The following is a 72,089-nucleotide window of genomic DNA, read 5'->3' as shown; positions in this document are numbered from 1 at the left end:
AAAAGGATATACCGATAGAGTTCACAAATTTTCCTCACACTGTTTCATCGGCCAGAGTTAACCTGATTAGTATGAACAAAGGTCAAGTGAATTAGAGGCATAATTCCAACAAATATTAATTGTCCCTTTTCCCTTGTTTATAACTAATTAAATTATAAGTTTTAGTGAAAGTAATTGAGTAAAAAGTCAATTCAATTAATACTAATTATTTTGCATGTTCAATTTTAAACAATATGTTTTTGTAAGTGAAGTCAATTGCTATGATAATATTTACTACATCAAACTTCAAAATAGGATAACCTAACATTATTTCATTATTCTCATTTAGTATTAAATCTAGACACTTATAATTTTGTAATATAATATTGGATGTGTTAAAATAATGGATTGATATCTTCTCTTCTTTTTTTTAAATTTGTATTTGAAAAATCTAATTTATCATTAAACTATGTTAAATTAGGTATTTCAAGATAGATATGCAATGGATCTATTTCATATATTTATTGATAAATTTATTTAAATTTTAATTCATAATTAAGATAAAAGTTGTTTTCAATGAATTTAATTGAACGTTTAGTGTTTCATGTTATGAATAAATTAAAACACCATTAGCTTTCTTTGAAATAAAATTAGATTGAAAACTCCAAATTTTAAATTTTATTTGGAACCAATAGAAAATCTTAATAACAAATAAAAACTATATCTATTTCCTTTCTAAAAGACTAAAACAGATTTTTATTTTATTTCCTAAGATATTACAAAGAAAACAAAAAAACTTCATATTTTTTTGAAATAAAACTAAATAAATTTTATAAATAAAACTTCCTTAATCATTTGGAAGAAAATCCACTTATCTTGTAATGCTCTCCTTTGACTTTTCCTCTTGCTCCCTTCCAAAAATCTCATCTTTTCTTCAATTCTCAAGTAAAATTTCCTGCAAAACTCTAGAAAGATAAAGAGAAACTGCAAAAACAACATTTAAAAAAATAAAAATACCATGAATAGATATATTCTTGTCATAGAATTAATTTGTAACTCCCATGTCATAGCATTTGCTAAATTAAAATTCATTCCTTCCCAAAATAAATAAATAAATTTGTCATAGTGCTAATAGTAAATTTCCTCTCTTCTACTAAGTCATGTGTCTTGGCCTTCCCTTTTCTCCCACACCATGTGCTTAAAAAAAAAATTCATTAAATTAAATATAAATAAGTATTTATCTATTGTTTAAACTTTAAAATTAATTACTTGCATCTCTTTATTATTATATATATGGTTTCTTAGTAAAAAATATTTTATATATATGTCTATTATTATATTTAACCAGGTTTATTATTTAATTTAATGTATTTATTAATTTTGAGTTTGTTTGATTTATTGGTTAATTTTTAATTTATTATAAATAAATAATCGATCAATTTTAACCTTGCCCAAAATTAATCAAATAATTTTTTCGAATATTCTATCTAATAGGGATATGACAATCGTGAACCTGTTCATGGCACTGAAAAGTGTTATTCTTTGAGAAGTAAGATTCAAGACTTGATTGATAACAATACCATATTTGTGGCTGGTATGAATGATAAAGGAAACAAATCAATAGCTCTTCCTAATCAAAACCTTCAAATTTTCATTGATCCTTTTCCTTCCCATTCCACTAATGTGTTTGAGACCGATCATCTCGCCTTCTCTCCCAATGATGTTGGCCTTGAGTCTAATAATGTGGTGAACCTTATAGATCAAAAAGAACCTCCTAAGGACTTGTGTATTACATTTGATCCTAGTGATACTATTGAAGCACTTGATGGCCCATTATATATGATTATGAAAATCAAAGGTATACCTTCTCAAGGAGTACTTATTGATCCAACTTGCATAATTAATGTGATAACTAAAGAATTTCTTTATACTTTTCAATTGCATCAAGTGATATATGATGATACTGATGTGGTAGTTAAAGTTTTTGATGACTTCTCTTATCCTTCTATTGGTTCTATCACACTTCCTATTGATGTTAGCACTAAATGCTTAGATGTTAAATTTGCTATCATTCTTACATCCGATCAATTTCATGTGAAGTTGGGACATCCTTGGCTCTCTTCCATGAAAGCAATTGCTTCTACTGTTCATAAGTGTTTGAAATTTCCTCATAATGATGAAATCATAATTGTTAATCATAGCATATATCAACCTACGGTGAGGCATGGAGATGTTTGTCTTGATTATTTTTAGTCAAGACAATTCCAACCTCTTCAACCTAGAAGTGATGCTCTCTTTAAATCATATCAAAAATGGAAAAATGAGATGATTTTGTCATTGCATAAACCTATAAATCCATCACTTATTCTTCCTCTTGATGATCATATACCTCTCCTTGAGGACAAGATTATTCTTCCTCCTAAGGAAAGAAATAGTCTTCTTCCCAAAGAGGAATCTATTCCTTCTCCTATGGATGAGTCCACTCTTCCTCCCAAGGATAGAAACCCTCCTCCTCCCAAGTGTCAAGCTGTTCCTCCTAAGGGTAGAACTATTCCTCCTCCTCACGATGGACCCAGTCTCCTTCCTACACATCTGATTCCTCCTTTATATGGTGCAGTCCCACCTCCTACATCTTACAAAGGGAAGCGAATGACCTCTCCTATTGTTCAACCTAAAAGACCTCCTATGCATCCTTCCTTAAAAGAAAAAAACAAGACTATACCTGATGAACCTAAACCTTCATAACCTTCAACTAAAACCAAACGAAATTGTTGTGCGAGAGAACGCCGATGGAGATGCCATGCTAGAGCTCGTGAACTTGCTTCCCAAACCATTTCTTCTCCCAAGACACCAATTATTGACATAATTCCATTTTCTGCTAATGAGGATGCTCGATCTAATTCTCCAAGATGCAAAATGCTTAAGACAAATGATGGTTCAAGCTCTATTCCTATTAGAGCTCCTATTTTTTGTTAATCTTGATGAAGAAATATGTGAGAATGTTGTTAATGATGAAAATGTTGATCCTAATATTTCTGATGATGAATATGAATACGTTGATGTTGACAATGATTTATCTAAATAATTTTCAAAAGAATTAATCCTAGCTCCTAGTAACAGACAAAGTGACTCATCATTAAAGCATGGTCCTTGTTTGGAACTTGCGATAGCTCTAGCTAATATGCTCGATGTTGCTCCTCTTGCGTATTGTTCACCTTCTCGAAATAAGGATGAGCAAGATCAGGGTCAGATGACATGCTTGATTAGCTTGATTAGAAAATAGATTCTCTCTCTCTCTCTCTCTCTCTCTCCTCTCTTGCTTGTTTGTGACCTTCTTGTTGGACATTGCTGCTGCTAATAGGATATGTTGTTGTCATTGATGTCAACATATTCCTGTGATTTATTGCAACCACCATTTCAGATTGGTTTATTGGGATCATAGTTCAGTATATGGAGTAATCCTAGTGTCATTATATCTTTCTATATTGGTTTCAGTAATCCAGAAGCTTAATTTATCATATCATATGATCCGGTTTGCAGTTTGGTTTTTTTGATTTGTGCTTTGCAGAGTTTGATATTTCCTCCAGTATATTCCGATGTGATAAGATCTTGGGCTAAGATTTTTGGGAGATTGTTTGGGATGTTCTTATGTATCTTAATTTTAGATGATTTGTGATTTGGTGCTGCACAAGTTATCTTTCCTCATGATAGTTGTTGTTGTTTGAGTGTTCTTGAGGTTCAGATGTTGATCGATGAAGATTTGATAAGTGGTGTTGGTGTAGCTGTTATTGACGATTCTAACATGCTTGTTGGCATTTCCTAATTATTTCCTATTTGTTTTGATGATCCACATTAATTGTTGTGTGAATTTTTGGTGATTCTCACGATTTGGTGATGTTCTTCGTGTTATGCGGTATTCTTGGTGGTGTAGCATGTTGCAGTTGATCTTAGCATGATTTTCGGTGGTGATGCGTGTTTCAAGATTTGGTTTAGGTCTATGTTATGTCATGTATATCATTTTATTGGTCCATTGGTTGATCTTTGTATCATGTAATGAAAATTTGTAATTAGGTGTTGAGGGTTTAGCCGACCTTGTAGTCAATGTTGATGAATTGTATAAATAGGTGATAAAGTCATGTAATTTGTGTGAAGGTGGTGTGTTTGCATTATCATAGAATGGTGTATGTGCGAACAAAGGAATTCATCCTTCGGTAGTGTGATTGAGCAGAGTTTTGGAGGGTTGCAGAGCAGCCATATGTGCTAAATAAGAACTGTCATCTGGAAATAGCAGATGCTATTATTCTAGTTCATTCCTCCTAGATTATAGTTTGAATCTTGTTGTAAGTCAGTGAGACTTCCATGAGGGTTGTAGCCTTCCAGGTTATTATATTTTTAGCAGTGAGCTTGAATGCAGGTGCATTCCCCATTGTAATATTTACACATCCTACTGCAGAGTATCATCTTATTGTGGGTATATTCCCACTGTGGTTTTTCCCTTAATCGGGTTTTCCATGTCAAAATCTTGGTGTTGTTTGTTGTGCTATCAATTTTCTTATCTTTATTGTTGTTGCATTCAATCAAATTTGTGATTGTAGTTAAGTTTGTTAATCCGGTGGAAACTGATTCACCCCCCGCTCTCAGTTTTCCTTCATTGTTGTTGCCAACAATTGGTATCAGAGCTAGATCCTTTGGAAGAAGCTTAACTGCTTGAAGAGATCCGGGATGGAAATTGGAGGTGTTATCTTTAAGAAGGAGAGTCTGAGATTTGATGGAAGTAACTATTCTATATGGAAGAACCGGATGGAGGTGCCCTTGAGATGTCTTCGAGAGGATTACTAATAATGCCTATTCTGTGTTATTTGTGAGGAACCAGTTATTACTGAGAGAGGGGATGAATCAGTAATAATAGTAAACTTTAAAAAATTAACAACCACCAAAAACTTCTTTCAAAACAACTCATAAATAGTACCAATAATAACATAAATCATACTGTTGATCAGATTTATCAAACTGATCTTCTAAGTGTTCATCAACATGCATGCAATAGAAAAATATCAACTAAACACATAAGAAATCAATCAACACATGAACACCAGGATGTTCACATGGAAACCCAAATGGGAAAAACCATGGTGGGAATTGGTACCCACAATATTTTTGCACTCTTTCGGAATGCGCCCTGTTAGGAGCCTAGCACGGTTAGGAGCTTACAAATATGCCCAGTTAGGAGAAAACCTTGTTGGGAGTCCCCCAATTAAGGGATTTACCTCAGCCCCGTTAGGAGATTTACTTTGTTAGGAGTAACCTTGTGAAAGGATTTAGAACCCAAGATAATGAGTCACCCGATGAAGGGATTTATACATTCAAGCCTGTCAAGACCTACCCGGTTAAGGGATTTTGAGTATGTTACAATTGTTAGGGAACAACGGATGTATGATCTAAAAATAACACTCTCTACTTGCTTGTACAGATCCTTTTCTATTCCAATCTGCTTCTCTCTTGGAAACACACACTGGTTCGGCCACACACTCTTCTTTTGATCATCGACACAGTAAATCATCACAGACTTACCCTAAATAGACTTTACTACTTAGTCGGTTACAAAACCCTAAGATTTACATCATAGATCATCACAGATCTTTACAAATATTTACAGATCATCATATGGATCATTACAACAAGTTACAAATCAATTACATCCGTTGAATGATCACCACACATAGATCTGATACACTTTCAAACCCTTAGCTCATTCTACTAAGCACTTCTCTCATTCCCAAGAAATTCGCTCTTTGATCGCACCAAAACAACATCTTATCACTTCATGTGGATTCGACCACATCATCACCATCTTACAAACATAATGTAATACACCATCAAACTCAAAATCATTACCGATTATAAGATTTGAATATCGGTTCTTAAACCCTACTAAAACCCTACAAAAAATACATCAGTCAATCACAAACATGACTTTTGATAGCCAAAACATGATGCGGTTTTGGTCATAACCTCATTACAATGTTACAAACACATATTCCAAACCGCAAAACCAAATTTCTCATCAATCTCAAGATCCAATTACTTAAGCATAACATAGTTTCACATTTATTGGTTAAAGTCCTATTTGCCAGTTAACTATCAAATCCAATCCATAGCTTTCTGGTCAATCATAGATGACTTAGATAACATGATAAAATAATGTAAACATATGTAACCATTGTTGCCATCAATGACAACAAAAACTGATCATCAAGTCATCAAACAACATCTCAACTATATCATCACCAACAATCCTTATACTAGTTGACCAATATCATCAATAGTTATGCCAATATGCCAACAATCTCCCCCTTTGGCATTGATGGCAATACTGAAAAACCTCATCATGCTAAATTGAATTGATATGTTCTGTACTTGCTCTTCTCCTTTGTATTTCTTCTGCCAGTTATCTAGTTCTTCTCTCGCTTTGACAACAATTCCAAAGGTTCAAATACTTATGTTGTCTTCATCTCTGCTGCTGCCATCTTTGTTTATCTCATCATAGTTTCTCCCCTTGAGGAGTAGCCCACTTCACATCAATCCAAAACTGAAAGATATTCAATTAATTCATTGGATTGATGCATCACCAGCATCTTAGTTGATCTTGTGCAGGGGTACAACCCCTAATCTACCTCTGAGATACTCAAAGGTTATCTTAGGCAAAGGTTTAGTGAATATATCTTCTAACTACTCTTTGCTAGACACATACTCCATTTTTACTTTCTTCTCCCGTACTCTTTCCCTTAGAAATTGATACTTCAACTCAATGTGCTTTGTTCTTGCATGTAACACATGATTTTTTGAAATATTAATAGCACTAGTGTTATCACAATGAATAGTCACCGGTTTAGACGTGTCTTCCTTAAAACATTCCAAAATATGTCTCATCCATATAGCCTGAGTACAATTCATTGATGCTGCCACATATACTGCTTTAGCTATAGATTGTGAAATACAAGATTGTTTCTTGCTTATCTAGGACACCAATTTTTCTCTTAAAAAGAAAGCTCCACCGGTTGTGCTTTTCTGGTCATCAACATTTCCAGCCCAATCTGCATTTTTGAAAATTTTTAAAGAAAAATTATCATTGTAAGGATACCACAAACCATAATCAACTGTTCCTTTCAAATACCCGAATATCCTTTTTACCGCTACCATGTGTGTCTCCTTATGATCTTTCTGAAATATTGCAACCAATCCAACAACATGTGCAATGTCCGGTCTACTATGAACAACATAATGCAACTTTCCAATCATAGACCTATATTCTTTCTCATCCACAGATGGTGAATCATCTTGTTTTGACAATTTACAACCTATCACCATTAGAGTACCAACTAGTTTACAATCTTCCATGACAAAAGTTTGCAAGACTTCTTTTACATACTTAGTCTGATAGATAAATATTCCATTCTCCAGTTGTTGAATCTATAAACTAATAAAGAATTTTATCTTACCGATAAGAGATATCTCAAATGCTTTATTCATTTCATCTACAAAAGACATACACATGTCATCATTTCCACCAAATATTATAGCATCAATAAAAACTTCATCAAGTAACATTTTGTCTCCATCAGTCTTCAAATATATGTTACTGTCTTCACTGATTCTCCAGAATCCTATCTTGATCAAATGTGCATGCAATCTTTAAAACCATGCTCTAGGAGATTGCTTCAATCCATATAGTGCCTTGTGTAGTTTGCAAACCATATTTTCATCTTCACTCAATGCAAAACCATCCGGTTGTTCTATATATACTTCTTCTTCCAAGATACCATTCAGAAAAGTTGATTTAACGTCCATCTGATATACCTTAAATCCTTTAAAAGCAGCAAAGGCAAGCAACATTCTAACACCTCCAAGTCTTGCCACTAGCACAAAGGTTTCACCATAGTCTTCACCTTCTTCTTGTGCATACCCTTTGCAAACCAACCTTGCCTTGTTTATAACAACTTCACCATCCTCATTAAGTTTGTTTATGAATACCCATTTTGTCCCAATAACATTTTTTTCTTCCTGTCTAGGAAGAAGAGACCATGTATTGTTCTTCTCAATTTGGTCAAGTTCTTCATTCATCACATTCAACCAGTCTTCATCTTTCAAAGCTTCTCTAATAGTCTTCGGCTCAATAGTTGAAATCAAACAGGAATTCTCTCTGATTTTTCTTCTTGTTTACCCACTAGCATTCTTGTCACCTATAATATGGTCTTCTGAATGATTTAGCCTTCCATATTTTGGGTTACCATTTCCGGTGCAATGCTTTCAACTTCACGTTCATCATCTTCTTCATCGCTTACCGATTGAGCTCCTATTTCTGCATTGTTATGCTCATCTTCCTTATGCACTTCTGGTTCAATATACATAAGTTTTTGTTTATTGTCAGCAAGCTCAGATCTGCTGGACTCATTAGGTTTGTCAGAAAATTCATCAATTTTAACATTCACACTCAACAATTTTGTTTGTCATTTTATTATAACATTTGAATGCTTTACTCTTGGTAGAATATCCAAGAAATATCTCTTCATCACTCTTCACATCAAATTTTGCAGTAAAATCATCTCTCTTAATAAAACATCTACTACCATAAACTTTAAAGTAGTTGACATTAGGAGTCTTACCATGCCAAAGTTCATAAGGTGTTTTATCATTACCTTTCTTTAGAAGAACCCAGTTCAAAGTATAAACAACAGTGCTAACTGCTTCTCTCCAAAATACTTTTGGAACATCTCCTTATATCAACATTGTTCTAGCAGCTTCCACAATTGTTATGTTTCTCCTCTCTGCAATGCCATTATGCTGTGGAGTCCTAGGTGCTCACATCTGTTTCTTTATTCCATGTTCTTCACAATACCTAGTAAACTCATAAGAAGTAAATTCTCCACCTTGATCAGATCTTAAGCACTTCAGATTCTTGCTGGTTTCCTTTTCAACTAGGGCTTTAAAGATCTTGAATTTGCTGAATGCCTCTGATTTCTCCTTCAAGAAAGTTACCCACATCATCCTTGAAAAATCATAAGTGAAAATCATAAAATATTAATCACCATAAAACCTTCTAGTCCTCATAGGACCACATAGATCAGTATGCACTAAATCAAGAATATGCTCCGAAGAAAAATATTTACTCTTGAAAGATGTCGAAGTCATCTTACCCATCTGACAATATTTGCATAACACATTATCCAGTTTAACAAGTTGGGACATACCTCTCACCATACTTGATTTGCTGACCTTTATCAAATTATCAAAGTTGACATGACAAAACCTTTTGTACCATAACCAACTATCTTCAATTTTAGCCACCAAACAACTATGTTTTAAACCTTCAACCAAATAAATATCATCTACATTACTCTTACCATTCAGTGAAATAGATCCTTTATCTTTTACCATGCAGGGTGAGTTATTACCAAATCTTACCACACCGCCATCAAACTCTTCAAAGGATATGAATTTGTTCTTATCACCGATCATGTGATGTGAACAAACACTGTCTATTATCCACTCATCACTAGAGTCAAAATGAGATACCAAGGCTTTTTCATCAGTCAGATCTTCCTTCACAAGAACAAAGACAATCTCCTCATTGTCATTATCTTCAAATTCCTTATCTGTCACTCCTTCATCAACTACAACATAGCATTGTTTCTTCCATTTTCCTTTATATTTCCAAAACTTCTCCTTACTATCACTTTTAGGGCAATTTGCAACAATATGTCCAATATTATTGCAAGAGAAACACTTAAGAGGTAGTTTACCTTTATATTTACAAGTGCCTCTTGGAAGTCTCTTAGCCAAAAGAGTTTCAAACTCCTTCAGATGATCTTCATCATCATTATCTCCTCTGCTACCACCATGACTAGATCTGCAGTCATAACCGTGACATACATATTTCCCTTTTCTCACAGGTGTACCGATTACAAATGCTTTAAAAGCTGATTCAGATGCCTTAGAAATACTGTTATCAAAACTATTTAATTCAAATGTAGCCAGTTTACCAATAAAAGAATCAATAGTGACTTTATCACTACTTACTGACCTTAACTCTTGAATAGTAGAAACTCTTATAGCACAGGCAGGTAAAAGAGTTCTTAACATCTTACTTACAATAGTGTCATCTTCAATCTTTTCTTCGACACTTTTAATACCACTGACAACCTCTTTGATCCTTTGACTATACTGAGCTATATTTTCACCTTCTACCATTCTCATCATCAAATTTACCTCTAAGACTCTCTTCCTTAGCTTTTTGAACATGTTTGTCACCACCATAGATTAGTTCTAATTTCTCCAAAACTTCAAATGCAGTGTCTAATCCATGTACATCAATGTATTCAGTATCAGACAATGTACGTACAATAGCTTCAATGCTTGATTGTTTTCCTACTCCTCCTTAAGCTGATATGGAGTTAGAGGACTGGTAGTGTTGGCATTTTGATGATGTTTTGATTTCCATTGATGGACACACACTTTCTTGATGTATGAGTTATGCTCAACCAGTAATTGTTCCAAATGGTATTGTGTATTATTGAATGTATAGTCTTTAGACTATCAGTATTTTGCAGAAGATGGTTTACTGGTCATAGATTGACTGAAGATCCCAAGCAGTATGAAGACCCCAAGCGGTTTGAGGATCTCAAGCGGTACAAAGGACCCAAGCGGTAGTTAACTTTTGATCAGAACACTACGATTTTCCAGTCTTCATTTTTTTACAACCGGTAATCGGTATATTGTATTAACCGGTATATATCTATGATGAGTTACCAATCGGTATCACTATAATGTGTGATGAGTTATCATCCACCGACACTTTGGCAGTGTGTTTGTGTTGTGTTACCAAATGTGTCTAGATGCACTGTACCTAGGAACTTGTAGTCTAATTCTATTGGACCGACATGAAATCATATTCTTTTAAAAGGACATCATGTCTAGGGTTTGCATGTATGAGACAAAGTGTGAGACATAGAATAGAAAATGCTATGTGCGATCATTGAAGAGAAGATTAGGTCTGTGTGAAGAGATAGAGTGTGGAGATATTGAAGACTGAAGTAATGCTGAAATGCATTAACAATGATCTATCAAGGATCTAATTAAGCATACTGTGCTATTATCTAGATTATTCACTTGTTGATTACTAATATCTTTGACAAGTCTAAAACCCTTAACTGGGTAGGCCCAACAAAGCCTTTGTAAATCCTCTAACAAGGTGGTTCACAACTGTGGATCTAAAATCTTTTAACAAGGTAGTCTTTAACAGGACTTATCTCCTAATAGAGATCTATATTCCTAACATGATCTATTTTGGTGAAGAACATTGTATGACCTTAACCGGTCTGACCTTAACCGGTCTGGTTTCTATTATGTAGATAGTTACTTGTGAGTTTCTTCTCACCATGTTTTTTTCCATTTGGGTTTCCACGTCAAATATCTTGTGTTATGGTGATTGTGCTTTTGCGGGTGAATGCTTTGTTTTCTATTTGGTTTGCATTTATCTTAACCGGTTTATTAGTTAATCTGTTGCACCGGTTATCTGCTAAACTGTTTAAAAGATTGATTACAATATTTTTTGGTATACTAATTCATCCCCCCTCTTAGTATTCATCAGGTAGGGGGTACATATTTAGTAGTAACATGTTGCCAAAATTGAGAACCCATACCTGTGATATAAATCTTAATTCTATCTTTCCATATTGTGTAGTTGTCCTTAGTAAACTTCAGACCCTCCTTCTTCATCATTTTCCTCCAGATCTTTTCCTCAGGCGGTTAAGCTTCTGCACACAAAGGACCAATGCTTTGATACCAATTGTTATTTGTGAGGAACTGGTTATTACTGAGAGGGGGAGTGAATCAGTAATAAAAGTAAACTTTAAAACTTTAACAACCACCAAAAACTTCTTTCAACTCAACTCATAAACAGTACCGGTAATAACATAAATCATACTGCTGATCAAATTTATCAAACTATTCTTCTAAGTGTTCATCAACATGCATGCAATAGAAAAATATCAACTAAACACATAAGAAATCAATCAACACATGAACACTAGGATTTTCACATGGAAACCCAAATGGTAAAAATCATGGTGAGAATTGGTACCCACAACATTTTTGCACTCTTTCAGAATGCGCCTTGTTAGGAGCTTACAAATATGCTCAGTTAGGAGCAGACCTTGTTAGGAGTCCCCCGGTTAAGGGATTTACTTTAGCCCCATTAGGACCTTTACTCTGTCAGGAGTAACCTTGTGAAAGGATTTAGAACCCAAGCTAATGATTCACCCGATGAAGGGACTTACACAATCAGTCCTGTCAGGACCTACCTGGTTAAGGGATTTTGAGTCTGCTACAACTGTTAGGGAACAACAGATGTATGATATGAAAATATATCTCTCTTCTTTCTTGTACAAATTATTTTATATTCCAATATTCTTCTCTCTTGAAGACACACACACACACACACACACACTGATTCGACCACACACTCTTCTTTTGATCACCGACACAGTAAATCATCACAGACTTACCCTAAATAGACTTTACTACTTAGTCGGTTACAAAACCCTAAGATTTAGATCATAGATCATCACAGATCTTTAAAAATCATTACAAATCATCATATGGATCATTACAACAAATTACAAATCAATTACAACCGCTGAATGATCACTACACATCGATTTGATACACTTTCAAACCCTTAGCTCATTCTACTAAGCACTTCGCTCATTCCCAAGAAATTCTCTTTGATCGTGCCAAAACAACATCTTATCACTTCACGTGGATTTAGCAATGTCATCACCATCTTACAAACATAATGTAATACACCACCGAACTCAAAATCATTACCGGTTATAAGATTTGAATACCGGTTCTTAAACCCTACTAAAACCCTACAAAAAATACATCAGTTGATCACAAACATGACTTCCGGTAGCCAAAACATGATGTGGTTCCAGTCATAACCTCATTACAGTGTTACAAATAAATATTCCAAACCGCAACACCAAATTCCTCATCAATCTGAAGATCGAATTACTTAAGCATAACATAGTTTCACATTTACCGGTTAAAGTCCTATTTGCTAGTTAACAGTCAAATCCATTCCATAGCTTTCCGGTCAATCATAGATGACTTAGATAACATGATAAAATAATGTAACCATAGTTGCCATCAATGACAACATAAACTGATCATCAAGTCATCAAACAACATCTCAACTATATCATCACCAACAGTCCTTATATCGGTTCACCAATATCATCAACAGTTATGCCAATATACCAATATTTTGTTCCTCAGAATGGACCGATTACTACTAATGAGATCAAGGAAGTTGAACATAACATTAGAGCGAAGGAAGCATTGCTAAGTGTCCCAACTGATTCAGAGATGACTAATGTAATGGGACTTTAGACCACACATGAGATATGGGAGAAGCTTGAGAACCTGTATGAAGGAGATAAACAAGTCAAAGTTTCTAATTTGCAAAGTTTGAAAGGGAAGTATTAGATACTAAGAATGGGAGAAGATGAGAACATAAATTCCTTTATGGCTAAGGTGAATGAACTTGTCCTAGGTATCAGATGTGTTGGTGGAACCCTTGAAAAAGATGAAATTATTGCTAAGGTGCTGAGATCATTGCCTCCTTCTTATAAACATATGATACCTTCTATTGGTGAGATTTGGAGTGTGACTACTGTGACAAGATATATGTTGGTTGGAAAGATTGCCTCATTTGAATTGAGCGAGTTTGGTGAATCACATGGGAGGTCTGAGACAATATTTAGAGCATCTATATCTAGAAAGCAGAAGTATGATCCTGAAAAATGTAGAATATCTTGATATGAAAGAGAGATAAGAGAGATGAAAGAGCAAGAAAGAGAATTGGAGGAGCTTGAAGCACTGATTGCCCGAAGATTGCCTAAGGGAGCTGGTAAGTATGATGGAAAACTGCCACTGGAATTTTTCTCTTGCAATAAGATAAAACATTTTGCTTCTAGATGCCCGGAGAGAATGTCTAAATATGATGGACATGATAAATTTGATAAGCATGATAGGGATGATAGATATGAGAAGCATTAGAAGTACGATAAGTCTTACAAGTCTAATCGGAAGTATAAACATTAGAAGAACTGGTACTATGTTGTTGATGAAGGTGTTATAGATGAAGAATCAGAAGGAGATGAATTTGTGTTTATTGCTATTAAAGAAGATGGACTGGTAACTGTTGATTCCACAAGTTGCACTATTGAGGAGAAAGATTTACCTGCTAAAGTTGAAGAGAAAGATGAATGGGTGATTGACAGCGGTTATTCACATCATATGACTGGTGATAAAAGAAAATTTGTGAATATGGAAAGGTACGATGGTGGAATAGTAAGATTTGGAGATGACAAAGTCTGTTTGATCCGTGGTAGAGGTTTTATTTCCTTTGATGGTAAGCATAACACTGATGATGTCTTGTATGTTGAAGGTTTGAAGCATAATCTTTTAAGTGTTGGACATATGGTTGACAAAGGTTATGATTTGAAATTCAAGAATGGAAAATGGAGGATCCTAAATCCCCCTCATATAGAGATTGCATCTGGAACTAAGACTAGAGGAAATATCTTTCATTTGAATGCTGGTGAGAAAAGTTGTTTGATTTCTCAGATTGATGAAAATTGGTTGTGGCATAGGAGAACATGTCATGCTAATTTTGACTCAATGATTAAGATCAGTTATACATAAAGCAGTTAGAGATTTTCCTAAAATTGTTAAGCCTGCTAATCTGGTATGTAAGGAATGTCAAATGGGAAAACAAACAAGAATTTCTTTCAAAAGTAAGCAGTATACGTCTGATGGATTGCTAGATCTTGTGCATATTGACCTATGTGGACCTAAAAATATTAGAAATGTGCAGGGTGACATATATTTTATGTTACTGATTAATGATTATTATACAATGATGTGGGTTGTCTTTTTGAAGGAGAAATCATAAGCATTAGATAAATCCAAGATATTCAAAGCAAAGGTTGAGACTGAGACAAGATTGAAGGTGAAATGTCTAAGATCTGACAGAGGAGGATAATTTTGTTTCAGTGAGTTTGATTCATTATGTGAGAAGCATGAAATTAGAAGAAAATTATCCGCTCCTAGAACCCCACAACATAATGGAGCTGTTGAAAGGATGAACAAAACTATTTTGGATGCTGCAAGGACTATGTTGATTGAAGGGAATGTTTCAAAGATCTATTGGAGAGAAGCTGTTAGCACTACCATTTACACATTCAACCAAGTGCATATAAAAGGTGATTCCGGTAAGCCTCCTTATGAGCTATGGTTTGGTCATGTTCCTACTGTGAGATATTTTAGAATTTTTGGAAGCAAGTGTTATATCAAGATATATTAGGATATAGGAAAGTTTGATGCAAGAAGTGATGAAGGAATTTTCTTGGGATATTCAACAAAGAACAAAGCCTATCGATGCTACAATAAGAGACTAAGAAAGATAGTGGAAAGTGAAAATGTGAAGGTTGATGAGAATTGTGGAAAATAAATCAGAGCATGTGAATATGATGATGATCAAGATTTTGTCATAAAGAAAATTCAACCAGAAGAATTGAAGCATAATGATCTAGTAGAGAGAGTTAATCTAGATGTTGCTGCTGCCGGTGAAGAGGTGCAGGAACCTAAAAAATTAGAATAATCAGAAGACACTGAGGTATATAAGATTGAATCATTCTGAAAATCAGATCATTGGTGATAAAAAGAAAGGCGTGATGACTAGAAGAAGATTAGTTGCTGAAGATGTATGTTTGATTTCTAAAATTGAACCTAAAGATGTTGTTGAAGCTTGCAAAGATGAAAATTGGATAAAGGCTATGAAAGAAAATTAAATCAAATTGAAAAGAATAACACATGGGAACTTGTGCCTATACCTAAAGAAAAGAATGTGATTGGTACTAAATGGGTATTCAGAAACAAATTAAATGAAGTCGGTGAAGTTGTTAGAAATAAATAAAGATTGGTATGCAAAGGATATTCACAGAAAGAAGGAATTGATTATGAGGAGACTTTTGCTCCTGTAGCTAGACTTGAAGCTGTTAGACTATTGCTTGCATATGATGCTTATAAAGATTTCAAGGTATATCAGATGGATGTCAAGTCGGCATTTCTGAATGGTGATCTTGAGGAAGAAGTCTACATTGAGAAACCTGATGGATTTTCATTATCAGATGATGGAGACATGGTATGAAGACTGAAGAAAGCTCTTTATGGACTGAAATGAGCCCCTAGAGCTTGGTATGCTAGATTGGATAAGTATCTGCTGAAATTGGGATTTAATAAAGGTATTGATGATAGTAATCTATATTTCAAGATTGAGAATGATATTTTAATTGTTGAATTTTTTGTTGATGACATTATCTTTGGAGGAAATGATAACTTGAGCATGAAGTTTGCCAGTGATATGCATTAAGAATTTTAGATGTCTATGATAGGAGATATGAAATTTTTTTAGGATTGCAGATTTCACATACTAGAAAAAGGTATTTTTATATCTCAAACTAAATATGTGAAGGAATTGCTGAAGAAGTTTGGGTTAGAAGATTCTAAACCGATTGGAACTCCTATGGTGACTGGCTGTAAATTGTCTAAAAATGATGAATCTCCAAAAGCTAATCAGACCTTGTACAAATCTATGGTTGGTGGACTGTTGTACATGACTCAAACTAGACTTGACATCATGCATGCTATGTGCATGGCTGCTAGATATCAAGCTGATCCGAAAGAGAGTCACGCCACTTCTCTAAAGAGGATATTCAAATACTTGAAAGAAACTGTGGATTATGGTTTGTGGTATCCGAGGAATGATGATTTCATGTTATGTGCTTACACTAATGCTGATTGGGGTGGTGGCATTGGCGACTAGAAGAGTATCTCCGGTGGTGCTTTCCTTTTGGGTAAGAAATTGGTTTCATGGGCAAGCAAGAAACACGATTCAGTTTCCCTATCTACTGCTGAAGCTTAGCACATTGCTGATGCTAGTAACTGCACTTAGGTAGTTTGGATGGAGAAAATGTTGAAGGATATCAAATTTATCTATGATGAGCCTATTATCTTATATTTTGATAATTCCAGTGCTATTAAAATGTCAAAGAACCCGGTGCAACATTCAAAGAGTAAACATGTATCAATCAAGTATCATTTCTAGTGCAGGAGCACCTTGGACTTAGGCTCATAGTCCTTTCACAATTTTGGCTTGTACTGACCTTAGCCAAGTCAGGTTCCTAATAAGGACTCCAGGAGGGTCCAAGGAGTGAGTGTGATGTTTGATTTGAGTCAAGTGTAGGCCTAGTTGAGTTGGTTTTCTTCCTAGGTTTGCACTTTGTGAATAGTTAGTAGTTTGAGTACGAAATTGGCCTTCTTGATGGTAAAAGGTGGCATAAATTAGTATGAGAATTAGAGAGGTTTAGAATGGTCTTATGAATGCTTAAAAAGTCACGATTAATGACTTGTAATAGGTTGGCAAAGAAAAAAGTGAAAAGTTGTAAAAGTTGTCATGACAACTTTTGTCCTAAAAGTGCTTAGCGGTGGAGTTAGGGATAGAAAAATGCCCTAGAATGCCTCCACATGTGGGGAAGACTATTTAAACCTCCTCTTGCGTGGTTACCAAAGTTGGAAGTTTAATTTTGTATGATCAACAATCTGAAACTACTCATTTTCGGACTGTTATCATTGTTTTGGTCTTATTTTGCATAAAATGTGAATGATAATAGATTGAATCCATTGATCCAGTTATGGATTGAAGTTATTTGTTGTGTTTCAATGTCATTTGTTTCATTTCAAGCTTTTTAGTTAGTGTGTGTTAGTGTTTTCATTGTTTTGTTTCTAATCAGCCAGTTTTGGCTTGTAAATAGCAATTTCATGTAAAAATGGTTGCCCCATAAAATCCATCTGTGCTACCATCACATCCTATTGGAACATGGAAGGCAACCCATTGTATAGTGTATATATGTAGGGAGAAGTTCTGGAAGTGAATATTGACATGGTGACCACCTTGTTCTAGGCATGTCCAAGAGCAACTTGGCTAGAGAAGACAGGGTGAAATTTGAGTCCATAGTGTAGAGGTGAACACAAAACCACAACCAAATCATTTGGAGAGGTCCATGAAGTCCATACAGAGTTTCCATTACAAGGAGAAGCCTTGAAAAGAATTTTAGTTTCCTATTTTACTAAATTGATCAATCACTGCCAATTAAGAGGCCTAGAAACCCTAGCAAACCCTCATTTTTGGGTTAGGGCATTGTACGAAAAGTTGGGAAACCAAAACCACCAAAATATCTTGGGCATAGGTGAGTGTTTGAAGAAAAACAAACCTTGTTGTAGGGTCTTTTTGACCGTTTTCCTCTAAACCCTCAAAAACTGGATTGTGGAGGCCTAATAGGGGTTCATTCCTTGTAGCCCTATTTCGAGGCAAAATGGTGAAATCGGTAGGAAAGATAATGAATGCAAACCACAAATGGACCCAAATGGAATTAATTACATGTTAAATTTCTACCTCCACACCTTTGCAATGACTCACAATAGTATGGGGGTGATTTTGACAAGTTGTTGTCAAGTTAGCACAATTGAGCATATGAAAGTCACTTGGTAACGGTTGGGTTCCTAGTTAAACACTTGTTGCAAACACCTTGAGATTGGAAAAGGGAAAGCCATAGAAGAGATTGAGAAGGACTTGGAGGTCTTGGAGCATAGCTAGACCCGGAGAGGTTGGTGGAATTGAGCAACACCAACTAGGTGAAGTGTGAGCAAGCTAGGCAAACCCCATCAAATTTGTATCAGAGCCTATAAGATTTGGGCTAGGTGAGTAGATATCCTCAGTGGAATTTGTAGGAGACAACACCATGGTGACTAATGCAGAGTTGGCAAAGAAAGCGGATGATCTAGAGGACAAAAATAGACTCCTGAAGGAGAAGTTGATTGAATTGGAAAGTAAGCTTGGTGAGGTTGAAACCAAGGCATATGGAGTGTTGGTAAAAGTTGAAGGAGCAGAAGGGAAGGGTAAAGAGGTGTCAGAGATAGAAAAAGTACCTAAACCTGATCCTATCTTAGAACAAGAACCTTTCCTAAAGGCATTGAAGGCCTTAAGTGGTAAATCACTAGAAGGATTGCCATTGTTTACCGGTAAGATGGAAGCAAAAGTGGTTCTAGAATGGATAGAAGGCAGGGAGAACCATTTTGAATGTGAAGGCATAACTAAAGACCAAAGAGTTAAAGTGGCCAAGTCAAGGATGAGAGGAGCTTCTCTCACATGGTGGAAATTTGTGCAAGATGAGAGAAAGAAAATGGGTAAAACACCCATCTCTTCTTCGAAAGGGATGTTAGTCAAAATCAAAGAAGTCTATCTCCCTGATGACTACGAAGTGCAGATTCATAGGAAAAGACAAAACTTAAGACAAAAAGAGCTTGATGTAAGTGGTTATATAGAGGAGTTCCATAAACTTAGCCTTAGATCTCATGTAGTGGAAGAAGAAAGTCTCAAATTTGCTAGGTACCTAAATGGTCTACGGTGGAACATCCAAGAGGAAATCAGTCGAATGAGCCCAAAGACAGTTCATCAAAGCTATCAACTTGCCCTTAAAGTGGAAGAGAAACATAAAAGAAAACATGATTCAATTAGTAATAGGGGCAGGGGTAGAGGAAAAGAAAATAGAGGCCATAGGGGAGGCTTTGGAGGAAGAAGTTCAGAGCAAAGAACACAAGGTGAGTCTAAACTCACTGAGCAACAAGAAAGTGGCACTGGTAAAGGAGGACTCAATAGAGGAAGGGGGTCAAACAGTGGTTTTAGAGGAAGGTCTAGTGGACAAGGTCGAGGTTCCTCATATTTTGCATCAATGAAGTGTTACCATTGCAACCAACTTGGTCATCTGACATATAGGTATCTAGAGAAGGGATCATCATCATAGAGTAGTGAAATGAGAGTGAACTATCTTGAAGAAGAGACTTCAAGTAGCAAGACTTCAGAGGCTGCCTTAGAATCAGAATTAGGTGACAACTTGATGATAAGAAGAACCTTGATAAAAGAACATGTTAGAGAAGAGCCTAGCTAGAGGAGGTCATTATTTAGGATCAAATACAAGATAATGGACAAATTTTGCAAAGTGTTCATTGATTCAGGGTCAACAAACAATATTGTGTCAGAAGAGGCAATGGGTAAGCTTAAATTACAAAGGATACCTCACAACAACCCATATAGGGTCACTTGGTTGAAGAAAGTCCAACATGTCCTAGTCAATGAGCAAGCATGGGTGGATTTTACCATTGGGGGGTATAAGGACAAAGTGTTATGTGATGTCCTACCCATGGATGCATGCCATCTTCTATTAGGAAGACCATGGCAATTTGATAGACAAGGCCATTCATGATGGAGCCAAGAATGCATACTCATTCAAGAAAGATGGAGTCGCATTCAAGATCCAATGTGCCCTCGAGGAAGGTGAAAAGAGGGCAGCAGGTCCTAATGTTCTTTTGGTGAGTGAAAAGCAGTTCTTGAAGACACTTGAGGAAGGTGAAGGTATAGGGTTTGCATTAGTAATGAAGCCTAAAGAGGAAGACAAGAAAGAGCAGCCAAATTTGCCAATAGAGGTTCAAGAGTTATTGAAGAAGTTCAAAGGGATAGTGAGTGATGGACAACCAGCCACCTTATCTCCTAAAAGAGCCATAAGCCATCAAATAGACTTTATTCTCGGAGCATCCTTACCTAACAAGGCAGCTTACAAGATGTCTCCCCAACAAAATATTGAGATTTCCAAACAAATCCAAGAGATTTTAGACCAAGGACTAATTAGGAAAAACATTAGCCCTTGTGCTGTACCTACCGTGTTAGCCCCAAAGAAAGGTGGTACTTGGAGATTGTGCACTGACTCTAGAGCTATAAATAGGATCACTATCCGATATAGGTTTCCAATTCCTAGAATAGAAGACCTAATGGATTGTTTAGGGGAATCCAAATACTTTACCAAGATTGACCTTAAAAGTGGATACCACCAAATTAGAATTAAGGAGGGTGATGAATGGAAAACTACATTCAAGACAACAGAGGGTCTTTATGAATGGCTTGTAATGCCATTTGGCTTATCCAAAGCTCCAAGCACCTTCATAAGACTCATGAATGAGGTGATGAAGGACTTCATCGGTAAATTTGTGGTGGTATATCTAGATGATATTCTCATTTTCAGTAAGGATAGGGCAGATCATATTAATCATTTGCAAAATGTGCTACAAAGATTATGTGAAGAGAAGCTAACCATGAACTTGGACAAGTGTGAATTTGTTAAGCTGGAGTTGGTTTACCTTGGGTTTGTGTTTTCTCAAGGAAACCTCAAGATGGATCCCAACAAGGTTGAAGCCATAGTGAATTGGCCTACTCCTAAGTCAACAATAGAGGTGAGAAGTTTCCATGGACTAGCTCAGTATTACAAGAAGTTCATTAGGAAATTCAGTGTTATATGTGCACCAATGATGGACACTATTAGAGGTGGAATGGAGACAAAATTTCAGTGGAATGAACAAGCAAATAGAGGTTTTGAAACCTTGAAGGAGAAGATAGCTACTCAACCAGTGTTAGTGTTGCCTAGTTTTGAGAAACCCTTCACAATGGAATATGATGCAAGCAATGTTGCAGTAGGTGTTGTCCTAAGCCAAGAAGAAAGACCAGTAGCTTTCCATAGTGAGAAGCTAAGTGATGCAAAGAGTAAATACTCCTCTTATGATTTGGAATTATATGCTTTAGTGTAGGCTTTGAGGAAGTGGAGACACTAGCTTTGAGGAATTGGAGACACTATCTCCTCCCTAGGAATTTGTAGTCTATATGGACAACCAAGCCTTGAGCTTTCTAAACTCACAAGACAAACTGAGTCACAAACATATGAAGTGGGTAGAGTACATGCAAGGCTACACCTTCACAATCAAGCACAAAAAAGGTCAATTAAACCGGGTTGCTAATGCATTGAGTAGAAGACTCTTGACAGTCCAAGAAATTCAGTTAAGGAGCATAGGTGTTGATAGTTTTAGAGACCTATACCCAGATGATGAAGACTTCTCAAATGCCTACAAGGTATGCAAAGAGTATCAAAATAATTTTCATAGTGAGTATTCAGATTTTACCTTGCAAGATGGACTATTGTTTAGAGGAGGATAACTTTGTGTGTCTAGAGGGTCAATGAGAGAAAATCTCATACAAGAGAAGCATAATGGCAGTCTTAGTGGTCATTTTGGAGTCAATAAGACTCAAGAGTTGGTTCAGAGGTATTATTATTGGCCTAGGATGAATCAATATATTAAAAAGTATGTGGAGACTTGTATTGTTTGTCAAAAGGCCAAGGGTGCTTCTTCAAATGCCTGTTTATACCAGCCTCTTCACATACCAAATAGACCTTGGGAGTGCATTAGTATGGATTCTGTCATAGGTTCACCAAGGAAAAAGTAGGGATTTGACATCATTTATGTCATAGTAGACAGATTTAGTAAGATGGTCCATTTTGTACCTTGCAAGACTACTCATGATGCATGCCATATAGCTCATTTGTTTTTCAAGGAAGTGATAAGGATACATGGTTTACCCATGAGCATTGTTTCAGATAGGGACTCAAAGTTCATGAGTCATTTTTGGAAAATAATTTGGCAAAATCTTGGCACGAACCTATCTTTTGGACTAGCCTACCATCCTCAAACAGATGGGCAGACCGAAGTGGTTAATAGGAGCTTAGGAAACTTATTGAGGTGCCTTACCAAGGAGTATGGTTAGACATGGGATCAAGTGCTATCACAAGATGAATATGCTTACAATGACACAATAAATAGAACCACCGACAAGAGTCCTTTTGAGGTGGTCTATGGCGTTCACCCAAGGGGTATATTGGAGCTAAGAGACTTAGGTAATGCAGCAACAAGAAGTGGATATGTAGAAGACTTTGCTCAGTCAATGAAGGAGATACATGAATCAGTCAAGCAAGCATTGATAGAAAATACAAGTAAAATCAAGCAAAAGGTTGATGAGAGAAAGAAGAACCAACAATTCCAAGTAGGAGATCTTGTCATGGTGCACCTAAAAAAAACAAGCCTACAATAAGGAGTACCCAATAAGTTGCAAATGAGAAGGTTGGGTCCATGTGCCATCCTATCCAAGTATGGAGAAAATGTATACAAGGTGGACCTACCTAGTGACATAGGATTGTCACCGGTTTTCAACATAGCAAACTTAGTTGCTTACAAAGGACCAATTCAACGTTTAGATTGCAGTCACTCAGAGGTATCAAATGATGCCAACAACCTTCAATTACCAGCAACACCAAATCCAAAGGCTGAAAAGGTATTGAGTTCAAGGATCGCTAAGAAGACAAGACACCAAATCTATTGGGAGCACCTAATCAAGTGGCAGGCTATGGATGATGTTGAAGCTACATGGGTGCTTGAGACAAAGTTTAAGAAGTTAGGCATTGATTAGAATTTGATCCCCAAGGAGGTGACTTAGTTTTCTTTTGTTTGCGAGAATGGTGTAGGAGCACCTTGGACTTAGGCTCATAGTCCTTTCACAATTTTGGCTTGTACTGACCTTAGGCAAGTCAGGTTCCTAATAAGGACTCCAGGAGGGTCCAATGAGTGAGTGTGATGTTTGATTTGAGTCAAGTGTAGGCCTAGTTGAGTTAGTTTTCTTCCTAGGTTTGCACTTTGTGAATAGTTAGTAGTTTGAGTAGGAAATTAGCCTTCTTGATGGTCAAAGGTGGAATAAATTGGTATGAGAATTAGAGAGGTTTATAATCGGCTTAGGAATTCTTAAAAAGTCATGATTAATTACTTGTAATAGGTTGGCAAAGAAAAAAGTGAAAAGTTGTAAAAGTTGTCATGACAACTTTTGTCCTAAAAGTGCTTAGCGGTGGAGATAGGGATAGAACAACGCCATAGAATGCCTCCACATGTGGGGAATGCTATTTAAACCTTCTCTTGCATGGTTACCAAGGTTTGAAGTTTAATTTTGTATGATCAACAATCTGAAACTACTCATTTTCAGACTGTTATCACTGTTTTGGTCTTATTTTGCATAAAATGTGAATGATAATGGATTGAATCCATTGATCCAGTTATGGATTGAAGTTATTTGTTGTGTTTCAATGTCATTTGTTTCATTTCAAGCTTGTAGTTAGTGTGTGTTAGTGTTTTCATTGTTTTGTTTCTAATCAACCAGTTTTGGCTTGTAATTAGCAATTTCATGTAAAAATGGTTGCCCCATAAAATCCATCCGTGCTACCATCATGACCTATTGGGAAATGGAAGGAAACCCATTGTACAGTGTATATGTGCAAGGAGAAGTTTTGGAATTGAATATTGACATGGTGACCACCTTGTTCTAGGTGTGTCCAGGAGCAACCTGGCTAGAGAAGACAGGGTGAAATTTGAGTCCATAGTGCAGAGGTGAACACAAAACCACAACCAAATCATTTGGAGAGGTCCATGAAGTCCATACAGAGTTTCCATTACAAGGAGAAGCCTTGAAAAGAATTTTAGTTTCCTATTTCACTAAATTGATCAGTCACTGCCAGTTAAGAGGCCTAGAAACCCTAGCAAACCCTCATTTTTGGGTTAGGGCATTGTACGAAAAGTTGGGAAACCAAAACCACCAAAATATCTTGGGCATAGGTGAGTGTTTGAAGAAAAAAAAACCTTGTTGTAGGGTCTTTTTGACCGTTTTTCTCTAAACCCTCAAAAACTGGATTGTGGAGGCCTAATAGGGGTTCATTCCTTGTAGCCCTATTTCGAGGCAAAATGGTGAAATTGGTAGGAAAGATAATGAATGCAAACCACAAATGGACCCAAATGGAATTAATTACATGTTAAATTTCTACCTCCACACCTCTGCAATGACTCACAACAGTATGGGGGTGATTTTGACAATTTGTTGTCAAGTTAGCATAATTGAGCATATGAAAGTCACTTGGTAACGGTTGGGTTCCTAGTTAAACACTTGTTGCAAACACCTTGAGATTGGAAAATAGAAAGCCATAGAAGAGATTGAGAAGGACTTGGAGGTCTTGGAGCATAGCTATACCTGGAGAGGTTGGTGGAATTGAGCAACACCAACTAGGTGAAGTGTGAGCAAGCTAGGCAAACCCCATCAATTTCTTGAGATAAAAGTTAGTGAAGAGGAAGTGAAGCTAGAATATGTGTCTACAAAGGAACACATTACTGATATTTTCACTAAGCCTTTGCTTGTAGACACATTTGTCTATTTGAGCGATAAGTTAGGGGTATCTACTCATCCTGATGGGAACTAGATATATTAAGTCGCATCAATCTGGTGGACCTCACAATCAAATCTTCTTGTCCGAATTGATGAGTTTATGCCGATCCTCTGGTGGAGTAGTCTATTTGTGGTTGGATTGGTTATATGTTTAAGGGGGAGAAAACAATGATTTGTTTGTCAAAAAGGGAGAGTTTGGTTTTCTGTTTTGAAGACCTTTGTCATTGATGTCAAAGGGGGAGAAAAGCATGTGAATAACTGTTTTATCTGCTTAATCTTAGGGGGATTTTGTTGGAGATGTTTTATTTCTTTGCATTGATTATTTTTCACATTCATATGTTTCCATCAATGCCAAAGGGGAAGGTTGTTGGACATTGCTGCTGCTAGGATATGTTGTTGTCATTGATGTCAATATATTCCTGTGATTTATTGCAACTGCCATTGCAAATTGGTTTATTGGGATCATGGTTCGATATATGGAGTATTCCTAGTGTCATTATATCTTTTTGTATTGGTTTTAGTGATCTAGAAGCTTAATTGATCATATCATATGATCCGATTTACACTTTGGTTTTTCTGATCTGTGCTTTTCGGAGTTCGATATTTCCTCTGGTATATTCTGGTATGATTAGATCTTGAGCTGAAATTTTGGGAGATTGTTTGGGATGTTCTTGTGTATCTTCATTTCAGATGGTTCGTGATTTGGTGCTCTACAAGTTTTCTTTCCTTGTGACAGTTGCTGTTGTTTGAGTGTTCTTGAGGTTCAGATGCTGATCGATGAAGATTTGATAAGTGGTGTTGGTGTAGCTATTACTGATGATTCTAACGTGCTTGCTGGTGTTTCTTAATTTTTTCCTATTTGTTTTGATGATCCACATTGATCATTGTGAGAATTTTTGGAGATTCTCATGATTCGGTGATGTTCTTTGTGTTATGCGACATTCTTAGTGGTGTAGCGTGTTGCAGTTGATCTTGGCACAATTTCTGGTGGTGATGTGTGTTTGAAGATTTGGTTTAGGTCCATGTTATGTCATATATATCATTTTATTGGTCCGGTGGTTGATCTTTGTATCGTGTAATGAAATTTTGTAATTAGGTGTTGAGGGTTTAGCCGACCTTGTAGTCAAGGTTCATGAATTGTATAAATAGGTGATAAAGTCATGTAATTTGTGTGAAGGCGGTGTGTTTGCATTATCAGAGAATGGTGTATGTGCGAACAAAGGAATTCATCCTTCGGTAGTGTGATTGAGAAGAGTTTTGGAGGGTTGCAGAGAAGACATATGTGCTTAACCGGAACCGTCATCAGACATTAGCAGATGCTATTATTGGAGTTCATTCCTTCCGAATTGTAGTCTGAATCTTGTTTTAAGTCAATGAGACTTTCGTGAGGGTTTTAGCCTTCCGGGTTATTTTATTTTGAGCAGTGAGCTCTAGGCAGTGAGCCTGAAAGAAAGTGCATTCCCCATTGTAATATTTACACATACTACTGCAAAGTATCATCTTATTGTGGGTAGGTTCCCACCTTGGTTTTTCCCTTAACCGGGTTTTCCATGTCAAAATCTTGGTATTGTGTGTTGTGCTATCAATTTTCTTATCTTTATTGTTGTTGCAGTCAATCAGATTTGTGATTGTGGTTAATTTTGTTAATCCGGTGAAAACTGATTCAACCCCCCTCTCAGTTTTCCTTCATTGTTGTTGCCAACACTTCTATTTGTTTCACAATTCTTCCATTTGTTGTCCCTAGTATTGTCTACTTGAGTATAATGCAAAACATTAAGATCTCTTTTGGTCTCTTCCATGTTAACTCAAAAGGCACATGTGTCCCTTTCTTCCATGGTGGTTTCCTTTCTTTGGAGATGAGGATAATTCTATGCATATATATACATGATATACATATGTTATCATAAAAAGCACACTAACCCCAGAGTTTGTTGGAATTATTGTCATTAATGTAAAGAGAATGTCAAGGGAGGTTGCAATGATGCAGGCAACAATTGTGCATAAGGATGTCAAATGGTTGTAGTGATGTAGGCAACAATCGCGCATAACATATCGTGTTATGCTGCAGGGGTCTTGACTAGATTCATCGCCTTCACATATCGATCATGTCAGAAATGATCACCAAGTTGATTTCAACGTGGCAGTAGTTATTTGGCTCACATGTATTTGTGGGTTCCATTTTGTGATCATAAACAAAGGACTGATCGTGCGGGATAACTTATGTTCGATGAACAAGGTGGTCCCTCTTATCCCGCGGTGTGGAAATGGTCATGTGTTTGTTGCATAGGATAACACTTGTGAGGGGCACATGATGTTTCTTCTTATCTTGTAGCATGTTGGTTGAGTGTTGATAGTCGCACAGGACAAGAGTTTTATCAAAGTCGAAGACCCCCCGCTATCTTGCGATGTGATGAACAAGGACTTATGGTCTTTGCGGGATAACATAGTCAAAGGGAAATGTACTTCTTGCTATCTCGCACCATAAAAGGCAAGGGTGATTTAACCTTGTGAGATAACGATAGTCAAAGGAGGTCAAAGCAGAGAGATGATCTCTCTTATCCCGTGATGTCAAGAGTGACTAACAAAAGTCACGTGGGATAAGGAACTTAAGGGAAGATTGTTGTTTTTCTTATCCCGCATGGACTAAGATGCACACCAAGTGTCATGCAGGATAACAGGTGAAGCATGAAGAAACCCTTATCCTGTGAGGGTTTACAATGGTGAGAAAGTTGTTGTGGGATAATAATATAAAGGAAACAAAAAAGTTTCCTTTTTCCGTATGTCTCCGCGGGGATAAGGAAAGGGCCACAGGACAAGGGGTGGCTTGTCTAGCCGATAGACATAGCTTATCCCATGGGGGAAAACAATGTTGAGAAATGTAATGCGAGACAAAGGTAAAGATTTGTGAGCATGGAAAAAGATTATCCCGTGAGATGAAACTAGGACAAGGACAAGAGCAAGCGAAGACAAAAAGGGAAGAAACCTTATCCCGGGCAGGTTAAATGACCATGTAAATGAGGTGCGAGCTAACAAAGGAGGAGGCATATAACATGAAGATCAGCCACAGTATGAAGAGCCCAACTGTTCACTTGGGTGTTGACCATGTTTGACCTGATAACGTGGCATTTATGGTGTGAATCTGAGGTCATGTTTGCAAGGCGATAGCCTCAGTAATCCACATGGCGGTCAACCAAGCATGACCTAGATGCAAAGTCTTATGTGGCAACTGACCGACATTGACCAAGTGTAGTGGATGTAGAAAATGAAGACAAGTGGCCTCCAAGTGGTCGATAATGAAATCCGATATGCAGAGATCGGTGTCAATCTACTTAGAGTAGATCGACAGAGGATGAGAAGACACATTAATGGCAAACCTATTGTAGTCTATTGATGGGCTCAAGATGATCAACAATAGTTGGATCAGATCTGCTAGGCATATCAAGTTTGCTAAAAATATCAACCTATTGCAAAAGGAAAACTGTACAGAGACCAAAAAGAAGAAAACAAAGAAGGGTCATTCAATGTAGGTAGTCGATTCAAGGAGGGAAATCCAATCTACTGCAGCTTGAATTCTTGAAGAGCAGATTGAGATTACTAAACTTAGTAATCTACGTACAGAATGATTTGAAGACATTTAATGTATGCAACCTGTCTAAAATCATTTCGTAGATAGAGAATAAGACCTTGTTGATACAAAGAGTTGACTAGAGGTAGAGGCAACTAGATGTGATTCGACAAGAGTAGTTGAGATAGAGACAAGGGAAGAAACAAAGATATCCCCACTAGTCGATTGAAGATTGTTAAGTGAAAAGAGAGTATGTTGCTGCTGTGAAGATTATGAGAGATATTGTGTGCTGAAGTGTGGTGTATTCACAGAGAGAGATACAAAAAGTGTGTTGTTGCAAAGAAGAAAACATAGCAAGAACAGAGTATTCAATAGTGTAATGCTGTACCAGAAGAAGATAACCAGAGGAAGGAGGAGAAATAGAAGAAAAACCTTCAGCAGGTAGAGAAAGTCACTCTCATTATATGAGAAACTTGTAAGTGTTGCAAAAATCATTTGTAACAAGGCTTTATCATTGTATTGAAAAAAACTTGATCTGTTATTGTAAATCTTTGAGTGAGTGCTCAAAGCAGGGTTAGGTGCTCCTTTGAGTAGGTGCTCATAAAATCAGGGGTTGGTGCCCTAAACATTGTAAACTGTTTTTTATTGTGAGGTTGGATTGGAGCAGTAGACTCCAACAGCTATTCTCATCGAGGTTTTTCCCACATTAGGTTTTCCTCGTACATCTTGTGTTTTGTGATGTGCTCTTGTGTGTGTGTATTCTCAATTAATTTGCAGTAGTAGTATTAGCTCACACAGTTAAAAATTTTTAAATACACTGATTCACCCCCCCCCCCCCCCCCCCCCCGCCCCTCTCTCTTAGTGTCCATTTGTGTTCTTCAAGAGTTAAGAGAAACTACCTTGTACTTTGTGTTTTGTGTTCATTATCCTTTGATTTGTCCTCTCTTGGGGGCTTATTATGTTAGCATTATGGGTGAATTGATTATGTGTGGCATTGATGTTTTGTCATTGATGTCAACACTAGCTATTACCGACAGACAGACTTACACTGACTAATATGGATGGTTACCGACAGACAGGTTACCGGTATAAGATCTAGTGTTACCAACAAAAGAGATGATCTGGTTAGCATTTCCAACATGTTTGGATCAGTAAAGTATATTGGATTTCATGTGTTATATGCTCCATAAGTATGTTTTGGTCAGTTGGTATTGTCTTGATAATTGGATGCTATCATACACACTGGTAAACCCTTACCGACATTGGTTTAAGGCTTTACCGACAGAGCTTTCATTGAGGAATCATGACAAGATGCACAATTAGTGTTGGTGTAGCTTCTTCGTGGATTTCAGGATGCTGAAGATGTTCGTTGATCATGCTTCAATTGCTTGAAGACATTGCTTTGGCGTGGTGGACCCAGAATAGGTTTGGTACCTATCTAAGTTATGGACCAGTATCATGCTAGCGTGTACTCTACATGTTACCTGGATGATTCGAGATGTCTTATGGATTTGTTATCATTGTTTTGATCTTAATTTGACATGACATATCATTGTAATAAGGAATTATGTAATGATATTATTGTAATATCTTTAAGTGGCCGACCTAATTGGTTTAGGCCTTACGGTTTGTATAAATAAAAGGTAGAAACTCTTTGTAAAGTATCATGGTTATCAGAAAGATCATGGTCAAGGAATGTAATGTGCAAATATTGTAATATCATCAGGCAACGGAGTTGATCAATCATTGGTGATCGAATTGGTTTCAGAAGGGGATTTAGTCCTTTGGCATTGAGCTTAACTGAGAGTGTAATCAAGCATAGTTGATGCTATTTCCAGCAGTTCACTCTATTGGATTGTTGTCCATTTATCTTGAGAAGGTTGAAGCCTCTCTATAGTCAATGAGACTCTTTTGTAATGAATAGTATGCTCTAGGTAGTGTTCCTTCCTGCAAGTGTAGGCCCCTCATTGTAACACATACTTTCTACAGAAGTATCATCTGACTATGGGTAGGCTTCCCACTGTGGTTTTTCCCTTTCTGGGTTTTCCACGTACAAATCATGGTGTTATGTGGTATGGTTGCTTTGCATTGATTATCTGGTTAATTTTTAAGTTGTATTGCTTATCGGTATTTGTTCCTACCGACATTTGTCTGTACCGGTACTTAATCTGTTTAAGGTTATATTATGGATTAAAAGTTATAATTTGTTAACAACTGATTCACCCCCCCTCTTAGTTGTTCACCGATTATCCTAACATATTATTATTATAACGTGCTTGTCATTTTGGGTGTATCCTTCCTTAAAGTGATTTCTCTCGATAAGGCATACACAATCGCTTTAACATGGGGGCATACACTCCGCTCAATGATTCTCTCTCTTGCTTATATTGATACTTAAAGTTACTTAGCTTTTGCTTTGTAATTTTTGGATTTTTTCTTTTCATGACTCATAGTAAGAGAACCTTACTAGTTGTAGTCATGGTTCTCTCTTTCTCTCTCTCATGATCTTCCATTTTACCTTGCCATTGAAGTTGTGAGATCCTAAAGTCCACTGGGGGATTGGTGTATCTTGCCTCCTTAATGACTTGGTGAAAGTCTTTCAATATGAACCCTTTGTACTCTACCGAGAGTATGACTAACTTCATACTCCCGCTAAAGTGGGGGCTAAATGTAGCATCCTAAAATTTCACCCCTTGCAATTTCGACCGCATTTGGGTCTTCACCTTAGTGTTTGTGCCCCTTGGTCTGATTGAAGACCAGATTATGCTCATACACATCACAAACATCAAAAACATTGATTAGTACCCCCTTGGGCATCTTGATCTTGACCCAAAATAGGGCAAGACCAGGGTGTGACGCCATGGTCCTCCCTAAATGGGGCCCTCTTTAAACCCATTTTCACATTTCAAATTTGAGTGGGATTCCCCTTTTTGTGTTGGCTCATGTCAGAAAATTAGCCAATTTTCTCAATGGGCAAGTATATAAAGAGGATTTCCCCTCTCATTTGAAGATCATGAAAAAAATCAAGAAGCATTCAAGCACACATGAGATGAAGCATTCAAGTGAAATTGAGCATCTTCAGTTTTCCTTCAAGTCTTAGAATAACAATAAAGTCAAGATTCAAGCATTGAAGTGGAGATCTACATCCTATTTCATGAAACCCTAATTCCATGTGGAGGCAAGCAAAACTTCACAAGGAGGTATAATCATTCAATTTTCAGTCATAATTCAGCAGCTCCCTCAAAAGGAGAACCTTTCCTTTCAATCATTTCTATTATATTTATCTCAATTTCATGGCTAATTCCAAAATTGGGGTTTGACCTAAGGCAAGCCCCTATTCCCAACCTATTTCCCTTTCTTTCTGTGTGTAGGAAACGGATGCGCAACTATACTTCTCAGAATAAGCTTCAGACACAGAGACAAAAAAACCTTTTTTGGTGTGAAGAAAATTCAGAGGACTATGTTGCTGCATCACAGTCCCTACTTTTTCAGGGTATTTTCATAGGGCAGATCCGAATCAGCTTATATTACTTAGATCTAGGTGCATAGAAAAATCCCAAACCTGTAGCTCATTATTTTCTCAGTTTTGTCTCCAATTTCAACACTTTACCCTAAATTAGCATTTCAACTTACAAAAGAGGGAAAAACACATCATAATCAATCAATCCACTTAGTATTCAATTCTTATTTGATTTGTGACCGAATCTATTGGATTCCTCCCCTCTTTTGAATGTAAAGGAATTCCTCCCCTAAAGCAAAAATTGATTTTGTGATTTCTCCTTCTATGTTGCAAATTGCCAAATCAAATTTTCCCCTTTAGAGAGAGGAAGTAAGAAATCAGCGGAAACCACCGTGCTCGTGTATCCAAAATAGTTGACATATGAAAATAATATATAAATCATTAAAATAAAAAAATAAATCCAACAAACATAACGTTAATAATAAAATACAGATATATTGCATAATTCTCTTCTACCAATAGCATTTAAAACAAGGTTGCAAGAAGCGAAGTTCCTGCCAAATGTTAGCACGACTGTTTTGTTATAATAGTATAGGATACCAAATAATTGTAAGGATATGTAGAAGCAACATGTTAGAAATTGGCAAGATGAGAAATTTTTTTAAGACATTTTGTCACAAAGTTTGCATGTCTTACTAGTTTCTCTATGTCTTGGTTTTCAAAATACTTGAGCCAACAAAAAGACAAAAAATTGTGAAGAAATACATGTATAGAGTATAAATTTTGTTAACAAGAATGTAAGCTCTAACAATCCTTTGGATTAATAATGGCTATAGTAATTGGTAATTACTAAGAGGTTTGTGAAAAAAATGTAAGATGTTTAAGATAGGAAGATGATCCAATATTTACAATGGTTAGACCAAAATTTGTACTTTTGATTAAAATAAATACCATGTAAGAAGGATTAATTCAACAATGAAACTGATATTTCATCATCATTAAGTGTTTTTAAAGCAACCAATCAGTCTCAAGGAAAGTTTTTTCATTAGACTTTTCTATTTCAGGTTGAGCTTTGATCTATTTATCTATGGCTCATGCGAGTAATACTATCATAGCCCATTTATTACTATGATTTCGGACGAGTCACATTGATGTGTCCTAGTTCTATTAGTTTGACTTAGAATTTACTGCGATTTCAAATGAGTCATACTAATGTGTGAATGCTAGTACTACTAATGTCATTTCAAATGAACCACCTAAACAAATGGAAGTTTAGAATGTGCTACTCAAACTTCCCTAATGAGATTGACTATATTTGGTAGTATAAAAGAATTGTAAATCCTGGGGGTTCTTACAATTCTTACTAAATAGCGTGTGTTATGAATGATAAAATCTTATAACAAAAGATTGCAATCTCCCCTGTATTGCAGATACTTTTGTTCTTCCAGTTGAGAAGGGCAAGAAATGCCTGCTGAGTATAATGAATGCTGCTCTGAATGATGAACTCTTCTTCGATGTGCCAAGTCATCACCTCAAAGTGGTGGAGGTGGATGCAGTGTACACCAAACCATTTGAGACCAAATCTGTGATGATTGCTCTGGGACAAACCACAAATGTTTTGCTCCATGGAAACAAAAACCCTGGTAGGTATTTCATGGCCTCTCGCCCCTTCATGGATGCCCCTGTTCCTGTAGACAACAGAACCGCCACTGCAATCTTGCAATATATCAATGCACCCAATTCATCTTTTTCCTGCAACATGATTGTTATGCCTCAGATCCCATCTCCAAATGATATTGCATTTGCCACTACTAACTTAAGCAACTCCATCAGGAGCTTAAATTCTGCCTAATTCCCTGCAAAAGTCCCAGACGGTATATCGCAATCTAATGTTCACAGTGGGGATGGCATTGGACTCGTGCCCATCCTGCATAAATGGCACCCGTGCATCTGCTTCAATCAACAATGTTAGCTTTGCCATGCTCACCATTTCCCAACTGCAAACACATTATAACAACATTAATGGGGTTCTCACAAAAGATTTCCCAGACAACCCTCTCACTCCTTTCAATTACAAAATAAAAATATGAAATTAAATAATTGTGAATGTCGATGGATTTATCTTCATGTATTCTAACAGTCTAATTTCTACTAAAACAAGTGATTAACTGCACTTTTGAATTAATTATTCAGCATTTCAAAAACAAAACTGTTCCGGAAAGGTGTGACACGGACAGAGCTACTCTTGTTTTTTGTTCAACTCGGTTTAGTGCAGGTGTTAAAACATGCCAGAATCTTGCCATTTCACTTTGTATTTTGAACATTTTGCATAAATGTTCCAAACAGTATGTGGAAGGAGAATCCATTTCAAAAACTTTTACATTTTGCATAAATGTTTCACACAGTATGCTGAAGGAGAATCCAGTTTCCAGAACTACAAGGGAATGCAGTCCTTCTTATTAGACAATTAATTTATTTAAATGTAAAACACTACCGGAAACTTGTTTTATGGAAAGTGCAACAACTGATATAAGGTAGTAGCAATTAACTAAAATGAATGGCAGCAGTAACTCAGCTTAAAATGGGGTGAGAGAGGCTCGAACTCTCGACCTCAGGATTACTCAATATCAGCTATGAGACCTACGCGCTAGCCAACTGCGCCACCACCCCTCATGAATGTGGGCTTTTGATGAAGATATCAAGTATCTAAATCAAAAGGCAAAAAACATATCTACTCTATAATAGAAATTGAACTGGAATTTACTTCTGTACTGATGCTATTCTTAGCTTATGTTCCCTGTCACTTATAATCTTGAAAATAACGGAATACAAAATGGAATTTACTGGCAAATTGTAAGACCTAATTAAAGCCTCCCGTTTCATATCACTGCAAAATATAATAATGGAAGCCTCAGCTGATACAATGTTTATATCAGAGCCAGGTTTCGATCCTGGGACCTGTGGGTTATGGGCCCACCACGCTTCCGCTGCGCCACTCTGATGCGTTGAATTTAGTTGCAATACAACTAATGATGTCTGATTGAACAGAGCACTGCAGCAATAGTTTATAACTAAAAACAAATCAATTTGTCTGAGCCCAGGTTCGAACTGGGGACCTTTAGTGTGTGAGACTAACGTGATAACCGACTACACCACCCAGACCACTTTCTGCATACTCCCATTACATAGGATAAAGCTAAACAATATGCCGTCAAGCAAGGATTCCGTGTGCGCTAAGGCTCCAACGGCTAGGATAGTTATCTTCTGATCCATCCATTAACTTATAATATCTTACAAAAGTAGCCAAATATGCGATTGTAGTCCAACGGTTAGGATAATTACCTTCCAAGCAATAGACCCGGGTTCGACTCCCGGCAAACGCAACTTGAAAATTTTAAACACAGTGAAAGGCTTTTCCGTTAGTGTTGAATGAATATAGTTTAGGAATTTCTTTTTTCACATTCAGATTAAATACAGCAAAAGACTTTTCCGTTGCCGGGACTCGAACCCGGGTCTCTCGGGTGAGAGCCGAGTATCCTAACCAACTAGACTACAACGGATTGCCTGGTGGCTTCTACTTCTATTAGTTTGATTTGTAACTTTTCTTAGACACAGTTTAAGATCCGAATTTACGGACTATGTCCTTCGTTACAATTTTCATAGGGTTAATAATTGGCAGAGCAAAAATCCCAAGGTTACGGTTCAGTGTTAAAAAGTCATTCCGCCAAGATATTTTTAGTGCTTTTAATAAATCAAATTTTATTTCAATTCACACATATTAGTTATTATGTTTTTATTAAAAAATAGCAAAACAAAGGTGCTAATTTTGTGTTAAGATAAGTAAAACATGCTATTACAACTAGTTACAACAAACTACTGAGAGCACAAGCCATAACAAACTACTTACAACACACTACCGGAATAGTTAGGAAACAATCAATAAAATTGGATAATGATGACAAGGTAGTGGAAGAGATCGTCATTCGCAGTGATAGTCCACTATATAACGCTAGGAGTAATTTCTTTGACAACCTTACATTCAAGGCTCATAGAATCAACAGTTTTTCAAAAAGCCAGATCATAATGCACCGCCTCCTTGGCAATGGCAATGACATCAACAAAGGCCTCATAGGCCATCTCGAGGCTAAGGTAGGTTACCCTATGCTTGCCAATCACTAACAAGAGATGGTTGATCATCTATTCGAGATCCTTGTAGGTTTACTCTAGGAAGGGTCATGAGGCAATGGTAAACCTGCAACTACATGTAGTGGATCGATGCTAGTGAAAATTCGTCAATTGATAGTGATTTTGGCAAGCTCTCCAGCATAGTGATGGTTGTTTCTTATCTTGCATCGCCATTGACGAGAACCAAGACTTCCCCTTCCCTCTTTCTTCATTTCTTTCTATTGTTGCATGACTTTGCTCGAGGATTGCATAGGAGCTCTCATATTATAGTGTTTGAAGTATGAACACATAATAATTCTACATTCTCAAGATGTGTCATCAAACATTGTTACAGATAGGTCTCATGTATATTGATGAGATACGAGTTAGGTATGATAAGGTAGCAAGTGCATGATGTTATTTGGTTGGAAAACCATATTTAACCATTTGACCCCTATATAATCACATAAACCCTATAAAGATATGGTAGGTTGTTGAAAGGAGAAACATTAGTTATGACTCATTAGGTAGCCTTGATGCTATTGTGACCTTACAATCATGTATCTTAAGATATTTTAGCATGAGAGTGTACACAAGTAGCTTGGAATCTCATAGGGCATGAATCTGTAATAGAGGGAATTCGACACCCCGGGAGTGATGAGTCCTCGAAGAGCCAATGGTCCTTCCAATACATCTACGAACTGGCGCAAGGCTAGGCCAGGGGATAAAAGTAATAGAGTTAAATAGTTAACCGTAATTCAAGGCTCTGAGATGACTCTGTCAAACCTTTGTCCAAAGGATGAGCGCGCAAAGCTGGGATGCCAGTGCGATGCACTGTCGTCCTGTATGGACAAGGTACAAAGTTCATACAAAAAGTTCCAAGTGCGATTGTAATGCAATAAAACACAAAAAGTAATGGAGCTAAACTAGTAAATGCGATATACGAAATAACCAAGATAAAATGGAAGGAGAAAAGGGAAGAGAATAGACAAACAATAGGTCCACGCTATGAAGCCTCCAGCCAGATGAATCTTCTCTAATGCAATCTACACACAAGCAAGAAGGAAAACATTATGGGTTGTGTTTCAGAGTCTGCCTAAGTCAGATCCCCGTTTTGGTGTTTCCACCTCCATAGACAACCCAAAAAGCCGCGGGAAAGGAAGATAATGAAGAAGCCGATAAAAAAGAATGCAAAGACAAATACAGAGACAATGCTATGCTATTTGGTAATTGGAAAATAAACGAGATATTGGAAATGCAAGATAGAGTTAGATTACTCCCTTTATGCTTGGCAAGTATTGGTATACTTGGTAAACTTGGTAGCTTGACGATGCTGCAACAATGATGGTGGTGTCTCCAAGAGCTTCAATTTCCAAGAGCAAGTCTCCAATCTACCAAAAGATCCCCTGGAAATGTCTCAAAACCCATGATATAGGCTAAGGGACGAGTTCGAATGTTGGTGGTCGCGTAGGGAGGTGTTACAATTCCTTCTTGGCGTGGGTTGTAACGTCCCAACGACCACCCATTGACTGACAGATTGGCAGGACGATAGAGCATCACGCGAATGTCTCTGCACCGTGTCTGTGTCCGCGAATCTGTCAGGTCGATAGAGTTGGTAATGCTTCTAGGGAAGCTGACATGGACTTCTTCGGTGGACAAAATGACAAGTTGGCAAACCTGTCCTTCAAGCAACATGGGGGAGGCGTTAGAAAATTGATAGAAATCTTAAGAAATCTTATCTACCAACAAGTAAATATTAAGTTTTTTTCTCTATCAAATAATAAATTTGTAGACTTTCTACTTCCTATGCCATCACTCTCAATTATTATCTTAACATTGAACCTTTCTAATGATAACATCAATTTTTGGTCTTCAATCTTGATAGTTATAGTTAAATCAATTGTAATATTCATATCCGATAAATAACTTCACAAAAGAGTTTGAAATTCACTTCTTAATTTGTTTGAGATTTTTTTAATGAGAAAAAGAATACAATTCAAGAATATTCTCGAATATAACTCAAGATATTTTAGATCGTTAAAATATTCTAGAATATTCTAGTTTTTTTTGAATTTTTTTTATTAAAGACGATAATCATATAAAGGTTCGATTCCCACCAAAGAATAACGTGACATTCTAACTTTTCATTATTCTTATTTTCCCCTTAAAAGATGTGTGTTTGCACACAACATTATTGATGGACTTTAACATCAACCAAAATTTCCTAGGTTTGAAAAAAAAAAAAAAAACCAATTAGTTTTCATCCCCTTAGTATGTCTAATTTTGTATAATCTTAGAGCTTTCTTCACTCCCACTTGATAGTAACCTCCCAATACGACCATAAGCATGTCAATTTTAGTAACCTTCTACTACCCATAACTCACCATTTGGTTAAAGTAGGTGTCATTGGAATTTACATTGCCTCGGGTTGAAGATCTACCACTCTTACTACTCAAACTTTACCTTTCTAGAAATTCAAACACCCTTTTGTATTTCCATTAAAAAATTAACATTGAAAATAGGAATATGAATAATCTTACTTGCTCAACAAAGCCTAGGGGTCTAATTTATAGAGATTTATATATGTAATAATGAAGATATGTATTGAAGAGGAAGATAACATATTCTGGATGTAGTGGTTGATTTTCTCTTCATTGTGTTGGGGTAAAATTTAAAGTTGAGAGTCAGGTAAATGCATGTTTTGTTTTCCTTTTTAGTAATTTTTAGAAAACCAATGATTGATTTTCTCTACTTATATGCTTGTTGGAGGTAAGAGTTATAGTTAGCAGGCAAAGTATTATGTGAGAATTGTAATGCTTGCCAAAATACCCTAGAGAAATATACTAACTATAATGCTAATAGAGACATTTAAAAAAAAACAAAAAATATACAACTAACTACTCATATGCATTTAACATCCATTGACAAGATATACAATTAATCATCATGAATCACAAGAGAACATAACACAAGTGGAATACAATACAACATCTACCATTCCCTAGGGTACTTCAATGCCATCACGTAAGTAATTCTAACACATAAATGCATCTCCATCCATAATACCATTTAACATTCATTACATTCATTTCCTAATCAATTACTTCCCTTCTTAACATGAGAATAATAATTCAACAAATGCATATCCTATCATATTCCCATTATCCATTTGATTCATTTTAAAATACCAAACCAAATGTTCCTAATCCCTTTCCAAACCATATAACATGTCGTGTTATCTTGAATTCTCAATTAGGCATCAACTAATGAAATCTAACTCATTTATTAAGTATAACCATACATCCTACAAGCTACTAATTCCTTTTCATATTCTAGAGATATCCCTTAACCGTGAATACCATTGTTTCCATTAAGAACATTCATTGAATGCCATCATGCACATCACTCAATCATTTGGTTTATTCTAATCTAGAATTACATACATAATGAATATCCAATTACAACATAATTATTTACAATGATTTCAACAATCATAATTGTTGACCTTTTTTTTTTTTTGGTTCTTCTGTCAACTTAGAATCCAATCTGTGTTATGTGTTCCTGCATAACCTTTGCATTATGCACTCTTCCTTGTTGACAATCTGCAGCGGTGGGGCTCTGATTCTATTTTTGAGTTGACCGGGTCGACTGATCAACTCACTTTAGTCTACCGGCTGGAGGGTTCGACGGTCGATGGCGGGCCTGTTTCCCCTTTTCCTCTCATCGGTTAATGGCGGTTGTATATGCTTAAAATCATCATTGCTTAACTAGAAATAATAAGGAAAATCACGATTCCCTATTCTAGCAATTCAAATATAAACCAATGAAATAGATGCATAATATAATCAAATTTAAACAATGTAAAACTCCCTATTCTGCATCATAGCTTCCATTGTTCTTCTTTTCTTTGTGGCATGATGGCTCTCAAATATCACGCTGACAACCTACAATTGACACAAAGATTTGAAGTTCGTGATTGTTGAAAATGGAGATTGAATGCTCAATTTGTAGATTCTTGGGTGAGATTGATTGAGAGGTGGAACTGAATGATTAAGATGTAGAACTCAGGTGAGTTCACATGCTGATTGATAGTTGGACTGCTGATTTGGAGGTGGTACTGAATAGATTGAATAGGTAATTGAGTTAACTGATTGAGAAAAAAACTGATTGGAAGATGAAAAAGAATGATTGGAGGATAATTGATTGATGACAAAGAAAGCTTTATTTAGAAAAATCCAATTGGAATATAGAAAAATAATGATTGGAGAGAATTAAAGAAATGATGTAATTAATCACTTAATTGAAATAATCAATTAAAATAGATGGAATAGTTAATTGATTGAATGCTTTTTGGAAAAAAAACAAAGTGGAAGATAGAAATAGAGATTGAAAAGATAATGAATTTAATTAATTAATTAGCACGTGCTTGCACTTTGACTTTGATTTTTAATTTAATCTTTGTATGAGATTATATTCAAATATTAAATTTATTTTAAATTCAATTTGTCATTTGAATATATTTAGAACTTGACTTTGGAATTCAATTTGATTTTTGAAATCATGCACATGTATTTGAAATTAGAATAAATTAATTATCTAATAAATAATTTAAAGAAACCATTTGATTATTAGTCCTGCCTTAAGCACCAAACTAATGTTTTCATGTGACTCAATTAGTTTGCCAAATGAAATTAAAAATATTTAACTCTAAAGTTTTAAGCATGATTTTTTTGATTTTATTATTTCTCAATTTTTTTTTTTTTTTTTTCTAAAAATATTATTGGGTGATAGAATTTTACTGCGGGGTATAAACAAATTTTCAATAGCAAAAAATATAGAAATTAGTTGGCTCCTATGCTCAGGAAGAGTGCTTTGTACAATTTCATTAATGATATTTACTTGTTTGTTAAATGCTCTGTACATTTCATAAATTTTTTAGGTTAAAAAACATATTTTTCATTAAGGTGCATTCTACTATTCTGTTGCTGTGCAGAAAGCTTAGTAGATACAGTCCAGTAATCAACACTCTGAAGAGAAGAAGGCATTGTAGAGGAGGGAAAGGCATTGCTATTTCGAGTTTGTGGTGCTGCATTCTTTGTGAGAAGACTTCCATCAGAATCAGAGGTTTGTGCACTCTTTTCCTGTGATTGGATTCATTGACATTCCTATTTTTTATCCTCGTTTTCTGAACACCCAGAACCCTCAACATCTAGCATTAGGGCAAATTCAATTTCCCCAAGATTCGCCAGTGAAGTTTCTCCCCATTTTCTTAGCACCCAGTTATACATTGGGTTGAGTCGTTGCCCTGTCCTCAATACACCAAACCACCTCTACTGGATTGAGATATGTCTTTTCATATAAATTTTATTAGCTCATCCGCTCGAAAGTAAAAATCCAGCAAGTGAAAAAAATTACCTAGCGTGAGACAAAGTAACCAACAGTTTTGGACTTGTAGGCTCACAGTAAAACCCTATCAGCTGATAAAATTGAAGATCAACAAATGTTGTTTAAGGAGCACAAGAAATTGCACTTTTTCAACAAATATTTTATTAGATTGAAGCAAGGTAAGAATATTACATAGGGAAATAGACAACTTGAATGAAATCTTTTAGTCCAGGTTAATCATTACTGACTTTGTAGAAAACATGGAAGCACCCAAGGGAATCAAAGATTTATGTGTTTCTTTCTGCCGCTACTAGTGCTCCAGGTGGAGTTTTAAAGCATTTTCAGAGACTTTCAAACCTCGAGTTGTGTCAAATAATTGTTAGGATGTAGAGATAGGGTTCCAGGGACTACAAATATTTTTTCGAATTTTGGCAATGTGCTAGATTAGCAATGGATAATCCTCTACCTTGTAAATTTTTCAGGGTTTTTAGCAATTTTATCCATTAAAAATTTACCTTTTTTATTTTCATGCACCAAATGGAGCAGTCTGTCCAGTCCAAAAGAGGGGTGTCCCTTCCAAATCTCCAAGTCACCTGGCCAACAAGGACATCACCCAGGCCCGGGGGCATGTTCCGGTGAAACACTGATCCTGTTGTTTGCCTTTTTTGTTTCGTGAGACTGAGGATTATTTATTGTTTGTTATGGCTACTTTGGGGTTAAATTCACAGGACTTGAGAACATGTTTGACAAAATAACTGTCTTACTTGGCATTGTTCACTATCCTATTTGTAAACTGTACCTCATCCAAATAAACATCACTTTAATAAATTACCAGTCAAACATGCCTGTCAATATTACTTGTTATCCTCTGTGATGCCTTCTCTTTCCCATGTTCGAGTGAGAGCAATCAATGATAATGCACACTTTAGTGTCTCCACCTGCAAAATATATAGTTTTATTGACGTAAATATTCAATATCTCAGCAAACAAAATGAATATCCATATCATTAAACAAAATGAATGTCCAACTATAAATGATAGATACATTTCAATCTGCAGTAATAACTAAGAAGAATCAAAGTACTAGAAACAAACAATTCAATCAAAGGGAAAATCTTTTCATGTATACAAGATCACAATCACATTATATGCCCAACAAAAAATTTTCCGTTGTGATACTGTAGTCATACTTTCCAGCTCGTTTTGACCTTGAAAAAAAGGATCCCTTGTGAACTAGTAAGCACAGTCGATCCAATTGTCACAAGATCCCTGAACTTTCATAAATAAAAACGAAAAAGTTCACAAGAGACCTAGTTCTAGAGCCTGCAGATCTGGAGCTAGTCAATGCCCCATTATAAGTTCAATAAGTACAAGTCACAGCGGTAGGAGCAAAGGCACCTTAAGCAACGAGAAAGGTATAAATTTTATCACCATAGCTACAAGTTTGCACTACCAGTGGCAAAGGAAGCAGAGACATAGGTAGGCACAAAGCCTTTTCCATAGTCTATTTATCCAAAGCCTGTTATAGATCAAGATAAAGATCGAGCAGGTCCATATCCAAATTAAGTTGACCTAGCATAAGCATCACCTGTTACATGACAATTCCCAAGGTCTGGCGCATACTTGGCATCCCCCAAATATGAAGAGACTTGGTATTTCTATCTCCATTCAGATAATACATACCTACATCTGCCTCATTTTCAGAAAACAATTAGATTCTTTGGTTGTTTATTGAAATGCTTGGAAAAAACCTAATTGTCATATGTCCATACAATCTTTTCATCTAAGTGAGCATCTCTTATTTCCTATCTCTGACCTATAAATCAAAACAACAATTTTTTTTTTCTAAGAAGATAAAAGATTTTCAATTATAACAATTATCTGATAGGTCTTTTCCTCTGCATCAAACTTGAACTGCATAGCCACAACATCATGATATTTTTTTTATATAAAATGAAATCTTGTTTTTTCTAGTCAGTCTTGCATCTTCAAGACAATGTGACACTACAGTCAGTGGATTGATCACTCTAAGGGTTCCACTTCTTCTAGCGTAATGTGGTATTATTCTTGTTACGCCAAAGGCATTCACTTATATGAGATGGACGACCTCATTTTTGAAATCAACGGTCTACATTTCTCAATAAGCGTGCAAGACCATTGGAATGAGTTTAGCCGTTAGATTGGTTTTGTTTTCGACGTTTGTTTTCTCCTTATTCTTGTTACGCCGAAGGCATTCTCTTATATGAGATGGACGACCTCATTTTCGAAATCAACAGTCTACATTTCTCAATAAGCGTGCAAGACCATTGGAATGAGTTTAACCATTAGATTGGTTTTGCTACGTCGAAGGAATTCTCTTATATGAGATGGACGACCTCATTTTCAAAATCAACGGTCTACATTTCTCAATAAGCATGCAAGACCATTGGAATGAGTTTAACCGTTAGATTGGTTTTGTTACGCCAAAGGAATTCTCTTATATGAGATGGACGACCTCATTTTTGAAATCAACGGTCTACATTTCTCAATAAGTGTGCAAGACCATTGGAATGAGTTTAACCGTTAGATTGGTTTTGTTATGCTGAAGGAATTCTCTTGTATGAGATGGATGACCTCATTTTCAAAATCAACGGTCTACATTTCTCAATAAGAGTGCAAGACCATTGGAATGAGTTTAACCGTTAGATTGGTTTTGTTTCTGACAATTGTTTTCTCCTTCTATTTTTACTGTTGGTTTCTCCACCATTTTTCCATTGGCCATTTCATGTCCGCCATAATGCTTTTTGCAATGAATGTAAATTGTAGGCATATGCCATTTTTATTGGAAGAAACAAACTAAGTAGGTTGAATGTAGGTTTAACTCTATGCGTAAATATCAGACACCTTGCATGAAGTAAATGGTGAACAATAATTACGTATCTCACATTAGATCTTTTGGTTGTTCATATTTTTAAATAAAATTGTTAAGAAAAAGTTCTCCATGCTTATATATTTTTAAATACCTTGAAATATGGTGCAATTTACAAAATGTAATAAAAACCGTGTTTGGAGCTGTTGAAAGCATTTAATTTTGTTTGGAGCCTTTGAAATTGAGTTAAATAATTTTATATGGAACATTGTATATGGAATAAATTATTGGAGAGTTAAAAAAGTTAATAAAAATTTGGTGGAGAATAATTATGTGGAGAGGCATCTACAATAACATCAAAATGTCCTTAAACAAAAATTCATTTGTGAAACAATTTCACATACAAATGACTGGAAAATGCATTAATTGCCATGTCTCAGTTTTTGTGGAGGTATTATTTTCTAGTTCACAACTTTTTGCATGCAACACTTTAATGGATTTGTATTCTCGCATATTTTACATATATTTTTTTAATATAAGTATACTAATAGTTATATAAAATTAATTTTTTTAAAATTTATATATATTCAAACTGCCCTTGAGAGAGCCCATTGAATTATCGAAGAATCTTAATATTTGAGTTTCATAAGATGAAAAGAAATACTAAATCTTAAATTACATATATAGCATCATCATTATTTTTCTTATTTCAAAATAGTCATTCTTTAATCTTAACTTTAGTTAATTAGATGATTAATTAAATATTATATAATATTTTATAAAATGTAAATTCATTTTAAAATATATGCATCAACACATGTATTATCTTATATGTATCATCATATAATTGTTTTTTTAAAACGATTTATGAATGTGAAATTTTATGGTTTATTTTTACATACAAACTTGATAATTACTTATACTTAATTTTACAACTGAAAAAACAAATACTACATAATATCATAATAATTTTTAATATACACACTAGATCTCAAATGCGAGTATTACCAAAGGTATTTTGTAAGAGATTAATAACTTATTATGCCAACCTATACAAAGTTTAAATGAAAGATTGTTGTGGTTTGATTCAATTACTTTTTTTAACTTACCAATCTCGATAATATTTTTAGAGTAAAAAAATTGTATTTTTATTTTTGAACTATGTATTTCTATTCAACAAAGATTGGTAGGTTAAAATTACACTAAACGAAACAAAACTTTGAAATATGAGTATCTTGTTTCAATAAGAAACCTCTTTGATAAAGGAGGGCCCCACATAGATATTGAGTCAAAGAGATGATAGGGTGAGTTAAAGAAAGACACCCCATATGGGTTCAACACAACATTCTTATTTTATTGATTAGAGCTAGGAGTTTATAGTCTATTTAAGAATTCTCTTTTACAAGAGAATTGAATATAATATTTTAGATTATATATAGTGTGTGTTTATGTATTGATAATTAGAATATTATGTCAAAGTCGTATAATTTTTTGCAATTTTTAAATTTTTTTTAATAATTTGTCTTAATGTTTTATTTTAAATATTTAGTATGTGAGATTTACTTATTTACAACGATAAAAAAAGATAAATATACTTTTTGGTTGGATATTATTTTATTTTATTTTTGACAAGCATTAAGATTTAAACATATTTATTTTGTGAGGTCACGATGGATAAGAAAAAAATGGCTTACACAATCTCAAAGCTCTAATAAGAAAAAATCCTTTCTTTGGTTGGTCCTTGCCTTAATTTTGTTTTCACAATTATATTAATTATTTCTACGCTCTCTTTCATATAAAATAATAATATTATATTGGATTTGATTATGTCTAGCACAAGGATAACCATACGGAATTGCATTTGACATTCCTCATGCAAGTCTACTTTTCTATATTATAATATATTTTATTACAATATGTTTAATTATGTTATTAAATTGGGTAGATATTATATTTATTTCTATATATTATATATTATTAAATACAAATCATAATATATATTTTTCATATAGCATTATTAAATTATTTTACATTTAAATATATCACTCCTTATCTCCCCCTCTCTATATATGTATCTCTTCCATCTCTATCTATACCCACATTATCTCTCTTTATCTCTCCCTCTCACTACCTTTCTCTTTATATCAATTCTTATCTCCCCCTCTCTATATATGTATCTCTTCCATCTCTATCTATACCCACATCGTCTCTCTTCATCTCTCCCTCTCACTACCTTTCTTTTTATATCAATTCTCATCTCCCCCTCTCTCTATATGTATCTCTTCCATCTCTATCTATACCTTAATCCTCTCTCTTTGTCTCTCCCTCTTCATCTCCACTTCCATCTCAATCTCTATCTTTCTCTCTATCTCTATGCCTTTACCTCTCTCATACACTCTCCCTCTTTTCATCTCTAACTTTCCCCCTCTCTCCCCCTCTCCCCCCCCTCTCTCTCTATCATCCCTATTGAAAAATACACAAATACCTCTAAGTTCTTACACAAAATCTATTTGTTTTGATCTTCATATGGTGCAGTTCCAAATGCACATTTAATAGTAATTACTAGTTTTTATATTTCCTTTTTTTTCCTATGCTTACGCGATGAATAGAAGAACATTATTGTGCGAAATGTATGCTATATGCCTTTCATGTAATTTCACACCTAGGCAATAATATCCTAAGCCTTCACAACTTACCACAGAGAAGTGTTTCTAACACTTTTAGGTGATTTGAATGCTCTGTCCATATAATTTTTCAATGTTCAGCCCATTGCTTGTAGTCATATTCTAAGTAACCTTTTGTGTTAAATGATGAAATAGCTATTATTTTATAGATTTTGGCATTACCACTACAAAAACTTTAACAAAAAACACATCTTGCAAAGCAATTAGCGTGCAAGTATTAGTTTCTCCCTTTGGCAAACAAATCTATTTCTGGCATACTCTCTTTCCAGGACAAAAAAATGTTGAACCCTGTGACAAGCATAAAACAAAGTAAACACAAATAGGTCAGCAAAACTAGAAGAAGCCAAGCATAACATCTATTGTAATGTTTGTTTGCAACTCATGTACAATGTTTGAAGGCTATTTAAATTGAATTTAATTAAATAATAAAGATTATTTAAATTAAAAGAATTAAATCATAATTAATTAAATAATAAATATTTAATTAATATTTAGAAGAGGGTTAATGATTAAATGATTAGAAGATAGAAATTGAAAATATAATTTATTTAAATAATAAAGATTATTTAAATTGAAGGATTAATAACCATAATTAATTAAATAATAAATATTTAATTAACATTAGAAATTGGTTTAAATGATTAAACGATGATATAATTGAAATTGGAATAATTAGTAAGATGATGATGAAATATGAAATTAGAAGAATAAGATTAATTAACTTAATTAAATAATTAATAATTATTTAACTAATTTAGACGAATAATTAGTACATGATCAATGAGGCATTTTTAGGTGTCTACATTTGCCCCTATTTGAGACAAAGCCGAAACGACATTGTTTCAAAGAAAACGATTTTTTTTGCCCCAGTATGTCCCGATGACACTTAGGGTGATACTTAGGGTGTAATGCCTCCTTGAGAGATTGTTTATGCATTAAAGCTATGAATGATCTCTTGAATGAAGAAGAATGTGAGATAGAAGAATAGTTAGTTGATTAGAGATAAAGATAGGTGATGTGAAGATGATATTGAGATAGAATATGAGAGAATGATCCTTAGAATGAAATAGAATCAATTAGAAGGAATTGAAGATGATTGATATGAGATGATGGATTGATAATGATAGATTGAAAATGAAGACGATGGTTTTCATGAACTTTTGTGCCTTTATTTATAGCACAATATATATTCATCACCGAGCCTTATTATATAACAATGGAGTTTTGCACATTAGGGTATAAGGAACCAACATGTAAAGATATCTCATTGAAGAAACAAACACGTAGCAAATAAGGAGCGAACCCTCCATTCTAGGAATAATGTCAGGGGTCAAGGTATGTGCGATAGTCATAAGTATAGCTATCCATGATATTTTGCATGAGACATTTGCCGAATGAACGTACCAATCATAAACACCCACTAGAACTATTGCCCCAGAACTTCATCAGTCCACACCACAAACAACAAACAAAGAAAAATATCATGCCCATCACGACTCTTCTAGTCACTTGTGGACATCCTTGAATAGCATAGGAACATGATTTGTTGCCAAATGATAAAAGATAAAGACTAACTAGGACAAAATTCAATAGCCATTCTGATTTGTCTCTTCGTTTTGATTGTTTGATGTGATAGTTGATAATATCTAATCTTAGAAAGTGTGGACCCTGTTTAAGACTGACATGTCTGATTTCGAGTGCATCCTCTTATGTTTAAGACAAGATAATGATCACTTGATACAGATATTGATACGACTGATAATACAACTTGATCAGTTGATTGCAAATGTTTGACTAGATAGTTGTATCCTTTGTTAACTTCATGCGAAGTGTTTGTTAGATATTTGGTAGGATATTTGATTCTTGCGAGACATTTTATTGCAAGTTTTTGATTTTTTTTGGATTTTGTGGATTGATATTTGAATGTTTTTGGTTGATTTTTCAGGATCGTATATGGATGTTTGGTATGATTTTGAAGATCGTATAAGGATGTTTTTGGGATTTTTTTTTTCAATGTTTTTTTTTTGAATTTTTTCAGGATTTTATATGATTTTGTGCTTTTCAATGTTTTTGGATTTTTTTGAAAGATTTTCCAATGTTTTTTTTTTTTTTTTAGGACTTTATATGCTTTTTAGGATTTTTTCAGCTATGCCCCCAATATGCAGACCTATATGACATGATGATCTGTAGAATGCATGTGGAGACAATGAATTTTTGACATGACCTATGTTAATGCAATATGCATGATGGAGATGCATTTCCTATTCGAACAAGGATGACTATGTTTGTTTAGCATTTTGTAATACATCGATTGAATTGAAGGTACAAAACATTTCATAGATAAGTGGTCAATCGATCTTTACGGTCCCTTGGAAAATCCAAATTAATACACTTAGTGACAAGGATTTACAAATGGAGACACGAAGAATTTCCCCATTGGTTCTTGAAACTTTAATCTTCTTTTGCTCATGTGTGTGCAAATGAGTTAATTCCTGCTCTTGTGTTCACTAAAGATCCTTAGCATCCTATATGACTAGCTACGTGGATTATTCTAACTTCAAAAGCATCCCAAATAGAGTCTCGTTGCTAGCAATATTTTAGAGCTCCGATGAGGTTATAGACTATAATATCTCAAATATTGCTCCATTTCCAGTAGGCGTCCATAGCCTTGATGAAGTTACTCGCATGTTCTCATAGTCAAACTTTTTGTCTTACTTGTATGCGTGATATTTTAGTTATATATCATTGCTCTTTTGCCTTGAGATGAATATTTGGCATAGCATTTTTTCTTTTTTATTTTCTTGCCTTGACTTGTAACTAATGAAACCTGCTTGTGTGTGACAATTACAACAGTGCTGAAGTAGAATTTTATATTTTTCACTAGTCATATGATCAACTAGGTGTTTCGAGTGAATTAAAGATTTTGTTAATGTGTTTGAGATATAGCAATTGATAGATTTTGGGTTAACAAGTCTCAAATAGTGAAATCACTACCCAACCATAAGTAAAGCATCGTCACATGGTAATGTTGAAAATGAATGACCTTAGGACCTCAAAGACTTCATGTCCGAATATCTAAGAAAGGAGATGACCCTTGTTTCTCTTGAATCCAAACAAATGATAAACTTGGACAATTGCCTTGTTTTATTGATGCTGATATATGCTAATGCAAATTTTTTGTGAATGTAATGCATTTGAAAAAGAAACTATATGTGATGCAGTGCTTTGAATAAAATGAAATGCAATGCAGAAAGAAAAACCTAAAGTAACCCAACCCTTAGATATAGTATTATTTAAGGTGCATGTTGTTCATAGAGTCGGGGAGTTTTGTGTAGGTAGTTCATTGGTCTTTGTTTGAAGAGTTGGATAAAGATGTCTTTTCCAATAGGATATAAGGACTCAACTAAGTGTACATGTTCAACATCTCCAATGTTCTGATTGATTAAAAAATAGGTTTTAAGGACCCGAAATCTTTACATCGTAGAAAGAGAAAGAGCAACAAAGGATTAAAAGTCCACATACATAATGACTGGCCAGAAGACCAGCGAACAGAAAGAACAACAAAGCAACAAAACAACAAAACACAGCAAAGAAATCGGGGAGACGCTACACAACAATTTTCTTTAGTAGGTCTACCTTTATCACCAACTCCTCATAGGTAGCCCCGACAGCTTTCAGCTCTTCCAGATCCTTGTTCATTTTCTTTTCCTTCCTCTTGCCTCTGGTGCGGGTTCTCAGACCTTGAGCTTCCCCTGTACCTTCAGCGTCCAAGTCAATTTCCTGGATTTCCTTGTCATCATCAAGCTTACTAATGAGGGTATGAGTATTAATGGCCGAGATTTTCAGAATACTAAGGCTCTGCTCCGCAATATTCTTAAGGCACTCCTCAATTTTTTCCACTTTAGTGATAGTATCCGAGAGTGTTTTTTCACTAGTTTCCGCAAGGCTTTTTCTGTCCAGCATCTCCTTTTCAATCTTCTCAAACCTGGGGTTGAAAGCATCTCTGATGTCTTCCGCTTTAGCAATAGTGTTTTTCAGATCCTCAATATAGTCAGCCATTGTATTTCCCTCCCCTATATTAATGGTCTCCAGAATCAGGACTCTGTTGCATAGTTTTTTATACTCATCCACAACTTTCTTGTAACCATCAATGAGCCATTCCATAGTTTTCATAAAACCATGCAAGCCCTCGGGAGGAGGGCCATAGGGGGGAGTCGCTTTTCCAGGGGTTACCTGTTCATCTTTAGGGATATGGAGGGCAGAGATAGTGTCGGTAGCCCTGAGAGTCTCTTCCATTGTCTCCTTTTCCAAGTTGTGCTCGGCTTCCAGGGTCCTAGCTTGCTTGTCAGCTTCCAGATCCTTGCCAATCTCCTCTTTTTTCTTATGCTTTTTTCAGGTCTGGGCTTGGTTTTTAATTTTCTTCTTCAACAACCCTTTAGGGTTCTTCTTCTCCTCAGAATAATCTGAATCCTCTTCTTCGGAAGAGATGCTGATCAAGGGTTTGATTTGAAGTTTTTTGCCCTTGGAAGATGAGGGTCTTATTTTCCTCTTCTTACTACTCTCATACTCTGAATCATCAGAGCTATCCTCAGTATCAGACGAGGAATCATTGTCGGATTCCTCCTCCTCCGAAAAAACAAAATCAGACATATCTTCCTCAGAGTCCACAGAGGGCTGCATCTGGTTAATTTGACTGGCCTTTAAATGGTCATAAATAAGGACCATTAGGCCTTGGTGCATTGCAGTATCGCCCAGAGGATTCTCTTTGTAGGCTTTAAGGGAAGCATTCATTAAACAAAGCAAGAAATAAGGAAAATTCACCTTATCATTATGCCTAAAGTGGTTTAACAGAACAAAATGATACCCATAGACTTTCGTAAATCTACCATCTAGAGTAATATACCACATTAAAATAAAGAGAATTTCCCACCAGGGTTTGGCAAAAGCCCTAGGCGGGTAGTAGGTTTTGCTCAACTTTACCAATCATTTTTTCTCTTTCTCAGTAACCAGGTACCTTTCAATGGCTTCCCTGCCGACCTTCCTGTCTCTGTAGAAGTTGCAACCTTCCCTATTCAACATCTCCAATGTTGATTTCCTTAGTTTTTGGATTTTGTTGATCATCAGAGGGAAATCTAGCTCTAGAACCCATGAATTCAGCTATAACCTTATCATTTTCAAAGCAATCCAACTGTGGTAGATTCTCTTGCCCCCAATATATCAAGTGTGGGTGTATGAGGCAAATAGATTCTAGTTTCAAAGTTGTGACCACATTGGTATGTGAAAATGGCACACATATAATCATTCATAAATTGTTCTCTGTAGTATGATCAAGATTGGTGATTTCATTGATAAGGAGTTCATGAAAAACTTGTGTAGAGGGTGTTAGGACCCGGAAGGCAACTGAGAGGGGGGGGGGGGGGGGTGAGTCAGTTGTCTATGAATTTCAACCCAAATATATCTTAATCAAACTTGATACTTAATACTGGTAAACAAAACTTAATGTCAATTAACAGATTAACAGTTAATATCAATATCGGTGAATCTTAATGTATGAAACAGAAAGAGAAACAACATCCACAATACATAACACATAGATTTTTAACGTGGAAACCTGTAAGGGGAAAAACCACGGTGAGAAACCTTACCCACAATTAGATGATACTATTGCAACTAGTATGTGTATACAAATGGGGTTTGCACATGCAGAAATGCCAACCGCCTAGAGCACATTGCTCAAATGGGAGTCACAATGACTATAGTAGGATGGTTAAATCCTAGAATAATGTACTGCTCAAAATAGCATCTCCAATGTTGTATTTGTTGGCATTACAGTAAGAAAGATTGTTTGCATTTCAATATCAGGAGATTGTTGATATTCAGTAAGGATATTGAGAAGGTTGTTGAAGATTATTGATATAACTGAAGAAGGATGATAACTATCTTTATAACATTATTTTGTCATTGATGTGAAGAGATTGATTATCTGACTCAGTATGATGTTGCCATATCTTGAGAAGATTGATTAGAAGAGAATTAAGATGTCGGTAAAAGACATAGAAAGAATATGATGAATAAAGGGAGGAATAAGTTATCCAATGGGCAACTATTACCGAGTTAGACAATGATGAGATGATGATGTTTAGATTGTTTTGATATTCTACATATGTTGTTTATTGTAAGGTTTATACTATACTATGTCACCGAGAAAAGAGCCTAGTCGGTAAACCCTAAGGTTATCGATATCGGTTAATGAAGGCGGAATGTCTACCGAGTAAAGTTTAGTATTTACCGAGTTGCAATCGAGTTACGATAGTGCGCATGGGATGGATAAAAGTATTATTTAATGAAGGACAATGATTAGCTAGAAATGTATAAATGATTAGAATGTCATGCATGAAGTTTGTTAAGGATCTATGACAAAGGAAAATCGAGAGGAAGATCTACAACACAGATTGAACCGCATTAACCTTGTGCAAGTTCCAAGAAAGGACTGCAAGTCTCGCGGTAAGGTAAAACATTTTCAGATCAAAGGATACATTGAACCTGGTCAAGTTTGAAGATCTGATGGCGAAGATTGATCATGGGAAATGTGATCAAGGAGATTGAATGGTTAGCAATTGTTTATAAATAAGAATTTGTTGATAAACAATGTATGCGGGCAAGTGTATGCACAGGGATGCTACATAGTGATTACTGAGCACAGAAGCTTGAAGACCTATTTGAATAACAGAGTAGAAAGCCCAGTAGAGGGACAAGATAAGTCCTATGATTAGATTGTTTTGAGCAAATAAGAATTTGCTTTAGCATTTTAGATGTGAAGTTGCAGATAGATTTGTATTACTGTTATTTTGTAAGTGACAAAAAATCTCTTAACCGAGTGGACTTAACAATCTTATATGTAAACCCTCTAGCAAGGTAACATTCTAAATGAGTGTTTGAAATCCTTTGACAAGGTCACTTCTAACAAAGTGAAGATCCTAACAGATCTGAGGGAAATCCCTTAACCGGGTCACATCTAGCAATGTGTTTGTAATCTTTAACAGGATTTTCTTTTAACTGAGCATACTCTAGAAGAGTATATTTTTTAGTGGGTCCAAAATCCCACAGTGGTTTTTCCCTATTTCAATTTCCACATTAAATCTGGTGTTATGAGTGTTATGATGATTATATGCTTATGAGTTTGCATGTTTCACAATTTTGGTTATATTGCTGAAGTATAAGTTATCGAGGTTGAATCTGTTATTTTTATGGAAGTTTAAGTTTGTATGATTCACCCCCCCCTCTCATCTTGTTAGCTATTGGCATATGTACTTAGATTAAGTATCAGAACTATCAATTGGTATTAGAGCCTTGGACTCCAGAAGAAAAAGTTTAAAGGTACTTGAGGCAAAGATCTGAAGATGTATAAAAGGGATGCATCGAAGCTGAACGAGTCAAGTTTCTCCACATGGCAGAAAAGGATGAAGCTGCATTTATCAGGAATTGGAGAATATGTAACATATTATCTGGAGAATAATTACATTGCACCGAGAACCAAACCTATGACCTTGGAAGAGATTAAGGCAAATCAAGAACATATTCAAGCTATGATTGAAATTACATCAGCACTGACCGACTCAGAGTTTAATGATCTAGAATGTTGTAATGATGCAAAAGCAATGTGGAATAAGCTCATATCTATGTATAGAGGTGATGAACATGTTCAAAGAGCAAAAGTAGATAGTCTAAGAGGACAACTTGAATCCGTGAGGATGAATGAAGGTGAGAACATAACCCAATACAGTACAAGACTAAAGGAGTTTGTCAATCAAATTAAAGGAGCAGGTGGAACTATTGAAGAAAAGGATATAACAAGTAAGTTGTTGAGGACCCTTCTACTAGCCTATGCTATTCGAGTCTCTACAATCAATGAATTGAGGTTTGTACCTAACATGCCAGTTTCTTTTGATGCTACTATTGGTAAGCTACATGCATTTGAGTTAAGTAATTTTGATAACAGTGGGTCTTTAGTAAATAAAGTTGAATCTGCATTCAGTTCTTTTCATATTAGTGAATCTGATGATTACAATGATAGAATGAGTAAGTACTTTGAAGGAGATCACAGTGGAGTAAGTGAAAGATTTTGCAAGAACATGGAAAAAGTGCACAAACTATATGAGGAAACCAAGAAGCAAGAAGAGTTTGAAGCATTATTAGCTAGAAGGTTACCGAGAGGCAAAGGTAAGTATAAAGGAAAACAACCTTTGAAATGTTTCAATTGTGATAAGATAGGACATATTGCTTCTAACTGCCCTAACAAAGAATCTAGTGAAAAGAAAGAATACCAAGATAACAGGCAGAAAGACAACAAATACAGAGGACACCGAGACTTCAGAAGGAGAGATAGAAAGACATGTCTAATAGCTGATGAGGAATCCAATGATGATGAATCTGATGAAATTGATACCGAGGAAGTTGTTTATGTGGCTATTAAGGATGGATCTGATGAAGAAAGGTATGAAGAAAAATCCCTAATATCTCACATAAATAATAATGATTCTTGGATTATAGATAGTGGATGCTCACATCATATGACAGGTGATAAACACAAGTTTGTTAAATTAGAAGACTATGATGGAGGCTATGTAAGATTTGGTAATGATGCACCATGTCCGGTGAAAGGTAAAGGATCTATAACACTTCTTGACAATGCTAAATGTGATGATGTATACTAGGTTGAAGGATTGAAATACAAGTTGTTGAGTGTAGAACAGCTAAACAATACAGGATACCGAATAGAATTTCAGAAAGGAATTGTCAAAGTTCATGACAAGCATGGAAAGTTAACTGCTACCGGGACACAAACAAAAGGTAATACATTTCATCTTGACTCAACTCGGAACAAGTGTCTTTATGCAAAGATAGATGATACCTGGTTATGGAATAAAAGGTTTTGTCATGTAAATTTTGATAATCTGATCAAAATAGTAAGAAGCACCGAGTAAGAGGTCTACCGAGTCTTGAAAAACCTGAGAATGCTATGTGCCGAGGATGCCAGATGGGTAAGATGACAAGATCAAGCTTTACAAGTAAGTCCTACACTTCTAAAGGAATTTTAGATCTAGTACATATTGATCTTTGTGGTCCTATGAAAGTTCAAAGTTATTATGGTGATAAATACTTCATATTATTTGTGGATGATTACTCAAGGATGATGCCAGTCATGTTTTTAAAAGAAAAGTCAGAAGCTTTTCAAATGTTTAAATGGCACAAAGCAAGAGTTGAAAATGAAACAGGAAGACAACTGAAATGTCTTAGATCTGATAGAGGAGGAGAATTCACTTATGATGAATTTAACTTATTCTACAATGATCATGGTATAGAGGCAAGTATCTGCACCGAGAACACCTCAGCAAAATGGGATAGCCGAGAGAAGAAACAGATCAATTGTGGATTGTGCAAGAACCCTGATGATAGAAAAGAGGGTACCTCAAACATTTTGGAGAGAAGCAATCAACACTGCAGTCTATACCCTGAACCAAGTTCAATTGAAGAAAGGAACTATGAAGACACCGTATGAGATCTAGTATGACAAGAAACCTAATGTAAGTTATTTTAAAATCTTTAGAAGTAGATGCCATGTTCACAAAGATGACAAAAATGGAAAGTTTGATCAGAAAAGTGAAGAAGGAACATTTCTTGGTTATTCTTCTAGAAGTAAAGCATTTAAATGTCTGATCAAATCATCTAACAAAATAGTAGAAAGTGCAAATATGAAAATTGATGAATTTGCAGAAAGAAATGATGAAGGAAATTCTAAAGAACCATAAGATTATGAAGAATTTGTTTATGTTCAACCGAGAAGTGCTACCGAGAAAACTGTTGAAGAAAATGAAGATAATGTCTAGTTACTGAGTGATGAAGAAGATCATACAGAACCTACCAAGCCTATATTAGCCAAATATGTCAGAAGACATCATCCAGAAAGTCAAATTATAGGAGATAAGGATGATCTAGTGATGACAAGGAACAAACTGAGATAGAACACATGTTTAATATCTGAATTTGAACCGAGAATAGTGAAAGAGGCATTTAACAGTGAAGATTGGGTAAATGCTATGACATAAGAGATTGATCAAATCAAGAAGAATGACACATGGACACTAATCCCAAGACCAAAGGACAAAAATGTAATCGGTACTAAGTGGATTTTTAGAAACAAGCTAAATGAGAAAGGTGAAGTCATTTGCAAGAAAGCAAGACTAGTTTGCAAAGGTTATGCTCAAGAAGAAGGAATAGATTATGGTGAGACTTTTGCACCTGCGGCTAGACTTGAGGGAGTGAGAACATTGTTGGCATATGTTGCTTTCAAAAATTTCAAGGTATATCAAATGGATGTTAAATCTGCATTTTTGAATGGTATACTAGAAGAAGAAGCTTACATTGAACAACCTGAAGGATTTATTCAAGACAAGAGTAAAGATCAGGTATGCAAACTGAACAAAGCTTTATATGGTTTGAAATAAGAACCTAGAGCATGGTATGAAAGATTGCACTCTTATTTGATCAAAGATTGGTTTTATGAGAACAAGTGAAAACAACAATATGTACATGAAGAAAGATGAGGACAATGGAATACTGATCTCAACCATATTTGTTGTGATAACTTAATGATGAACGAATAGTACCAAACCGGTACTGAGAGGGGGGGGGTGAATCAGTACAGACAAAAACACTGTCTTAAACCAGTTTGTCACCTAACACTTATGCACTGACAGACAAACAACAACACCAGTCCTTCAATAGAGTTCAACTGACAAAACCTAGTATAACTGAGACAAGCAAAGACCGGTTGACACTTATCTTCTCATATAATCTAACTTCTTCATTTCCATTTCACCCTAATGCATGAATAGGAAATCTACCATCAAAGATGTACATATTACTACAAGATCAACATGCATCACCACTTAATAGAAAACAATCATAACATCACATGAAGAAAGCATCACACTTGACACACATATTTTTCACATGGAAACCCAACTGGGAAAAACCATGGTGGGGATGAATACCCACAAGCTTGTTTTTGAACTCTTTGGAAGTCCGCTCTGTTAGGAGCCTTGTCCAGTTAAAGACAGATACAATAGGTTCTGTTAGGAACCAATCCTATTAGGGATCACCCAGTTAAAGGATGGCTACAATACCCGATTAAGGGTTAAACCATATTAAGGGTACCTTGTTAGAGGATTTCAAGAACTCAATAGCTAAAGGATATCAATGACTCAGTAGCTTCAAGTTACCCTATTAGAGGATTTTCAACAAGCTGGTTAAGGCTACCTTGTTAGGGGATTTCACAACTGTTGAAGTGGTTAAAGATCAACAGGTATATCAATGACCTGATAATAGCACTCAATGCCAATGCAGATCCGCTTAAGCTCCCCTTCACCTTCTACACTTACACTCTATAGATATGACTTCTCTCCTCTAGTCTGGCAAGAATCATGTATCTCTTCTCTTAGATACACACATACAACTTTTGCCAACAACTTTAGAAAGAAACACAACATCGACCTTATAGGACAACAGACAGGTCGATAGCATAAACCCTAAACCCTAGACCTGTTAGGTTAAGGAATTCAAACAGTTCAATCCTGACCGTTAATCATACTGTATTAAATGCAACAGATCTTGAATAAATCTCAAGACATTCTCCATCGTTCATTATCCACCGATTTCGTGGCGGCTGATAATCCATCACGCGTTTTCACCATTTACAAACTTCGCACATTCCCAAGGTAGATAGGGATAGTCTTCTTCATGCAAAATCCTTCACGTACACAAGGTTGTTGTGGAAACATGATGTGTTCTTTGTTATACTGCTAACTCATCACACAAAGATCACTGATTGAGTCACACAGGCTTGAGGTACTCCAATCAAAAATTCTGAAGTGGAAACTACCTACCAATCGGTAGTCATACAATGCTTCCATGTGCCGGTTCCCATGACTACATGCTGGTTCACCTTGACATGCCGGTTCATCTTGAACAAATATACCACTTTCCTTTGGCATATATATCGGTTCTCACATATGCCAGTTCTCTCTTCATACCACATATTGACATCAATGACAACATACAATATCATTATGTTCTCATACCGGTTCACATAATGCCAACAATCTCCCCCTTTGGCATTGATGGCAATATATAAAGATATCTCTCTGCTAACTCATCTTCTCCCCAATTTTTGCAGATATCTTCTCCACTACACTTCTTCTCCCCCTTTGACAACAATGCCAAAGTGGAGGCACAAACATCCCTGTTCCATGATGCTGCTCCCCCTGAGGAGTAGCATCCTTCAACACGTCAATCAACAAAAAACATTTGACTATGCAATACCTGACTGATGTGGAACAAATACTTTTAATTTACCTCTTGAAGGGGCAGTACCCCCAATTCACCTCTTAAATACACAAATGTAGTCTTTGGGAGAGGCTTGGTGAATATGTCTACTAACTGCTCCTTACTGGAAACATGTTCCAGTGCAATCTCTTTATTCTGAACCTTTTCCCTCAAGAAATGATACTTAAGCTCAAAATGCTTGGTTCTAGAATGTAAAACTGGATTCTTTGAAATATTGATAGCACTTGTGTAATCACAGAATATTCTTACCGGTTCTGATACATGAACTTTGAAGCCATTTAATACATGCTTCATCCAGATTGTCTGAGTGCAGTTCATGAAAGCTGCAACATACTCCACTTCCACTGTAGACTGAGAGATACAACTCTACTTCTTACTCATCCATGAGACCAATCTACCACCGAGAAAGAATGCACCACCAGTTGTGCTTTTTCAGTCATCCATATTACCTGCCCAATCAGCATCTGTGAATACTTTCAGGTTCAAATCATTGTTGTATGGGTACCACAATCCATAGTCAACTGTTCCCTTCATATACCTAAGAATCCGCTTGACTGCAACCAAGTGGGATTCTCTTGGAATTTTCTGGAACCTTGCAGTAATGCCAACTGCATGTGCAATATTCGGTTTTCTATGCACTACATAATGCAATTTACCAATCATTGATCGGTATTCCTTCTCATCAACCAATGCGGAATCATCCTCTTTTGATAATTTGCAACCAGTCACCATTGGTGTACCAACTAGTTTGCTATCTTCCATGCCAAAGTTCTTCAACACTTCTTTGACATATTTGGACTGAGTGATAAATATTCCATCTTTCATCTGCTGGATTTGTAGTCCAATGAAGAACTTAATCTCCCCTATGAGTGACATCTCAAACTCTTTCTTCATCTCATCAGCAAACGCATGACTCATCTTGTCATCTCCACCAAAGATAATGTCATCAACAAAAACCTCATAGATCAGGATCTGATCTCCTTTAGTCTTCAAGTAGATATTGCTATCTTCACTTGTCCTCTCAAATCCAATCTTCACAAGATGGGAATGTAGATGTTCATACACTGCTCTAGGTGCCTGCTTTAGACCATATAAGGCTTTATGTAGCCTGCAGACCATATCACTATCTTCAGATAGGGAAAACCTATCTGGTTGCTCTATATACACTTCCTCTTCAAGTACACCATTTAGGAATGCAGATTTTACATCCATTTGATATACCCTGAATCCTTTAAAAGCTGCATATGCAAGAAGCATGCGAACTCCTTCCAATCTGGCTACAGGGGCGAAGGTTTCTCCATAGTCTTCTCCTTCTTCTTGAGCATATCCTTTGCACACCAATCTGACTTTGTTCCTAATCACTGTGCCATCCTCATTCAACTTATTTCTGAACACCCATTTGGTGCCAATGACATTTTTATGCTCTGGTCTGGGTACCAAGGACCATGTACCATTTTTCTCTATCTGGTCAAGTTCCTCTTCCATTGCCTTGATCTAGCCTTCATCTTTATGAGCCTCTTTGAATGATTTAGGCTCAAATTTAGAGATCATAAATGAGTTTTCTCTAATCTTTCTTCTTGTAAGGATTCCTGCATCCTTATCTCCTATGATCTGCTTAGGATCATGATTCAGCTTGACATACCGAGGAATAGTCTTGACTGGTTCTTCTTGCTTTTCCTCTTCATCCTCATCTTCATTAGTATCAGCATTCACCGGTGTAGGAACATTATTACTGGTACTTGGTTGACTGACAACCGGTTCCCAGAAGGTTGCAACCAGTTCATTTACAACTTGCTCATTACCGGTTTCCTCAGTTTTCTCAGAGGATTCATCAACTCTTACATTGATACTTTCCATAATTCTCTGAGTCCTATTGTTGTAACACTTGAGAGCTTTACTCTTGGTGGAATATCCTAAGAATATTCCCTCATCACATTTAGCTTCAAATTTGCCCTGATGTTCACTCCTCTTGATGTAACATTTGCTACCAAATACCCTAAATTAGCTAACCACAGGTGTCTTACCAGTCCAATACTCATAAGGAGTTTTGTCCTTACCTTTCTTGATGAGTACCCGGTTCATTGTGTAGACTGCAGTGCTTATCGCTTCTCTCCAAAAGGTGTGAGCTAACTTTCCTTGAATCAACATGGTTCTAGTTGCTTCAACCACAATCCAGTTATTCCTCTTTGCTAGGCCATTCTGCTATGGAGTCCGAGGGGTAGACAGTTGCCTCTTGATGCCAAATTCTTCACAATACTTGTTGAATTCACCGAAAGTGAATTCCCCTCCTTGATCAGTTCTGAGACACTTGATCCTTTTACCGCTTTCCTTCTCCACTAATGCTCTGAAAGCTTTGAACTTCACAAAGGCTTCATACTTGTCTTTCAAGAATGTGACCCACATCATTCTTGAGTAGTCATAAGTGAGAATCATGAAGTACCTATCACCCTGCACACTCTTAGTTTTCATAGGACCACACAAATCAGTATGCACAAGATCAAGCAAGTTGTCAGCAATGAAAGATTTACCTTTAAAGGTTGAGGAAGACATTTTCCCCAATTGACATTCTCTGCACAAGGTATTATCCGGTTTGCTTAGCATCGGCAACCCTCTAACTGCCTTGATCTTACTAGCCTTCACAATGTTATCAAAGTTTACATAGAAGAGTCTCCTATGCCATATCCAACTATCATTAAATTTATCCATAAGACATGTACTTATATTTGCATTCAGCTGAAATAGGTTACCTTTAGTCTGCATACCGGTAGCCACAATTTCACCATTCTTTCCTTTGATTCTGCACACTCCATTCTTGAATTCCAGAGTGAGACCACTGTCATTCAGCTCGGCAACACTCAGAAGGTTGTGTCTGAGACCATCAACCCAATATACATTGTTAGCACTACTCTTTCCATTTAGAGAGATGGACCCTTTGCTTTTGACCATGCATGGTGCATCATTGCCAAAGCAAACCACACCACCATCATACTCCTCCAAGGATAGAAACTTGCTCCGGTCACCAGTCATATGGTGAGAACAACCACTGTCAATGATCCACTCATTGGAATTATCAAACTGGGAGACAAGAGCCTTCTTGTCTAACACATTTTCTTTGACAACAACAAACACAATATCTTCATTTTCTTCATCCTCCGATTCTTCATCTGTGACACCTTCATCAACTGCCACAAAACTATTTATCTGGTTTCCTCCTTTGAATTTCCTGAACCTTTTCGATTTGTCCTTGTTATCGCCATTAGGACAGTTTATAGCAATATGTCCTATCTGGTTACAAGAAAAGCATTTCAAAGGTAGCTTACCTTTGTATTTACCAGTTCCTTTAGGAAGCTTCCTGGCAAGGAGAGCTTCAAATGCCATCAGAATCTCCTCATCATCCGTTTCTCTACTCTGTCTAGGTTCACCACTAGTGCTAGCTTCTTTTCCTTTCTTGGATGGTATAACAGAGGCTTTAAATGTTGATTCAGTCTTTTGAACACTGCCATCAAAACTATTTAGCTCATAGGCTGTCAACTTGGCTATGATGGAGTCCAAGGATATCTTAGTCTTGTCTATTGATCTCAGCTCTTGAATAGCAGCAACCCTTATTGCATAGATCGACAATAGGGATCTCAACACTTTGCTTACCACAGTTGAATCTTCTATTTTACCACCTACACTCTTGATATCTCCAACAACTGTTTTGATTCTTATTCCATACTGCCGAATGGTCTCACCTTCAACCATCCACATATCTTCAAACTTCCCTCTCAGGCTTTCTTCCTTAGCCTGTTTTACATGTTCATCACCACCATAGATATTTTCAAGAGCATCCCATACCTCTTTGGGATTTACTTTGTCCTGAACATCAATAAACTCAATGTCAGATAGACTACTAATAAGGGCTTCCATGAATTGCCCATTTTCTTGTATCTCTCTCTTTTGGTCATCAGTGAGAGTACCGATAGGGGCAACATAGATTTTCTCAACATAGCTCCAGTGTTGAGCAGCCATGCTTCTGATGAATATCTTCATCCTATCTTTCCATATACCAAAATTTTCCCTATTAAATTTTGGACCTTCCCTCTTCATCATTTGACTAGGATCTTTACCTCAAGCGGTTAAGCTTATAACACATAGGACCTGGAGGACACTCTGATACCAATTGATAACTTAATGATGAATGAATAGTACCAAACCGATATTGAGAAGGGGGGTGAATCAGTACAGACAAAAACACTATCTTAAACCAGTTTGTCACCTAACACTTATGCACTGACAGACAAACAACAGCACCAGTCCTTCAACAGAGTTCAACCAGCAAAACCTAGTATAATTGAGACAAGCAAAGACCGATTGACACTTATCTTCTCATATAATCTAACTTCTTCATTCCCATTTCACCCTAATGCATGAACATGCAATCTACCATCAAAGATGTACATATTACTGCAAGATCAACATGCATCACCACTTAACATAAAACAATCATAACATCATATGAAGAAAGCATCACACTTGACACACATATTTTTCACGTGGAAACCCAACTAGGAAAAACTACGGTGGGGATGAATACCCACAAGCTTGTTTTTGAACTCTTTGGAAGTCTCCTCTATTAGGAGCCTTGTCCGGTTAAAGATAGATACAATAGGTTCTGTTAGGAACCGATCTTGTTAGGGATCACCCGGTTAAGGGATGGCTACAATACCCGATTAAGGGTTGAACCTTGTTAAGGGTACCTTGTTAGAGGATTTCAAGAACTCAATAGCTAACGGATATCAATGACTCAGTAGCTTTGAGTTACCTTATTAGAGGATTTTCAACAAGCTGGTTAAGGCTACCTTGTTAGGGGATTTTACAACTGTTGAAGTGGTTAAAGATCAACAGGTATATCAATGACCTGATAATAGCACTCAATGCCAATGCAGATCCGCTTAAGCTCCCCTTCACCTTCTACACTTACACTCTACAGATATGACTTCTCTCCTCTAGTCTGGCAAGAATCACGTATCTCTTCTCTTAGATACACACATACAACTTTTGCCAACAACTTTAGAAAGAAACACATCATCGACCTTATAGGACAACAGACAGGTCGATAGCATAAACCCTAAACCCTAGACCTGTTAGGTTAAGGAATTCAAATGGTTCAATCTTGACCGTTGATCATACTATATTAAATGCAACAAATCTTGAATAAATCTCAAGACATTCTCCATCGTTCATTATCCACCGATTTCATGGGGGCTGATAATCCATCACGCATTTTTACCGTTTACAAACTTCGCACATTCCCAAGGTAGATAGGGATAGTCTTCTTCATGCAAGATCCTTCATGCGCATAAGGTTGTCATGGCAACACGATCTGTTCTTTGTTATACTACTAACTCATCACACAAAGATCACTGATTGAGTCACATAGGCTTGAGGTACTCCAACTGGAAATCCTGAAGTGGAAACTACCTACCAACCGGTAGTCATACAATGCTTCCATGTGCCGGTTCCCATGACTACATGCCGGTTCACCTTGACATGCCGGTTCATCTTGAACAAATATACCACTTTACTTTGGTATATATATCGGTTCTCACATATGCCAGTTCCCTCTTCGTACCACATATTGACATCAATGACAACATACAATATCATTATGTTCTCATACCGGTTCACATAAAGCCAACATGTTGATGACATTATATTTTGTGGAAATGACTCCTTATGCAAGAACTTTGGAAATGAAATGTGCAAATAATTTGAGATGTCAGTAATCAGTGAGATAAAGTATTTTATAGGTTTACAGATATTGCAAATGAAAGATGAGATTTTCATTACTCAATCCAAGTACATAAAGAAAATCTTGAAGAAATATGGAATGGAGGATTCTAAACTAGTAAGTACTCCTATGACTACTAAAAGGAAATTATCAAAGAATGATGAATCTGCATCTGTTGATGAGACACTTTACCGATCTATGATTGGAAAATTGCAATATGTTGTACATAGTAGACCAGATATAGCACATGCAGTAGGTATTGTAGCAAGATTCTCTGTAGATCCCAGGGAGACACATATGACAACAATCAAGAGAATTTTCAGATACCTGAAAGACACTGAAGATTATGGCTTAGTATATCAGAAAGGAAATGATTTTGATTTAAAAGTTTATACTGATGCTGATTGGGTAGGCAACATAGATGACAGGAAAAGCACAAGTGGTGGAGCTTTCTTTTTAGGAGAAAGACTCGTAAGCTGGCTTAGCAAGAAACAAGGATGTATCCCACATTCAACAACAGAAGCTGAATACATTGCTGCAGCATTGAACTGTACCAATATAGCATGGATCAAACAACTGTTGGAAGGTATAAAAGAGAAAGTTACCAAGCCAGTAACTATATTCTGTGATAATACTAGTGCCATTAACATTTCAAAGAATCTAGTGATGCACTCTAAGACAAAGCATATATCTATAAAGTATCATTATCTTAGAGAAGAAGTTCAAGAGAAGAAAGTTGTGTTGGAATATATCAGTTCAAAGGAGCAATTAGCAGATATTTTCACAAAGCCATTACCAGGGGACACTTTTGAGTATCTCAGAAGCAAGTTAGGGGTCCTACCCCTATCTTCTACTCACTGAATGAGTTCAGTGAAAGCATCAATTTGATGAATCTATAGAATATTATATGTGGATTGATGTTGATTTACGCACTTTAGGAGGTCACCTAAAGTTGTGTAGGAAAAAGTGAATTGAACCAGTTACTCTGATCGAGACTGAGATGTTACACAAGGCAAATCACTTCACAAGAGGAAATAATCATAGTTTAGTTCTTTTACTTTTTGGAATTGTTGTCAAAGGGGGAGAAGACTAAATGGTTGACTAAATGAATGCCCTGAATGATGGAAATAAAGAAGACTAATGACAGGGGAGAAGATTGCAAAAGAAATAGAGAAGACTAAATGCAAGTCAACAACTCAGAAGCCTAATGAAAAGGAAGAAAACTTCAGAAGATTTTAACAGATCAAGGATAACAGGAGAAGTCTTACAGTAATTTGAATCCGAATCAATTTGAATATCTTGTTGGTATTACCATTTAATTGTTGGTTTTGCCATCAATGCCAAAGGGGGAGATTGTTGGTATTACAGTAAGAAAGATTGTTTGCATTTCAATATCAAGAGATTGTTGATATTTAGTAAGGATATTGAGAAGGTTGTTGAAGATTATTGATATAACTGAAGAAGGATGATAACTATCTTTATAACATTATTTTGTCATTGATGTGAAGAGATTGATTATCTGATTCAGTATGATGTTGCCATATCTTGAGAAGATTGATTAGAAGAGAATTAAGATGTCGGTAAAAGACACAGAAAGAATGTGATGAATAAAGGGAGGAATAAGTTATTCAATGGGCAACTATTACCGAGTTAGACAATGATGAGATGATGATGTTTAGATTGTTTTGATATTATAAATATGTTGTTGATTGTAAGGTTTATACTATACTATGTCACTGAGCAAAGAACCTAGTCGGTAAACCCTAAGGAACCTAGTCGGTAAACCCTAAGGTTATCGATATCAGTTAATGAAGGCGAAATGTCTACCGAGTAAAGTTTAGTATTTACCGAGTTGCAACCGAGTTACGATAGTGCACATGAGATGGATAAAAGCATTATTTAATGAAGGACAATGATTAGCTGGAAATGTATAAATGATTAGAATGCCGTGCATGAAGTTTGTTAAGGATCTATGGCAAAGGAAAATCGACAGGAAGATATATAGTGCAGATTGAACGACATTAACCTTGTGCAAGTTCCAAGAAAGGATTGCAAGTCCCGAGGTAAGGTAAAACATTTTCAGATCGAAGGATACATTGAACCTGGTCAAGTTTGAAGATCTGATGGCGAAGATTGATCATGGGAAATGTGATCAAGGAGATTGAGTGGTTAGCAATTGTTTATAAATAAGAATTTGTTGATAAACAATGTATGCGGGCAAGTGTATGCACAGGGATGCTACATAGTGATTACTGAGCACAGAAGCTTGAAGATCTGTTTGAATAACAAAGTAGAAAGCCCAGCACAGGGACAAGATAAGTCCTATGACTAGATTGTTTTGAGCAAATAAGAATTTGCTTTAGCATTTTAGATGTGAAGTTGCAGATAGATTTGTATTACTGTTATTTTGTAAGTGACAGAAAATCTCTTAACTGAGTGGACTTAACAATCTTATATGTAAACCCTCTAGCAAGGTAACATTCTAAATGAGTGTTTAAAATCCTTTGACAAGGTCACTTCTAACAAAGTGAAGATCCTAACAGATCTGAGGGAAATCCCTTAACCAGGTCACATCTAGCAATGTGTTTGTAATCTTTAACAGGATTTGCTTTTAACCGAGCATACTCTAGAAGAGTATATTTCTTAGTGGGTCCGAAATCCCACAGTGGTTTTTCCCTATTTGGGTTTCCACATTAAATCTGGTGTTATGAGTGTTATGATGATTATATGCTTATGAGTTTGCATGTTTCGTAGTTTTGGTTATATTGCTGAAGTATAAGTTATTGAGGTTGAATCTGTTGTTTTTATGGAAGTTTAAGTTTGTATGATTCAACCCCCCCCATCTCATCTTGTTAGCTATTGGCATCTGTACTTACATTAAGTATCAGATCTATCAGGATTTATTATCGATTAAGCTTTGATAATCACCTTCAAACCTTCCTTGAACCTTCTCTATGGTTAGCTCATATGATCTTCAATATTCACACATACCATGTTGCAATACCATAACCTTACATACCATATCCCATCTCTCATCTCACAAATGAGATCTTACATATATACACAACCTAAGACCAAATGTGTAGGTTGGCTCACTAAGAATATTACAATAAAATAAATTACAAATAAGCCAAGATGCGATGCATCATGTCAGCTCAATACATTTACAACAATATCCAATCAATAATCATCTCCATAACGTGTCGTGCTGATCTGGAATAGATAACGCATACTAGTCTATAGCCTAGACCAATCTGCCGGTAACAACAAATATGTCAACCCGATTAGACCATTAACCAAAAACCAAGTATCCAAACCATATATGCAACATAATCAAGTGATTTCCAGATGATAACGAGTCATCATCAGTGCCGGTGAACCATATAACCTACTGGTGAACAATATATCGGTGACTGTGCATAAGTCACTGAACTTGTCAGTGAACATAATGTGCCGATTCAACATAACCATAGATCTCTAGAAGGATAAGTGTTGACATTAATAACAAAACTAATGCAACACATCCATAATACCAACAATCTCCCCCTTTGGCATTGATGATATCACTAGATGGAAAAACATATAAGTGCCAAAATAGAATGCCAAAAACCAAAAACCAACAATCTCCAGAATAGATCAATACCAGAAATCAAAATCAAAATGCAGAGAGTATATATCTCTCCCTCAATGAATAATCTCTGCCCCTAGGATAATGTTTCCTATATACAAAGTTTTTCCATAGATATCTCTCCCCCTTTGACATCAGATGCCAAAACCAGAACATACAACCAACTAATTCAACCAATTAATATAACCAACTACTCTCCTTGAGAAGTAGTTCTCCTCCATCAAAGCCAAAAAAATGTTTCTTTGTTATTTTCTACCAATTTGATGCCAATCTTCAACTGTCTAAGTATCTACCGGCGAGGGTATTACCCCAAGATTCTCTTTGAGATATTCAAAAGTTTCCTTAGGCAAAGGCTTAGTAAAGATATCTACAATTTGCTCTTTAGTATTCACATAAATGAATCTTACTTTTTTTGCTTCAACATTCTCTTTCAGAAAGTTATATTTGATATAAACATGTTTAGGCTTAGAGTGAAATACCAGATTCTTTGATATATCAATTGCTGCTGAATTATCACAATAAATGATTATAGGTTCTTTGCATTTTACCTTTATGTCCTTCAACATTTTCTTAATCCATAATACCTGAGTACAATTAGTTGTTGCTGCAACATATTCTAATTCTGCTATTGATAATGATGTGCAACTCTGCTTCTTGCTCAACCATGAAATCAATCTGCTACCAAGAAAGATTGCTCCGCCAGTGGTGCTCTTTCTATCATCTACATCTCCTACCCAATTTGCATTGGTGTATGCACATAAATCAAAATTTTCATCTTTAGGGTACCATAAACTATGATTTGTTGTGCCTTGTAGATACCAGAAAATCCTTTTTACTGCTAATTCATGATTTTATTTAGAATTACTCTGAAATATTGAAACAATACATATTGCATTCATTATATCAGGTCTTGTTTGTGTCAAATACATCAAACCTCCAATCATAGATTTGTATCTTGTCGAATTAACATGAACTGAATCATCCTTCAATGTCAATTTATCAGTTGTAGTCATAAGAGTACTTACCGATTTAGAGTTTTTCATACCAAAATTTTTCAATAGTTCCTTCAAGTATTTTGTTTGACATATGAATATACCTTTATCAGTTTGTAAAATCTGCAATCCTAAAATGAATTTTATATCCTCAATTATAGACATTTGAAATTCTTCCTACATCTTGTTAGCAAAGTCTTTACACAAACCACTTCTCCTCCAAAAATGATATCATCAATAAAAACTTCAATAACTAAGATGTCATCATTAGTCACTTTGAAATATAAGTTGTTGTTAGCATTACCTTTGGTGTAACCAAGCTTCAAAAGATATTTTTCCAATCTAGCATACCAAGTTGTAGGAGTTTGCTTCAATCCATACAAAGCTTTCTTTAATCTGCAAACCATATATTTATCATTTGTCAATGAAAATCCATTAGGCTATTAAATGTAAACTTCCTTTTTCAGATCACCATTCAGACATGCACATTTTACATCCATCTGATATACTTTATAGTTCTTATGAGCTGCAAATACAAGAAATAATCTAACTGCCTCAATTCTAGCTACTGGTGCAAAGGTTTTATTATAATCAATTCCTTCTTTCTATGAATATCCTTTACACACTATATCATTTGCCGATACGACATTCCTGTTTCCATTATCACTGATAACGGGCGTCTCTTCAAAAATTAGGATGTTCGTGAACTCTGTGATCGCTTCCATATCTCCCATCGTTTCTCCACACCATATCACCCCCAAGGTAATGGCCAAGCTGAGGCGTCTAACAAAACAATTCTTAAAATCCTAAAGAAGACAGTCGATGATGCTGGCCGTAATTGACATATCCAACTTAATCTTGCACTTTGGGCATACCGCACAAGTGTCCGCACACCTACAGGAGCTACACCCTATTCACTTGTCTTTGGTGCTGAAGCTATCTTGCTTATTGAGGTCGAGCTACCCTCTTTACGGGTTTCTTTGCAAAACATCATCAGTGATGAAGACTATAGGGTCTTTCGCTTACAAGAGCTGGAACTACTGGATGAACGAAGACAAACTGCTCTTAACCATCTCAAGGCTTATCAACAATGAATGAGTCATAGCTACAATCACAAGGTCAAGCCTCACACATTTGAGGTAGGTGATTTGGTTCTCAGAGAAAATCCTAAAAATCAACAAGACAGAGAGAAGAAGGGCAAGTTTGAACCAAACTGGCTTGGTCCTTACATCATTACAACAACATATGGATCTGGTGCCTATCAGCTCTCAACTACAGAAGGTGAACCTTTGGAGGATCCTATCAACAACATGCACCTTTGCAGGTTCTACACATAGCTCTTTGGTCTAATTCAAAAATACAAAAAAAAATTATAAAACAAAAAAAATCGTTACTTGGTGAAACCTTGGCAAACAGGCACCTTGTGACACAAAAAACATTGAAAAATTGAAAAAAGTAAAGAGAAATAATTTCGTCCAACGGTGAAAACCACTTCGGTGGTGTCCTGGGCAAGTACCATGGTGAAAATTGGGTCACCAGCGTCATGTGTAGAGACATTGCTCCTCTCTCCTTCAGGATTCACTTTCATCACTTCATTTTGCACACACTCACAACCTATCCATTCATAATAAACTTACCCAGTCCCACCATGGCTTGTTATTGATCTACCCAAGATTAGTTAGCCATTCATAATAGACACTTTTTTTCACCTCCATTTCCATCCATAATAAATCAGATCCTATCTGTGGCTAAGGCAAATCCTACATCTAGTAATGGGTGTGGAACTGAGAACATCACATCTTTCGAGGAGTACAGTTTCTTCCAGCTTCCTTCAGTCTATCCGTGCATAATCCACAATAAAGCAGCATCTGCATCACCAATCTGCAAT

General features: G+C 35.9%; 5 non-coding genes across 5 annotated transcripts; 1 reads left to right on the top strand and 4 right to left on the bottom strand.

Moving 5' to 3' along the window:
- Positions 1-34,904: 34,904 nt before the first annotated feature.
- On the bottom strand, positions 34,905-34,992 carry TRNAM-CAU (transfer RNA methionine (anticodon CAU)). The gene is given in 2 exon segments: positions 34,905-34,940; positions 34,955-34,992. It is a non-coding gene; the product is annotated as a tRNA-Met (tRNA).
- A 260-nt stretch (positions 34,993-35,252) lies between these two features.
- Positions 35,253-35,324, bottom strand: TRNAM-CAU (transfer RNA methionine (anticodon CAU)). The gene has a single exon. It is a non-coding gene; the product is annotated as a tRNA-Met (tRNA).
- Positions 35,325-35,410: 86 nt separating this feature from the next.
- On the bottom strand, positions 35,411-35,484 carry TRNAV-CAC (transfer RNA valine (anticodon CAC)). The gene has a single exon. It is a non-coding gene; the product is annotated as a tRNA-Val (tRNA).
- Positions 35,485-35,633: 149 nt separating this feature from the next.
- On the top strand, positions 35,634-35,705 carry TRNAG-UCC (transfer RNA glycine (anticodon UCC)). Its single transcript has one exon. It is a non-coding gene; the product is annotated as a tRNA-Gly (tRNA).
- Positions 35,706-35,809: 104 nt separating this feature from the next.
- Positions 35,810-35,882, bottom strand: TRNAE-CUC (transfer RNA glutamic acid (anticodon CUC)). The gene has a single exon. It is a non-coding gene; the product is annotated as a tRNA-Glu (tRNA).
- Positions 35,883-72,089: the final 36,207 nt, after the last annotated feature.

This window comes from Cryptomeria japonica, chromosome 9 (assembly GCF_030272615.1).
Source record: "Cryptomeria japonica chromosome 9, Sugi_1.0, whole genome shotgun sequence".
NCBI classification, from domain to species: domain Eukaryota; kingdom Viridiplantae; phylum Streptophyta; class Pinopsida; order Cupressales; family Cupressaceae; genus Cryptomeria; species Cryptomeria japonica.
The sequence above is the reverse complement of the archived record's forward strand: the minus strand, read 5'-3'. Positions and strand labels throughout refer to the sequence as shown.